The sequence below is a fragment of the Nyctibius grandis genome, chromosome 5, assembly GCF_013368605.1.
Source record: "Nyctibius grandis isolate bNycGra1 chromosome 5, bNycGra1.pri, whole genome shotgun sequence".
Taxonomy (NCBI): Eukaryota; Metazoa; Chordata; class Aves; order Nyctibiiformes; family Nyctibiidae; genus Nyctibius; species Nyctibius grandis.
The window spans coordinates 22,746,500-22,818,588 of record NC_090662.1 but is presented as its reverse complement, the minus strand read 5'-3'; positions in this window follow the sequence as shown (position 1 = coordinate 22,818,588).

Here is a 72,089-nt window from a genome sequence, read left to right as displayed (position 1 = left end):
CAGAGAGGTTGCGGAGTCTCCTTCTCTGGAGACATTCAAAACCCACCTGGACGCGTTCCTGTGTTATATGGTCTAGGTAATCCTGCCCCGGCAGGGGGATTGGACTAGATGATCTTTCGAGGTCCCTTCCAATCCCTAACATTCTGTGATTCTGTGATTCTGTGTGATTCTGTGATTTGAGATGCCTTACAGCATCACACTGCGCTTCCAGTTTCTACTCCTGTTCAGTCTCCTAAGAAACAGATCATGTAGCTAATTCTTGAAGTTCTTTTACAAGAGGACATAGATTTTAAAATGCACCAGTTTGGCAGATTACTTGCATAGGAAAAGTTAGCTACTTCGCTATATATATATGTGATTGGTAAGTGTATAAGTAAGTTTTAGCCTCCTGGTTTTGCACAACATGAGAATGAGACAGGGATGTAACACATCTTCCCTTCTGAATCCAACATTTGGTCCTGTAAGAATGCTCACAGTGCAGGTCTTGTAGCTTCATACTCTAGTCCACAGAGTGGTCAGCTGCTCTGCAGGGACACACAGCCCTGGTCCAATGAGACACAGTGGTGTTCACGGTTTGCCTCCTGGACAAATTCCTTGCTCCTAAAACCAAAGCTTTGAACTGTCTCCAAAATAGGGTTGGGTCTCAGTAGTGTAATTTAGGCATAACTTTTTTTCCCCAAATTATTCATACATTCATACATAACTATTTGTTATGTATCGGCCTCAAAACATAATAAGTTTCTAAATAAATATTCAGATGATTCAAAACAAAGCTTATTTTGTTAATATCTATTAGGCAATAGATATTATTTTACTTCAGCCATGAAGTGGGAGGGAGAAGGTAAAGTGATATGATATAAAGGGGATATAGCCATTTGAAAAGGAATTTTGAAACAATACTGAGAGAAAGAAAGTGCAAAAAGGCCTTGTAATGAAGTGCATGTTTAATTGGATATGTTAAGGTGGCTAAAGCCTGGATTTTTAGAAAAGGCTGGTAATTTTGCATGCCTTCCTTTTGATGCCAAGCTACCAAATCTTAAATTAAGCTCTGGAAAGTCTTTAGTATTTTCAAAACTGTATGCAAAAGAGTATTCTCTACATTTTTTTAGCCCATGTAGTGCTCAAAATTGTCCCTATACATGCTGTACAGCAGCACTTCACAGGTGGCCAGAATGTGGCTGCACTACTCATGTATTTTGGTTGCAGGGTGAATGTATGTCATTATAGGATTTCCAGATTTTTACAGCTGTTTCTGCAAATGGCTTAATTCAAATCTTGTCAGGTAGTTCAAAACACAAGTGAAAAAAAAGTTTTTTTTTTTGTTTTCTAAGCAATCTCAGAAAAACATCACAAAAAATGAGAAGCTGAGAGCTTTGAATTCAGAATCTCAGAGAAAGGAAAGTTGTTTTAGGTGCATGGTCATGTCAAATCTGGGGTACACTGTCATTGCTGAGTGGCTCTTCCTACCCGTGTTAGACTGACTCAGACCTGTGAGTGGTGTTACTGTTCATGCTTCTCATATGTATATCCCCGCCCCTCTCCCCAAAAAAATGGGGAGGAGGAGGGAAATAAAGAAAGAAACAGGTTAAAGAATAGTATGATGCATAAAGAAAGCAGTCAGCTTTGTAGAAAAGAAGATAACTATTGACCTGAGTAGTCAACGTTGGTAATTTTTTCCAGGTAAGCCTCTACCTTTTGCCAACCCTTTGATTATAAAGTTCACGGATTCCAACAACCACTCTTGGAGCCAGTGCTGCACTCTGAAATGTGTCACATCATTTGAAGATGTTCAGCATAGATAATTAGCAGATGACCTTTAAAGTTATCTCTAAAACTGTTCTAATTTATTTTAAAAGAAAAAAGTAATGCCGCATGTGTAAGTCATCCATGCATCAAAACCAATCACCTAAAGTAAATTCCAGTTCACCTTTAAGTATCAAAAGCTTTAAGCCTATTTACAGCTTGGATTTACTAATATTTAGAGAAAAAATATAGTTTTCCAAATCCTGTCTGAAGCTACAAATCACATAATGCAATGTTTGCCTTCTAAATGTCATATTGAAGAAAGCTTCTCTGGCAGAGCAGAAGAGTATAGTACGGTGGTTGAATCCAATTTCTTAAGGATCCTTGGGAACCAGGATAGAGAAAGAGGTGCAGTGTGTTCATTCTCTTGTTTAAAGCACACCTTTCTGTAAATGCTTGTTTGCCTTCCGTTTAACCACAACTTTTGACATGATTAAATGCCGTGAAGAATTATTTATTTGGATTGCACTGCACGTGTCCTCTTCATTATTTAAGATCCACAACATGCTGAGGAAAAGAACTTTCTTTTGATTACCTGTTTTTCAATCAGTCCTTTAATTTTAAATATTTTCCACTTTAGCATATTATACTAAGAGTACAAAAGTGAATGTAATAACCATGTAGTTTCTGTTAAAAAAAAAAAATAAAAGAAAATCATTGCACCAGGCTGTTTCTCCTCTTTTTCTCATACATATTGAAACAGTCACCATACAAATATGAACACTCAAAGACATGGGCTTGTTTTTATAAACCCTAAACAGCTCAGCAAACAGTTCTATCTATTGTGCCTACATCTTAATTATTAAAGACCTAAAGTGAGTTTGAATGTCTTAGGCTGGAAGACATACTTTTTCATATAAGACAGTTTACATACTTTAAAACTAGAGAATATATGAGATGTTGTAAAAATACACAATATATGAGAATTTGCTGATAAAAGTGTTTTTATGAAGGTGGATCCTGTGCCAGAGAAGAACAAAGAAAATTATATTATCCATACCTCTAATTCCCACCTGGATCTAATATCTTCTGCTTCCTTTGCACTACCCAGATCTCAGATAAGAAGCTGAAGCACTTCTGTATAGTTGTGGCACAAAAAGTAGATGACAGAAAAAGACATAGCTTAGCTAAAGACTGTGTAATTTTATTTTTTTTTATTTTTTTCTAGTTCATATAATATTCAGCTATGACATATATTTGAATACATAAGAGAGAGTCAAGTTAATAATTTGTGTTATATAGGTGTTAATGTGCTTCAAGTATTTTTAATTTTACATGATTAAAAATGCATAGAAAACAATTAAATATAAGACTAAACTATAGCAAGCATGACATACATACACCCAATTGAACATGGCATGGGGATGGATTGGTTAACACATAAAATACACACATCTGTTGTTAATACAATTCTACGCAGTCCTGATCAAAAGCCCTGGGGAACGAACTGAAGTTCCCACTTGACTTTGGGAGGCTGGATCAGTCCTTACAGTGACTGTGCCAGGTCCAGAGCACTCTCAGGCACTGCTCTGCAAGGGGCATCCCCTCAGGGCTGGAAATTAGTGCTTTGCATAGCCTGCACTGTACAGCCTGTGCTGCACATTTCACACAGGCTTAACTTTGATCTGAACATCAACAGGATTACTCATCTTCTCTGAAGGTAAGCAGACTCAAAGCCCTTTGCTTGGATCTCCCCTGTGGGTGCTGACCGGGAGGTCAGTTTCAGTTTAGTCAGGATCTCCTTGTTTATCCACCTTCACTTGATTTCATCATGGATATGGGTCGTTCTTGAGCTTGGAGGAACTGATCCTTGAAAATAAGCAGCTCTCCTGTAACCCACTTCTCTCCAGCACCATCTCTCACAGGATTCTTCCAGGCAGATCCACGAACAGGAAAAAGTCTGCTCTCCTGAAGTTACGTATCAAAGTAAATAATTGCCTTGGATAACCACCTTTGTTTTTAAAAAAGTATACACTGTCATTTCTATGAGGATGGACCCATAACTGAAGCATGTATAGACTCACAACTACTGTAAGTGGCCCTGGCTGCTAATGGAGACATGATGGCTTGTGTTATTTGGGCAAAAGCAGCAAGTCCCTAGGGTACTAGGAAGGTCACTTTTCCAGTAGCCATCTGTTTTGGTTTTTGATTTCTTCACCCCTCTTCATTCTGAAAGGCAGCTGATGGCATGGGTGAAATATTATCTGTGTATGATGTGAAGCACTTGCTTCACAGACACTGGTAGTCCTGACGGTTTGTGGAAAATATGAGCATATACTGACCTGTAAGAATTTCTGTACTGACACAGTATGTGTGTAGAGGTGTTTTTCTACAGTTATCTCACAAAAAGTAGATTATAAAGATAATTCTTTCTAGATTATTATTATTATTCTCTGTGATATCTTGATCTCTGCGATATACCATAGATAGAATTGCCTATCATTATTATTTTTTGTCATAGGTAACATCAGGCCTTTTTGTCCTGTTTCATAAGAGACAATCCAGACAACAGAAATTTCCTGGCCCAACTAGCAGCCAATAACGTAACAGGTGAACACACAATATTTCTAAACACTAATAAGGTATCTACTGGGATGTCTTGAACTGCTGTGGTTACTTTACACACTGGGGTTTAGTAATTACTTAGGAAAAAGTATGTGTTGTACTTAGAGCTGATGTTTGGATGTTTACTATTCACCAAATTACAGAGCTGATGTTTGGATATTTAGTATTCACCAAATTATACTTATCACTTCACTACCTTAGCTGGTGGATTTGTTGCAATATAAACTTGTGCTTCAATTTGCACCCTTGCAAAATGAGAAGAAATATTTCAACACAGTGCTCTAAGATTTAAGTAAACTATATTTAAATGTTTCATACTTCGACCTTTCCTCCCACTACCCCAGTGACGTCAGCTTTAATTTCCTTTCAGAGAACCAACATTTCTGGTTCATGAAGTGCCAAACACATTCTCAGTCCTAAATAAGTTCTAAAATACATGACACCAATGCAAGCAGCAAGAACAATACCAGTAAAAACAAATGAGAAGGATTTTAATGAAAACCTCTGTATACATTTCAGCATCTAAGAGTCTTCCTAGGAATTAAATTTGCAAAACAAATTCTCTAGTCTCAGTTTTCAGAAGAGTTAATTATCAACAGCAGACCAATGTCTCACCACATGCAAAATGCTAGGAAAGTTAGAAAACAACATTTATGATTTAGATTTAAATATTGTAGCTCATGATAATATGGATATATTCTGTGGAAGTAACAATTTGCAATGCTCTTTTATCTTTTCAGCTATATAAATATCAGCCGCATTTTGGGGTTTTGGTCTTTTTCTGTTTAACAAAAAGAATGAAATTTATCACAGCAACTCAGAAAGATATTTGTATTTTACTCCATGCTGTATATTTTCAACATAAGACCTCAAGAGCAGTTGCACTGGCTCAAACCAGAGGGCTGTTTAGTATAGGATCCTGTATCTCTAAGGTAAGCCAATAATGGATACTCAAGAAAAACATACTCAAAACAGCACAAGTACACAGAAGGAGTCTATTCCTTTTGTACTCCAATCAACAATGGTTTAAGAGCTTCCCAAGCTGGTGATTGCCTGCAGACCACCATCTTCAATTGACACCAGTGGACCTGTTACCATGAATTTGTCTAATTGTTTTCTGAATCCCTCAACAAGTGGTGGCAAGAAAAATCATAATTTCATTATGAATTGGATGAAAAAATTCTTTTCATTGTATTGAAATTTTCAGCCTGATGATATTATTGGATACACTTAATACTGAGGGGTAAAGGGTGAATACTTGTTTCCTATTCATTCTCTCATTTTGTAGTCTCAGTCATCTTTTTACTAAGTGGAAATGGTCTAGTTTATTTGTCCTCCATTCATAAGGAAGATTCTCATGTATTTGAAAAAGAGGTTGGTTAGTTATAGTCCAGCAAGTTGCTTGTCAAAATAATTCCAGACTGACCTCCTAAGATTTTACATCTAATTTGCCAGCGTTTCTTCTTCTTTCATTACTTTTTTTGATATTGACACAATTTATAATTTCTGAACAGTGTCCTTTTTAGTAGCATCTTTTAGTTTGCCATTAAACTCCACTGATTTTTGTGTTTATTTCTTTACGTTTTGGTATTTTTTTTTTCAGTCAGGGATACACATGAACACTGAACCACTGATGTGTTTTAGCTGCTACTTTTAACATCTTTGTAATTAGCATTCTCATTTTAATATAATTTTCTTTTTCCAAAGATAAACAATACTATGTGCATTTTTATATGGCTTGTTTCATCCAACTAAGATAATGAATTTTATAGTTTATACTCACTATGACAGAATGGTTCTTTAATAGCTACCTCTAGAACTGTGTCTCTACGCTATCTAGAATAAAATCAAGGATTATCTCTGTTCTTGTAAGTTTTCTGAGTATCCTCTCCAGGTAACAACTGGCTTTTGTTATTCAAAAACATAATCTCTGCACTATGCCTCTAAATAACATTTATCTTGTTTACTTGGGTAAATGACCAATGTAAAGGACTAAATTTACCATTGCTGTTCCTTTACAGCTTCACTAATCCCCGTTGGCATTTTGTAGTCATAACTGCTATCTGAGTCAGGTTGCCGGTTGTTTAATTCTCTGAACACTTCAGATTTGGGCCTGGAAGTTCAGTTAACTTAAACTGGATCGTACACTTTGACAGTACTAACCTATTTACTTTAATTAAATTATCCTTTTTTAGTATATACTATCCTCTACAATTATATAAAAAAGAAGTCGATATACGTTTATGTCAACTGATCTACGATGCATATGGAACTTCCCCTTTAAAGGGGAATCCCAGCCTGGATCGCAGCATGTATAGTTACCTTGAAGGTCATCCTTCTGATGCCTCTTCAAACAGAACTGCTTTCTGACACTTAAGGAACCAGGAAAGGGTAAGCCTAATTCTGTTCTTTCCCACCCAATGAACTTCCCGTAGGAGGGTCTTCAAAGGCCAGTACAAGCAGAAGCAGTTCTTCAACTGTGATGCCTGGGAAACAACATATGAATTGTTGGGATTTGATCTACAGTACTGTAATGGAAGAAAAGGAAAAGAATAGTGTTCCACCATCACAAATCTGGTGGCCAATAATATATTGCAGCAAAAATATTTTAAGACAATGAAGCTAAAGCAATCTTCTTTCTGAGTGTCCTTCCCTCTCCATAACCCAGCACTTAGAATCATGTTGAAAAATCTGGACCTTCATGACTCACATATGTCAGTTTTCAGGCACACCCATAGCTTTCTAAATTCTCATTTTATGCTAGAAAAATTATCTGATTTGAGCTAATCATATACAACTTTCAATGTTGTTCAGGGTGCCAGACTGAATCTGGAGTCACCCAAAACTAAATCATTGTAAATGACTCAAGAAGAGGATCAAGCGATTCTCACTTAAATGAAGCTAGAACACATAATCTCTAATCCATCTGTAATGTGTGCAATTATAAGCATTTTGGAAGATCAGGGGGTTTTCTATTTTCATTTTAACATACAGAAAAAAATGGAACGCTGTTCTATATATTGTTTTCATTTACACACAATATTTTTAATAGTATCTATATATATTTCAACAGGATTTTTTATTATTATAATTTGGTTTACTTCTTTAACTCTCTCCTTTTGAGAGGTTCTGCATCACTCCTGGCCAGGCTAAAGCATACAAGTCACACTTGGTTTTCAGACCCATTTTTAAAATTTTTTTGTATAGTTTCTGTTCCTCATTAACTAAGTTTTGTTCATACTTCGAAAAGCAGCAGCTGCCCAGTGTTACAAAGGCCTAATTTCGAAGCAGAGGCATGCGGGCTGAGTGCTGGAATGCTGGCATGGCCAGTTGGTGCTCCAGCCAGAATTCTGACTATTTACTGACAGCTGAGGTGATTACGAGTCCGCCCTGCATGAAAGGGGTCTTCTCATAGTCCTCATATAAGAGAATTTAGCACGTATGTCCACGTCTTTAGTGATTCTCTTCTGAAAAAAAGAGAACTTATGTTGGGTCAGATGACAGTGTGCAGACTACACATAGGTATTATTTATGAGTAGAGCTCAGGATGGCCTTTGGGAAACACACAGGCAAACACGTTCCAGGCCCTTAGGAGCTTACATGTCTAATAGCAGACCTGACAAAACCAGTGGGAGCTGCAAACAATAGGTGGAGAAATGAAAAAACAGACAGATGCCATTTTCAAGATCAAAGGTAAATCAGGTACTTTGTCATATGTCTCCTTCCAAAATATTTCCTCACTCTGCTAAGTAATCCACTCCAAGCCAGCAGAATTTCCTCACATGGCAAAAAACCTCTGAACTACTTTCACAAACATTTTGTCTTTTTTAGTCTCCAACTTGCACCATGTTTAAGTCCTCCCATACATGCCTTTCCCCACTCCCCACCCGACCTTGGATTTCACATCGCATGAAGACAAACTATCTGTGGCTCCCCAGTTCTCCCCAGGGCTAACATCCCATGAATAAAAGAAAACATACACTCTGAAGAGAGTCCATATCTGATCTCAGTGAATTTGGATGTCTGAGTTCCTCCTTCTGTATTAAGATATGTCAAAAGGCTCAATGACTTCAGCTGAAGAGTAATGAGGTTATGGCACTTCGTTGCCATGTTGAAGGTTCAGGGTGGCTGAAGGTTCAAGGTTCTTATTTTCTATTAGATTTAATGATACTTATAAACATAACCTAACCTAAACCTGACCATTCCAATGGCAAAATTGTATAGATGGTTTGTAAACCTTTAAAATGTGTAGACATGGGCTAGATACAGTAGAATACAGAATTCTTAATGTAGTTTTCATAGTAAATAGGGAATATTTTATGGAAAATTAAGTCTAATATTAACCCTAGTGGTGAGTCTTCAAATGTCAGTGACCAGTCAGAAGGCTTGTAATATCATTAAAGCCCGGTTAATAAATTTGAGGTAAAAATGCAATGTCTCTTAAGACTCCACAGCACATCTGAAAGACAAGGACACTTACCTTAGTAGTTTATCCACAGCTGCAAGAATACACATTAGATACTCCAGAATTCAGCTGCTGATTTGTATTAAAGGTAACTAAATAACAACATCCAAAAACTGTTCTTCATCTTACCTTCACTTTTGGTGCAACACAAATAGTTCATATTTTTAAAATTTAGGCCTCAACAAGGCTTCCATAGACATTCCACAGAAAACATTGCACAAAGCACAGCTGTCACTGCTGTATCTTCTGAGAAATACTGTGATGGAGAAAATGGCTATTGGTTTTGTGCTGACAGATTATTGATCATACCTGCCTTCTGAATCACTTGACACTATGGATTTTTGCTGAGACCACTAAGGGACCAGCCTCAAGCCCTCTGTGCCCTGTATATACTGATAATATTCTCACATTCAAATTTATGTTCATGCCAATAACGGCCACAAGGAGAAAACAAAATCTTAAAAAGACTTTTTTGAAGCAGGTAGTTCAAGCACAGGAAATTAGAAAAGGATAAAAATGCTTATAAATATGCAAATTTGTAGCTAGTCATTCAAACAGAGCATGAGATTATTGCCCAGTATGTACACTTTATTTTTAAACAGATAACTTAAGATTTACTCCAAGTGAAAAAGAAAGCAATGGTACTAATGTATCATTTTTTATTTCATTGGAAAGGCTTTAATTTTGAAATTCTTTTTCTTTATGGACAGAAATAGTCTGCAGCTCTGTCAGCACTAGAGCATTGGACAGGTGGGCTGTTAAACACCCTCTCCTAAGGCTCAGGTCAGAAAAAACAGAAAACCAATTCTAATTTGTGTTCTTATCCCACTGCAATCCCTGGACTGTCAAACAGCATAGAAAGCAAGTCATTGGCTGCACCACAAGTTCTGCTACACCTGAGAATCTTAAGACAAAACCACTGATATTCTGACTGTAGTCTGAACAGTTGTATAAGAGGGGGACTTCCTTCACACTCTCCTTCTTTTTCCCATTCAAACAATAGCTGCTAAAATTTAGTTTATGGTTCATGCAATAGAACAATACCATGTGCTGAACTGTCATCTTGTATAAATGATGAGCTTGAGTCTTCCTATTATGAAGCCCCATTTTCAGTTGTTTACAACCTTTCCAAATTTTGACTGTTTATGCCAAACATTTCAGTGATGGGAAATTTTACCAAAAATATTCCAGTTATTTCTCAGAGTAACATTCAAGAAAGAAAGTGCTGCCAGTTTCTCCTAGACAGTAAAGCAATATCTGAATCTTCGCTGAGGAGAGGCAGCTCTGGGATTCAGGTAGAAGGAAGAAAATATAAGATAATTTTTTTGTTGCTACCCTATTTATTACCTACTAAAGAGCTATCAATACATGTTTATTTCTAGAGAGAGAAGCAATCACAGATTGCCCAGAGAAGTTGTGGCTGCCCCCTCCCTGGCAGTGTTTAAGGCCAGGTTGAATGAGGTTTTGAGCAACCTGGTCTAGAGGAAAGGTGTCCCTGCCAGTGGCAGGGAGGTTGGAACTAGATGATCTTTAACGTCCCTTCCAATCCAAACTATTCTATGATTCTATGATTCTATTCTATAGCAACTGTAGGAGTTTGATATCCTCCTCCAGCAGATCACCTAGCTAGCACAGGAGAGAGGGGATGCAGAGTAAAGACCTTATGCTGGATGACAGTTTATGGAATTGGAGAACAACGGAATTAAGTTTGCTAGAAATTTTATTTGGTTATATGAGCACATTTGTTATGACTCAAACTTCAAAAATCATATAGAATCGTAGAATTGTTTTGGTTGGAAAAGACCTTTATGATCATCAAGTTCAATGGTTAACCCCACACTGCCAAGTCCACCACTAAACCACATCCCTAAGCACCACATCTACACGTCTTTTAAATACCTCCAGGGATATTGACTCAACCACCATATCTAATATTTTCTGCAAGACGTTTGCTTTATTTAGTCTTCTGTTTAGTTTTTTTTTTTTTCATTTCTTTCCTGTAGTATGTTGATTTTTATTTTTTGGGAAAGAAAATAGTATAACTTCTTCTTTGTTTCTTTCTGTTATATCCCCTCCCTCTTTTGAACAGTTCTTTTTATTAACTACTCATAATGAGATCTCAAATGGTTAAAATTGAATAAAACTTTTTAACATGGATATGCTTAAAGCTTTTTGTAAACTTACCCTGTTTACAAAGTCTCTTGGAGACTTGCACACTGCTGTTGAAATTTGATGAGTATTGAGAGATATTTTGGGTAAAATTTTACTCTCTCATCATGTTATTAAATTAGTAATAGGCTTCAAAAGAAATTAAATGATATCACATGCACAAGATGGCAAGCCTTGAGTAGCAATAGTTGTGTAGGAGGTTCTTTTTTAAATGTGAATGTGCTAGTCTCACCCACCAAAACTACAGAGGACTGGATAATTCTTTGTTAAATTATGCAACACTCTTTCAAAATATGGACATTTGGGAATAAGTTCTCATGCACAAGATCTTAAGCAAATACTTGTGACATCATCTTGCAAAAGGAAACTCTATAAAATTTACTTAAAATCCATACACTGTATAAGGACACTTTACCTGGGGGCATTCTTCTATCTTTTAGTAAAAAAATAGGCTAGATAAAGATGATGTTAAGGTGCATGTGTCCTTCACATACTGGAGGTTTTAAGAGGGTCTGGAGATATTTACAATCCCCAACTTTGGGCCCCTATTTTAATGCCACTTCCTCTAGCTTTTGTTCTGATTCTCAGGATTTACAGGCTTTCAGAAAGAGAACAGACTACCTATGTGTAAGAGATTTTAGATAAGACTGCAACTGTCTTCATTCTTTGCATTTGTTGGTCTGTATTTCCTGCTAATGTGATTTGAATAAGCCAATTACTCTGAAATCTGGTCCATCATCATGCAAATATGCTCACGAGTGTTGACGTCTCTGTCTTCTGTGGAATTGCACAGGCAGTAAAACTGGTTTGCTGTTTGGTTGTACCAGGGGCCTGCACAGGATGCTGGGGTCATGCTTTCTGCTCATTTCTGAGGTTCCATTTGCACTACATTGGAAAAAGATTTCAGGCACACAGGATATTTAAAGAAAATAAAGAACGCCTGTAAAAAGTACTGGAATGTTAAAAATATAGGCTGAATTTTGTTTGCTAGGTGCAGGCTGCCAACATGCAGATTAAACATGCAGTTTAAATATCAGATTTTCTAAAAAATAATGACTGGGAAAATATAATTTGGAGCTTGATGAAAATATCCCCAAATGCCCATTGCATACAATTTAAAACTGATCAAAAGTGCTATTATAAGAAGTGTTTTATTTAACTGTTAAATCTCTTTATCAATGGGATCATATGCACAATTAAGCTTGATGCACAGTAACCAGGAATTTCAGAAAAAAAATGACTTCTTTTTCAAAGTCATGAGACTCCTTGATGCTCTTTAAGTGCTAGTGACCTTAAGAAAGAATATTTTTTTCAGTACCACTTCACACGCTGGCACTGACAGCAGTTTAACTGCCTGGACTCTGTGTGTTAAACTTGCTTCGCTGCTCTGTAGGGATACCATATGAAGTCAAACGATTGGCATTTCATCAGTAGACTACATGCCAGGCAAAGAACAACAATCCCTATTCTGCTTGAAGGAGACATTCCTCAGACAACACCACTGTAGGGGTCTATGTGCTCACAACTGCTGAATTCCACAATTAGTCTGTAAACAATGGAGATGTGGGCTAAATGGAGAGACTTGCCAAATTTGCTGAGGTAAGAGCTGCTGTAAACAAAGAGGAGTAAATATGGTATGTGAACACCTACAACAACAATTATCCACTGCCTCCCAAGTTTAGCAAGTTGAGTTCCCACATTATAATGCTCTTAGTTTTGGGAGAAAGCCAGGTATCAAATTCTGTTCTAGAGAGGCAAGAAAAAGACCAAACCACTTAGTGTCTGAGATATTGCATCAAAAATGGTCCAATGTAATTTTATCTAAAGATACACAGCCAAATGCTACACAGCACAAATTTGATCTCAGCTTCCTTTTCTTTTACAGGCAAAGCATACAACTGCAACTGCCTACATAGACATGCAAGCTGTTGGAATGAACAGCTTTGGGAGTGAAATCATGGTCACATTGAAGCAAATACAAATTTTATTTTTAAAAAATCACTGGAAGATAGTACAGGTCATCATTATACTAGAAAACTTTAGAAATAACATATATAACAGGAAAATACTTTTTTAAAAGTACAGTTGCTTGACATTCAGTTGTTTTACCAGATCTAAATGGCCATAATAATACACCCGAAATAAGAATGACTATAAAATTACCTTTATGGCATTGTGACAAAATTAGTTCTCCTCCCATACACTGTAATATTAAGAAATCAGAGGAAAAAAAGCATCAACAAACTCTTGCAGCACTCAGTTGTAATCCTTTACAAATATGAATATCTATTTTATTTCTAAATGAAAACAGATTCTTTCTAAGCCTCCAACCGTGATGCAAATTCTTTTCAAATTTCCTTTTGATAGTTATGAAGCACCCTAGAAAATCTGTGATTACCAAACCAGCCTACTGTACATAGGAGGCATTCTGACACCATAGTGACAGCGATAACACAAAACCTCAAGATAAGTAGATCATTGTTTATTTTCTTCCTCAGTTTCCTATTTGTGTTCCTTGTGGAAATTTTGTGTCATTAAAAGCAGAGCAAGGTATAAAAGGCATAAGAACTCAAATTGGAATTTTTGTTGCATATCCTTTTTAATAAACATGAAAATTATTTTTGCCTAAAGAATGTTTTGCTTAAATAGCTACTTCATATTTTTCTTCTGTCCAGTGCCTCCTTTTTCTGAATGCTTAATTTTAAGCCTCTTACACACATGTTTTGTGATAGCAATAAGTCAAGTTTTCCAAGAGATACAAACCCAGTGTCTGAACTGTTACACACTGAGCCTGAGACTCCTAGTGTGAGTTCACAGTGCTCATATATGAAGTCATGTCAGGAGTCCATCCAGCAAAATTTCTGTGCATCCAAAAGATAACTGTGACAAGCAACACTATCCTTTGAATCAGGACTCCACTTTCAGTTAAGTATATTTTTCTGTGGTAGGAACAGTGGCTTTGTATGATATCAAGACCTTAGAAAAAAAACACTACCGTACATGGATCTCACAAGGAGACCAACACCAAAGAAGAGGATATTTGATCTTACATGCACTTTTTCCAAACTTCCCATTGACTTCTGCTGCAGAAAGTACTCATATTCAGGTCAACAGGGCTTCACATATGCTTAAAGACAGGCATGTACACAAAGGCTTTCTGAGCTTGAGGCCATCCTTTAAAATTTTATTAAATAAGAGAAGCTTGTAATCTGATGTTAAAGAGTGGACCAGACCTCAAGAACTACTCAGCTTTTACTTAGTCAATGCAACTCTGTTTGACTGACGACCTCAGGGTTTGGCAAGCATGATTTTTGTGAAAAAAAACTTCCTGTACAGTATGTCAAAGCTGGTAGGTCCACTAGTTCTGCTAAGAACGCAGATGATGGCCCTGAAGGCAAAAGCAGTAAATCAGTTGCAGATTAGAGCCATGTTCACTTATGTGGCACACAAAAGCTCTTCCTAATATAAATGGCTGGGAAAAATGCATACAGTATGACAGAACTAAATAACAAAAGTCCTTCGTCAGTGACAATGACTGCAACACAATTTATCAGTAATGCAAGCTACGCAATACCCTCACTGGATTATAATTCAACTTTAAATAGTCTTACATTATAACTCGTAAAGTGACTACACAGCATATTAATTTCTTTTCTTTCTTTTTCTGCTTAATGCAATGTTTATGTTTTGGTATTTTAAATGGTGATAAAAAATTCTTTTCCAATGAGCAACTTGTTACTCACCATGTTTATGAACTGAAGACATGCTTAATTAAAGTCACTGTCAAGAATAACTAATGTTCATTAGTACTTTAGAGATCACAAAATATAAGTCTATCAAGATATGAAATATATGATTATTTGTGTTAATATTTTATAAACCACTTTGTGCTCCCACCCACCTTTTTTCCTCTCTGCTGCTGATAGTTTCAAAATCAATTTAAAGTGCTTTTTGCATCTGAATAAATTGCCTCGGAACTGTCATTTGAATAATGCATAACCTCCTACTGAAACAAAAAATATTTATTTAAATCATGTAATGAAAAAAAGCATTTAAAGTGGGTAGAGGCTGTCCTGCAAATTGATGGAACAAATTTCTTACCCTGATGTATGTTTCCAGTACTTTGGTCAACACCTTTAGCTGGCAGCACCATACAAATATCTTATCCCTCCCTGGTCCCTGCTTCCTGCATTCTCTCTGGAGTGGGGACCCTTGCTCTGCTCAGGCAGGCTCTCTGTTGAATTCATTCTCCAGCTCACTTCCATACGAACGAGACTGTATTTCACAACACTACTTACAGCCCATGTGAGCTTCATGGGCTTGTCTCATTCACTGAAACAAACAGGTAACAACGGTACATAACAACACACTTCACTTGGATGTAGTCATTCCAAAACCTTAGGCTGGCCAGACTGTGAGAAGGGGAAGTAGCAGAAAAAGGAGACGAGCATTGTATTTGTTCATGTTAAATCTCTGGGCTCTGACAGGAGTGTGAGGGCAAATGGAAACCAAATAAACAAGCTTCTATGGAGGAGTGTTTCCTTTTGCTCATGTACAGAAAACTGCAGCTCTCTCTTAGGACAGCAGAGATATACCACAGCATGTAGGTTCAAATCAATAGTTTAGAAAAGAAATCTCAATTTCTTTTGCTAAAAACCCCAAGCAAACAAACAAAAAAAATCATACCCCACCTTTATCCAAACCTTATTACATATCATACAAGACTAGATCCAACCTCTTGGATATCCACTTTTCCTCCCCTTTCTCCCCACTCCCTATGGGGATCCGGCACCTGAGGACCTCTCCCTTCTGCAGCTGATCTGGCAGGCTTACATGGGAAATGTAATAGGATATGGGAGCACCACAAACAGGTGCTTTCTCTGAAAATTTGAATAGGCTCTGTGAAGCTTCTTTCCCTGTGAACGAATTGAGATCAGATCTCAGTTTCATAATCCAAATAACAGTTTACATAACATCCACGCAGTCCGGGGTGGTGGACTGAGGTCTTAAAGTAAGGGGACGTGTAACATTACCTCATCAAGAGATTAGTGGAGAGATCTCTTCCCTGCCCCCACCCTTTATTTGCAGTAAAGCCCCAAACTATCAAAATCTTTCCCTTGTTATGACTTCAAGCAACACAATCACCTCACATTTCTTAACCAGCGAACTGTACTCACCTCTTCCCTTTTCCCTCCCCCTTCTCAGCAGTGCAATGACATCAGGAGATTATGTTTATTTTAATCATGTCAGGGAGATAGATACATTCCTGAAAATTCATGTATTCCTTCCTGCTCAACAGATTAATAGCATTTGATTTGACGTGACTATAGATTTACACACTTCAAAGAATTTTTAAAGTGATACCTTCTAAAAAAGGAAGGAATAAAAAAAAAGTTCTTGTATATTCTGCATGACTAAGTGACGCATTGTTTTTTTCAGTATTCACAACCTGGTTTCACTCCTTGGTACTACCAGTTGTGAACAAAAGTCAACTCCAATATTGTAGCATTAATGGGGAACGGTCTGGTCGCCACCTAACCCTGAAGATAATTATGCTAAAACAATAGTGATGAGCATTCAGCTAACTAGCTCTAACAAGGAAAGACTGCTGCTGCTGTTCGTCAAGAAGGCCATTTGGATAGTGAGGAGGGATGGCTACTGATGTATTTCAGCGGAGAAGGCCATCCTGCTGAGAGCTTCTTTCAAAGTGCCAAATTCTATCAATTTAAAAAGCAAACACCACGCTCTCTTTGGCTTGGCCAGTTCTCTAGGGAGCAGACACATAAGTCATACAGTGCCGCACAAGTTGGAATAAAGAGCTGGAATAGATACTTAAGGAGAAAAAAATGCCAAAGTGTACCTATCATTGTAATCTTCAGTCTCCTAAAAGGACTAATCCTAATTACGAACTACATGACTGCTGTCAGTTAGGGAGAGCAAATCTCTTGCTTTCTGTAAGAAGCTCCTAATCTGCTTATTGATTTACAGTTCTGGTGATTAGCTAAAGAATGTGCATCTCAAGGAATCTGAACTGGGCAGATCATAAAACAGCCATTTAGAAGAAAATCTTTGCTTGAAATAAATGTAGTTTCAAAATGTTTTTAGACTAGCAAATATTGTGTGCCAGAATAAAATGGAAGAAATGTCACCCATTTCTTCTGCTTTTGCAGGTAGTGTTTAATACAACAGCCACTTTATCAGAACAGAGATCACAGTTGATTTTCTAAAATAATACCAGTCCATAGAGGGTATGAAGTTCCTACACGAAGTTATTCAGAGCAGGAGCTTGAGAACTGTTACTGGAAGGATCTATCTTTCTCCACAGACTGTATAAGAGATCTACAGAAATTAGCTTCAGTAGGCTAAAATTCACCTCTTTGTATGACATGTAAACTTAAGGAGCAGTTAATAATTTCAAAATCTAAAAACTTATCATGTGTGTACCTATGTTTCAGTTACATTAATTGGACTCTGTCACAGAACTGTGTATTTCTACTGAACTTTTTTTCTCATGCTGAAGTCGTTGGAAGAGGCTGGTAATAATGTACTTGGTTTCTTAGGCATGATTGAAGGCAGAACAGATCTCCACAGCTTGGTGGGTGCCATTAGGCAGCAGATAACTAATGTTATAGCTCATGTAAAAACTGTTAGTTGAAACCAGTTACAAACTCATCAACTTCTTTTGGCACAACATGGTTTTTGCTATGTACATTTCTAAGTTGATGATCTCTGTGAAAGACAAGCTGTTGACAGGCTTTATATTGTGTATTCCTAGTACTGATCTATGTTTTCTTACTGCTATGTGAAAAATAAAGAAATAGAAACGGAAAGATTATTTGCCTTTCCTTGTGTCAGACATGATCATGACTAATTTGATACTAGAACTGGAATCAAAGGAGAATAGTAAAAGGTCCCATATCTAATCCTTTCCCACGTTCAGCCTTACCTTGATGTCTGAAATGCTTTCATTCTCTCCTTAGGGCATGAATACTTGGTATTGTAAAATTTACATGTCTATGTTTTTGTAGGAGAGGCAAATTAAGGCAAAAATTCACAACAACAAACTTCCATAGTGAAGACAGACAATTTCATATTTCAAGCCATACTGAACTATGGGAAAATTAAACTCACTGCAGCTATGTGTAAATGGTGACAGAAATGCATCTTCGATCAAAATCCAGGCATACAGCGTAGTTTTGCTTTAATAAAGCTAAATATGTCTAATACTTGGAGCCAGTAACAATAACTCTTTTACTGTAAGCATGGCCTTTTGGACTGCATAACATTCAAATACAAAAAAAAAATCAAAACAACCAAACCCTCACATTTCTCTCTGAGCTAATGATAAAACAAAAGAACAGGGTGGTGACATGTTGGCAGCACTGCCAGATTGCACCGATCTCTGTCATTTTTGGCAAATAATGAATCGACTTGGCCCCTCTAAAGACCTCCTGTGAGGTTAGAGATATGCTGTTAGTGTAGAGCTAAAAACTACTGCTGTGGTGTTTACAGAAAGCACTCGCTCAGATTATTCTATTTGAAGTCAATTAGAAGAATCCTCTGATCTTACTGGCATGCGTTCTCACAGCAAACGCTATGCAGTTGTTATTGCGAACCCCGAAGAATGCAGCTGTCCTGGGAGAACGCAAAGGCCAGTTTAAAGACCTATTCACTATCTGTGTGGATGCTCATGGCTTATATGTCTGTATTGCAAAGTCAGATCAAAATGATTGCCTCTAACCATTATGCAGACAAGCAAAGATTGTCAAGTACCTGCCAGTTTTCACAGTACAGTTCATGTATCTGCTGGGCATTGTGGTTCCACTCACTGTTATTTGTTTCCAGTATACTTTCTGAAACATTACCAGTGTACAACAGACCGCTGCTCTGAAGAAAGCAGCAACTCAAATACAGAAAGAGAATGTTGGTCAGTATGATATTTTCTCATTCATTTTTAACTTGCTTTTTTTTGTTGTTGTTTGTTTACATTGCTTCCACAAACTCAGTTATGAACCATTTCCTGTCCATTTTGGTGATATTGAAAAGCACTTATCTGTAAAGATTTCACTTAGACTAGTCGTTCACACCAAAACCAGATGACATGCACATATCTGCATCTCCCTGTCTCGTCCATATGAACATGCTAAAATATGGTACACAAAGTCACCACATCTGCCTGATAGACAGGAAAAGATAACCTTAAGATCTCCCATACCACGTTGCAAGCACTAAAACATATGTGCAAGGGAAATATGAAAATATTCTGAAATAGAGGTAATGTCCTGTGTTTTACTTGACTTTTCTTAGTCATACTGCTCCTTTTCAAAGTGTTTCTTTTCAAATGCTAAAGCCCACCTTGCCCACTCAAGGGAATTTCTCTATCTACAAGCTTCAACAGGAGATGGCATATCTGCTGTCACCTCTGTTACTTCTGAAACATCATGTAAGGTTAGATCAGGTTTATATTCATTTTCTCATGTGCACAGATGTTGATCAAAGAACACCATTATCCGCCTCGGATACTCTTATTACCTTAAAATGCAAAAGGAAGAATATTGGCAAGAAACTTTTAATATCATAAGATTAATACTGCTCTAAGTGCTGTGATGCAACAATAAGAAGCAAAAGGTTTTTTAATCAAGAAAATGAAATAAAGAGGTAAAAGAAGTTAACCTTAAAGCTCTATTAAGGGCATTTAAGAAGCCCCTGACAGACTTTAGCAATCTTACAGGTTACAGCATCTTCCTTCTATGTTCACTATGTTGTTTTTCTCTTCATATCAGCAGCTGTATTGAATATGGCCCTTTTTGTCTGCAGCCCTTCCTAATGTTTCTGGACTCAGTAGAGACTTCTCAGAGCGCAGCTTCATCCTTATGTGCTGGAGTCCCTGATTTCAAGGCATTTTACAAAATATAAAAGGCAAGATCAGAGGGAGAGGAGAGAAGGATTTTCAAGTTTTTGTAAGCTAGATGTTGGACTCTTCAAGTTTCATCAAATGCATTCTGATTTTGCACCCACATGGAAAACACGGGTTGATTTCAGTCTTAATTTGATATTTCCCTTTCTAAGCCTAAGATTTCTATTCATGCTGTTTTCTTTCTCTGACTCTTTAAGAACACGTTATTATTCTTCTGATACAGAAAACCTCTTTCCTAAGTTACTATGTTCTGAGAGCTCTAATAGGACACCATCACATACAGTCCTTTCTGCATACCACCAGACATCTCTGAGGAATAACACTGAGACATCAGCCTGGAGTTTGAATATAAACACAGAAGCAATAAAGTTACTAACAAATCCTGCTAGGTAGAATACAATACAGTTTTGCAGAGTCAACACTTTTTCACTGATTTTCACAAGCCAACAAACGTGTACTATTCAATCTGTCTCAGCTACACATGCACACACATGTGCAAACATCTAGTGTGCCATTTATTATTTCAGATAAAGCATTTATAAAATAGAATTTTATCTACTATGTGGTCAAAGTCTCAATATCCATGGTGATTACTGATAGACAAATTTCTTGCTTTATTGGTTCCCCCTTGAATATATCAAGCTGACTTTTTTTAATTCCAGAAAATGTTGTGCATCTGCTTTCTAAAACAATGTCTCAGCCCTGGTTTCCAATATCACTCACGATTTCTAGGAATTTAGGCCAGTACTATCATTTGTATTATGAAGCCGGGACGGACATTTTGAAACTGATCTAACATTTTCTTGTTTAGCAAATATGAATCATAGTTTTAAAAGTCTTGCTGGTAACAAGGAACATCTTTTCACTTGTAGACTGCGTGGTCTACTTGTTAAAGTATCATATTCAGACAGATATCTGTTCACCTGGCTCTGAAGAGCTGAATGAGCAATGAGATACTTATGAAGACTTATTTAATTCCCCAGGAAAGCAATCTTTTCATCTTGCAGTGGATTATTTTAACTGTTGACTAAAAATTTAAAATACTGATAATTTTTAAGACTAATGATGGGTTTGCTGTCCCATGTATTTATGCTTCTGATTGCTGTTAAACTTATAACAACTGAATATAGTCATGAATAAAAAGCAAATATTTACTTTATACTTCTATTCATCATCATAAATGAAGTAGAGGTATGAGTACAACATACCAAGCATATCTTCAGAAGTTTATAGCAACACAATTGGATAAAACTTATCCTCCTATCCAGAGCATATCACTTTTTTGATAAATAAGAATATGATAAACTTTACAAGACAGTCTTGTTAATTTGTAAGGCAATCTGTTCAATGTTACCGGCCAGACTATGTATAACAAATAAATACTATATTCCCCCAATTAGAATTGAAAATACTCCCCTTATCCATTTTTACCCGCAGCTACCATCACTACTTCTGTTCTTGCTGACAAACAATATGTCCTTTGATTTCAAGTCTACAAAAAATGTTTCATCTGCTTCTCCTTTTGCAGGCATTTCATATATTTGGGAATATAAGTGAGGATTTTTTAAAATCCTGATGAATGAAAATATGAGTTAAATGCTTTTTTATTAAAACTAAAATCCTAACTGAATAAACCAGATTTAGTCAGAACACTGATGTCTTCCTGAGTCTGCGAGCAGACTAAAATGAAAGTTCTGGGGAACTTTGGCCACAGAATTAAATCTAGAGCTTAGTTATGGTGATTTAAATGCCTGTAATGCTATTTCACTAATTGGTCTAGCAGAAAGAAAAAGAAGGATAAAAAGGCAATTAATGTGCTTATTCTACAATTCCTAACTATTTGTAATGCTTTGCTTGCTGACTGAAGCCAAACAACATCTTTTCTGATGGCTAATTTCAAAGCTTTTATCAAGTCATAATGGCATAGCTAACACAGATTTCTGCAGCTGTACTGATGTTCCCAGGTCTGCACAGAGCTCTTGCTCACCTATGAAGTTAGCAAAGGTGAGACAGACCATTGTGCTGGTTTTGAAAGGCTTTCCCTTTCACTAATTACACTTGGATTTACATCATCCAGGATGTGCATGTCTATTTGGGGACAGCCTACAGTCTGGTGTGCTGTAGGCTGAACATACAATCAGACAGTACTTTCTCCTTTTCACTGGACATCACATTAAATAACTCGCAAGATCCTGCTCTGATTTGAGCTTTTTTTGCTGGTGCTTTCCTTTTCTCTTTTTATTCAATTCAGTAAAAACAGAGAACTTTTTGTCACAAAAGCCAAGGCAGCATTTTGACTGTGGAACGAACACATAAGGTCTCTCACACCCCACTGAGATGCCTGCCCACTCTGTATTTGCATTGATTTATATCCAGCAAGACATACAACCAACTTAACCAGTCAGTTCCTCTGCTGAGACTGCCTGAACTGCATGGAAAAAACACATCAGGGGAGACAGAAGTAAATCACAGGAGACAGTAAGAAAAATATTACAAATAGATAAAGGATTTAGATATGTGTTATAGAGAATATAAAAGAGAGTGGTTAAAGTCAAATTCAAAAGTAACTCATAGAATGGCATCCTTTCTAATTGCTTGAATATTTTGAGTGTCATTTAAATTGGTGTGGATTCTATTGAGGAGCCAAAAAATCTTAATTTAACTCCTCCATTGCTGTATAAATAAGTGAAACCAATCACAGAAGTAACTGGAGTTTGTTCTTTATTTGATGTGAACCTTCAAATTCCCATCATGTTACTTAGAACAGTATGTAGTATTTATATACAGATAAAGAATGTCATGGGGTTCCTATTAATAATGGGGAAAATGGGTACAAAACAAGTGACTCATTAATCTTCAAACTATTCTTCTAAAACAGAGAATATTTATTTTATATATCGATTATATTATTATTATTACAATTATTAGAATATAAATGTACTATTAAACTATTTCAAAACTGGCATTAATTGCTTATTCTGTGTCTGTTATCTGTCAGGATTTGAGCTGTTTCGGGATAAAAAAGACAGCATTTCTTTGTCAGTCCTACCAGCAAAACTCCATGTTGGGGGTATTCGTGGGGCAAACTTTCCAGATTAAGCTGTGGCAAAGATGCTAGGGATGCTGCTGGTGGTAAACTCCTTTTGGTTTAGCAGAACAGAGTATAGTATGTAGGAAATCAGGTCTCATTCATCCCCTTGACAAAGGGGATTCAAATGTCCATCCTATATGAATGATATGAGACTGATGAAAACATCAGTTTTTGGTTTAGTGAAGCCACTTCGCTTCAGTGACATTTACAAACTGAGGTATTGCAAACACACAAGGATAATAACGACTTACTATTACCTTATATATGTCCTTATACCCTGTAGTTCAAAAGGTACTTTTCAAAGATGTTACTTTCATATTGCTGGACTAAGGACCACAGCTATGTCCAGGACACTTTTCTAGCTATTACCAGGATCAGAATTAACATCCCACTTTCTTGTCCTCACCTGCTACCAAACAGATAGACATACAGCCCTGTGAGAAACTGACCCCTCTGGACTGTGTGATGTGCACCCTAGCATTGCCTTTATTGCCTACGAATGAGGATCGCTCTGTCAGCAGTCTGTAGGAAGGCATCCCTCAATGCTCTAATGCACTTTCCCTTTCAGCTTTCACAAGGCCTCTGTGGTGCTCCAGTGGTGATTTTGCTGTGTCCTACACTTCTTGGACTTGTAGTTTCTGAAAGAAGAGGCTATGGAAAGGAGAATTTGTAATAGCACACAGAGGGGACCGGACAAGTTGCTTTTGTCCTGATGTTTCCCATGTCATTTAACCTGCTGATTGCCTATCTTTGTCTATAAACAGCTGACTACCATCTGAGAGTCTGCATCTCTAAATGGGTGAAAAGTAGATCCTATTCTATATAAAAGGTCTGTTAATAAAGTGTTAAGAAATGACAAATAACATTTCAGAGGCTACATTGTAGAGAGTTGAAGACATTGGGTAACTAGTAGTCATAAGTTTTTAATGAGAGTAGTGAAGACTGGAAATTCTGTTTTGTGTTAAACTTCTGAGTTTCCACATTTGTTTTCAAAATCTCTATTTTGAGTCTTTGAAAATGTTTCATTTTACTAATGCCTAACTTTATCTTTTGATTGTGAAAATTTTAAAGTATACCGTTGCTGTTATGCAGGCTGTTTTCTCAATAGAAACCTATAGTTTACTCAAAAGGAAAAATTAAATCTTTTGTTTCAAGAAGGCTGAAATGGAAATAATTTTATAGCCTCTTGCCCATGTTTCATTCTTAACTGAGCCACATGAAGAAGATAATCCCTTATTAAACTTCAGTATACAGTGCTAAAATTTTGACATTGCAAACACATGCAGGAATCTTATTGTAGACAATAACTGAGATTTACAAAGCCAGCTGAGGGATGTAGTTCTACAAAGTTCATTAAATTTGATGGAAGTCATGTAGGAAAATAGTTCTAGACAGCTTTAAGCATTTCAAGCATGAGTGTATTTTTAAAAACCAGAATTTGCCCCACTGAATTTAACTAAGAAATGGGCAGGTGACCCTGAATACCAAATAAGACTGATAAGGCAAAGAGACAGAGCTGTCAAGGTTGACAGACAGTAGGAAGGCTACTTCAGAGCCTATTTTAAAATAGGTCTACAATGATCTGATTCTTCACATCTTCTTCAATGATCTGAAGAACTTGAAGAAACCTTTCTAATCTCTCTTGACAGTCAGAAAATGAAGAAAACAAAAATTCTCCTCCTCAACCTCCAATAAATACATTAGCAATGACCTTTTAAGATCAAATGGTAAAAGTGAAAAAATATGAGATGCTCTTGAGAAAAATGATTATATAATCAAAAGATCATAGAGTGCCACTTCTTTCTCTTTCTGGAAAAATTGAGTTAACAATCTTCTCTGACCTTGTTTGTTTTTCTCTAGAGTTATGCCAAATTATCTGAAGGTCTTTTATACAGTCAGAGACCCTGAATAGCTGTTAGTTCAGAGATGCTACAGATGTGGCTGGATATTCAGTGCTGTAAACACAGCTCTCGTCAAGCTGCATCACACCACCCTGAATTCTCAGTCTCCAGCAGTGCATGAAAAGCAGACAAAATTAGCAAATCTGCTTTCCACGGTATAATAGACATTTTTTAGCATGTCTGCACTCATGCCTTTAATTTTGACTTATGTAAGTTTTAGAAAGTCATCATCTGCAATAGGGCCAAGTGTTTTCTACTGTCTAAATAATGGTCAAAAGAGGTGAAAATTTGTTAATTTTTAGAAAGGCAGAGTCGCAGCATTACTGGTTGTTCATAAATTCCGTTAAGGTTCTAAGTAGAATCCTGCTCTGACAAATACACCTCCCAGGTGTGACGGTCTGCATGTTACTCTCTCTGAAGTATCTCTGCAGGTACATTACTGAGTCAATGCATTGAAAAACAGGAAAATATTTTTAAATGGTTCCTATCTATGCAAAAGTCTGATACATCTTAAGAGCCATGTGAAACAGCAATGGGTAAACACAAGCTCTCTTCAAAGGCTGGTGTTTGCATAGCAGGTCATTGCATTTTAATAGAATTCTCAGAGCTCTGACGTGCATGCAGTCAGTGAAAGAAGTTCCCATAAGAGATTATCGCAGGAAAAAACTCATTCATGTATGCAATTGTTTGTTATCAATAGACAGCATGTACTCTAATTTATTTTGACTTGTTGGATTTGATTCACTGCTTTTACATATGTTTGCTTTAAACTGGATAATCAAATCTGGCTGAGTATGAGTTGAACTTTCTGCTTCTATAAAAATATGCATTGACCATTCAGTGACACTTCTCCAAAGGGAAGTACATAGCCTTTCTCACGAACTTTCTGCCTTACTTTCCCTTTCTCAGAATAACAGATAGAAATTTTCTTTGGAAAGCTCAGCAAGTAATGCACCCTTCTCTAGTCAGATTAGAGAAAAGTTTAGAGATTAGGTATTTATTAGTACTTTTGCCTCTGCCTAAAGAAACAAAGTGTATGTAATCGTGTTCAGTGTGTGTCCCTCCCTACCCAGGAGGAATATAAAGTCATTGATACAGTTTGATAGGTAAAGGTCTGAAGGACAATGTATTTCTTCCAACTACGAAGAAAAATGGGTAGGGGAGACTAAACGTATCAGAACTTCCCATAAATAACCATGCTTGAGGGAAAGGTTGCGGTGCAAGACATTAGAACTATACACAGTAAAACTTTCATAAATGTCCTAACCGAGGCTGTCCCAACTGTCAAAGCTGGTAGTCAACAAGTCAGAGTTTTGTAGGAAGCCAAGTTTTATTACTGCCGGTCCTCACAGAATCACTGGGAGCTACTGGTTTGGTAATAGTTGTAGAAGTACAGTCGCCGAGGGGAGCTGATCCAGAGCCAGCCTGACCCACAGCGGAGTGGCAGATCTTGGCGCACAGGGGGTTTTCATAAGCAGGGAAATGCCAGAGCAGTGGAGAGACCCCATCAGGATGAGCCAGCAGCTCTCATGGGAGATGCTGACAAGGCCTGGGCATTGCCAGAGCAACCGCAGACACACCCACACCTACAAAAAGCAGCCTAGGGAGTGCGAGCAACCAGGAGCACTGCCAACGGAGCGGGCAAACAGCGTGTGGCGTGGCTGTTTGCACAGAAGTGTGTGCAGGAAGAGTGTTATCACCCTACCAGCTCAAGAGGTAAGTTCCATTAGTGGTCATCACTCTCTCAGAAGGAGCTTAGCTATGGTATCCACCCAGCAGAAAGCCATGACCTTTGCACCCGCCAGAATGGATGTGGAAACCAAGGCAGAGCTTCCATGAAAACATGCAGACATCCAGGTCTTAGGCTGCAGGGAGTGTCAGAGCCTTTCACTGATAACGGATGACAGTAGTGAGAACAGCTGTGTGAGGCGTGACCAGGTGGATGATCTGCTCAACCTGGTGGCAGAGCTACAAGAGGAAGTAGAAAGGTTAGGGAGCATGAGGGAGTCTGAGAAAAAGACAGACTGGTGGAACCACGCTCTGCCCTCCCTGAGACAGAAACAGGAAAAGCTACTAGAAAAAATCCAAGATCAAGGGGATCCTGTATCCTCTCCCCACCAGGCTGAAGGCAGTGGCTTAAAGGAAAGGAGTGAATGGAGGCAAGTCCATTCTTGGGGCAGCAGGCAAACCTCCTCCTTGCCCACCTCACCTTTCCATGTGCCTCTATACAACAGGTATGAGGCTCTCAATGTGGAAGGCCATTCAATGGATGATGAGGGTGACTGCACATCTACACCAGAGTTGTTGCCAAGGTCAGAAAGGCCTACCCCCCTGCAACACGACCACCTCCATGAAGAAGAAAAGGTGGGTTATAGTTGTAGGTGACCCCATTCTGAGGGGAACAGAGGGTCCAATATGCCAGACAGACCCTCCTCTTAGGGAGCTCTACTTCCTCCCTGGGGCGTGGGTTAAGGATATCACTAGGAAACTTTCTAGCCTTGTACAGCCCTCGGACTATTACCCGTTATTGGTCTTCCATGTGGGTGGTAATGAAACCACAATGAAGGATAATCAAGGATAATCAAAAGAAACTTCAGGGCCTTGGAATGGTTGGTAAGGGAATCTGGAGCACAGGTTATTTTTTCCTCTCTCTTTCCAGTTGCGGGCAGAGACATTGGAAGAAACAGATGGACCCCATCTATTAATACATGGCTTGATGGTTGATGTCACCGCCACAATTTTGGGTTTTTTTGATAATGGAATGGCCTACACAGCACCAGGCCTGTTGGCTTCAGATGGGATTCACCTTTCTCAAAGGAGGAAGAGCTCATGAACTAGCAGCGCTCATTGACAGAACTTTAAACTAGACTTGAAGGTGGAGGGGGATAATATCAGGCTTGCCTGTGACAAGCTGTCGGATGACACACCAAGGTTAGAAGGACAGGGTACTAGTGAGGGCCGCAGCCTGTTGCTCTGAGACGTGCTGGGCACACTGCAGCACACTTGATGTCTTATGGAAATGAGCCAGGGGCTCCTGAGGTGATAGGGAAACACCAGTGAAATACGTCAAAGGAATTAAGGGGTGTTCCTCTAAGAAGGTGACATGGCCAACAGCCCAGCTGAAGTGCCTCTACACCAATACACAAAGCATGGGCAACAAACAGGAACAGCTGGAAGACACCGTGCTGCTAGGAAGCTATGACCCAGTTGCCATTACTGAAACTTGGTGGGATGAATCCCATGACTGGAGTGTGGCTACTGATGGCTACAGGCTGTTTAGAAGGGACAGGCGAGGAAGGAGGGGCAGAGAGGTTGCCCTCTACATCAAGAAATGGATAGAGTATGAAAAGCTGTCTCTGAAGAACAGCCATGAGTAGGTTGAAAGCTTATGGGCAAGAATTAGAGACCAGGGCAACAAAGGGAACCTTGTGGTTGGTGTCTACTACAGGCCACCCAATCAAGGGGAGCCTATTGATGAAGCCTTCTTACTCCAGCTACAGGAGGCATCACGCTCACAGGCTCTCATCCTGCTGAGGGATTTCAACCACCCTGACACCTGCTCAAAAAGCAGCACAGTGAGCTGTAGGCAATCCAGGAGACTCCTGGAGTGCACTGATGATAACTTTTAAACCAGGTAAGAGACAGCCCTACCAGAGGGGGTGCAATACTGGACCTGATGGTCACCAATGGAAGTGAGTTCATCGGTGACGTCAAGACTGGAGGCAGCCTGGGCTGCAGTGATCATGCACTGGAGGATTTCGCAGTCCTGAGGGATACGGGTCAGGCAAAGAGTAAAGTCAGGATCCTGAATTTTAGGAAAACAAAATTCCAGCTGTTCAAGGAATTAGTCAATAAGACCCCCCTGGGAAACTGCCCTCAGGGACAAGGCAGCAGAACAGAGCTGGCAGATCATTAAGGACGTTTTCCATAAAGATCAAGATCTCTTTATCCCCAGGTGTAAGAAATTGGACAAGGAAGGCAAAAGACCAGCATGGCTGAGTCAAGACACGCTGGTCAAACTAAAGGAGAAGAAGGAAATGCACAGGCAGTGGAAGCAGGGACAGGTATCCTGGGAAGAGTATAGGGACACTGCCTGGTTGTGTAGGGATGTGGCCAGGAAGGCCAAGGCACAGCTGGAGCTGGAGTTGGCAAGGGATGCAAAGAATAATAAGAAGGGCTTCTACACATATGCCAGCCACAAAAGGAAGGTCAAAGAAAGTCCCATGAACAAGATCGGCAAACTGGTAACAGTCGATGAGGAGAAGGCTGAGGTACTCAACAACTTCTTTGCCTCAGTCTTCACTGGTAACCTCGCTTCCCATATCTCTCAAGTGGATGGACCACAAGGCAGGGACTGGAGGAACAAAATCCCTCCCTCTGTAAGAGATCAAGTTCGTGACCACCTGAGGAACCTAAATATACGTAAGTCTATGGGACTTGATAAGATGCATCCCAGAGTCCTGAGGGAATTGGCTGATGTAGTTGCCAAGCCACCCTCCATGATATTTGAAAAGTCATGGCAGTGAGATGACTGCAAAAAGGGAAACATTGCATCCATTGTTAAAAAGAGTAGAAAGGAGGACCCTGGGAACTACTGACCTGTCAGTCTCATCTCTGCACTTGGGAAGTTCATGGAACAGATTCTTCTAGAAGCTGTGCTAAGGCACGTGGAGGACAGGGAGGTGATTCAAGACAGCCAGATGGCTGCACCAAAGGCAAGTCCTGCCTGACTAACCTAGTGGACTTCTATGAAGGAGTGAATACATCAGTGGACAAGGGAAGAGCTATGGATGTCAGCTGTCTGGACTTCTGTAAGGCCTTTGACATGGTCCTCCACAACATCCTTTTCTCTAAATTGGAGAGATACGAATTTGATGGGTGAACTGTTCTGTGGATGAGGAATTGGTTGGATGTTCACATCCAGAGGGTAGTGGTTAACAGCTCAATGTCTAGATGGAGATCAGTGATGAGTGGTGTCCCTCAAAGGTCCATATTGGGACTGGTATTTTTTAATATCTTCATCAATGACATAGACAGTGGGATCAAGTGCACCCTCAGCAAGTTTGCAGATGACACCAAGCTGAGTGGTGTGGTTGACACAACTGAGGGACGGAATGCCATCCAGAGAGATCTGGACAAGCTCGAGAAGTAGGTTTGTGTGAACCTCATAAGGTTCAACAAGGCCAAGTGCAAGGTCCCGCACATGGGTCAGGACAAACCCTGGTATCAATACAGGCTGGGGGATGAAGGGATTGAGAGCAGCCCTGTGGTGAAGGACTTGGGGATACTGGTGGATGAAAAGCTGCACATGAGCCGGCAGTGTGCGCTTCCAGCCCAGAAAGCCAACTGTATCCTGGGCTGCATCAAAAGAAGCATAGCCAGCAAGTCGAGGGAGGTGATTATCCCCCTCTACTCTGTTCTCATGAGACCCCACCTGGAGTACTGTGTCCAGCTCTGGGGTCCTCAGAACAGGAAAGACATGGACCTGTTGGAGAGGTTCCAGAGGAGGGCCACAAAAAAGATCAGAGGGCTGGAACACCTCTCTTATGAAGAAAGGTTGAGAGACTTGGGGTTATTCAACCTGGAGAAGGCTCCAGGGAGACATTATTGAGGCCTTTCAGTACTTAAAGGGGACCTATAAGAAAGATGGGGACAGACTTTTTAGCAGGGCCTGTTGTGATAGGACAAGGGGTAATGGTTTTAAACTAAAAGAGGGAAGATTTAGACTAGACATAAGGAAGATATTTTTTATGATGAATGTGGTGAAACACTGGAACAGGTTGCCCAGCAAGGTGGCAGATGCCCCATCCCTGGAAACATTCAAGGTCAAGCTGGATGGGGCTCTGAGTAACCTAATCTAGTTGAAGATGTCTATACTCACTGTGTGGGGGTTGGACTAGATGACCTTTAAAGGTCTCTTCCAACCCAAACTGTTCTATAATTCTATGACATGCATTGCAGAACTGTTCCCTGGGAGGATGCTCAGCATCCTACTTGCAACAGTGAAGCAAACTTCTCCTTTTTCCATCCCAATGCAGGAAAAGTGGTTGCAGAGGACAAGGTCTCATCTCTACAAATATTGTGACTGATGAAAAATATGCCCTTTTGAAGAAATTTAAGCTTTTTATGTTTTGAAGCTTTTTCAGGAGGCATTGAGGAAGAATCCTGCCTGCACTCTTTTTGGGGTCCTCACTGAAGTATAAGAAGCCCTGAAGTCTCTATAAAGGCAGGCTTAGTTATTAGGATGGAGTCAGCAACAAAACCCTCTAAGCTGGTTCTGTAATTGTGTTATAGGGTCTGTATAGCAGTGAATAAACCTGCTGCATGGGGGGCAGAGACTTCCTACCTATCTCTGTGGGTCAGCTTTATCTTTGATTTACCCTGTCAGGGTGTGAGGAACACAGATGAGGCAAATCACCAGCTGCGGGCCAGGTGTCACTCAGGGAGCCTTTGATGTGAAAGTGTCACAAGGCACAGCATGTGCAACCTAGGAATTAAGCTTCCCAGAGGGACAACACTGGCTAGTTAACTGTAAACATGTAGAGACACTATCATGCTGGCTGTGCTAACGATTCACGCTCACTTTAGCAAGCCTCTTTGCCTCAGTTTCCCTTTTCTGTAAAAAAGGAGTATTGGTAAAAGACTTCTCATATACCTTGCAGGATATCATTAGAACTAATGAATTTCTGATATCACAGAATCACAGAATCACAGAATGTTAGGGATTGGAAGAGACCTCGAAAGATCATCTAGTCCAATCCCCCTGCCGGGGCAGGATTGCCTAGACCATATAACACAGGAATGAGTCCAGGCGGGTTTTGAATGTCTCCAGAGAAGGAGACTCCACAACCTCTCTGGGCAGCCCGTTCCAGTGTTCAGTCACCCTCACCGTAAAGAAGTTTTTCCTCATATTTAAGTGGAACCTCCTGTGTTCCAGCTTGCACCCATTGCCCCTTGTCCTGTCAAGGGATGTCACTGAGAAGAGCCTGGCTCCATCCTCATGACACTTGCCCTTTCCATATTTATAAACATTAATGAGGTCACCCCTCAGTCTCCTCTTCTCCAAGCTAAAGAGACCCAGCTCCCTCAGCCTCTCCTCATAAGGGAGATGTTCCACTCCCTTAATCATCTTCATGGCTCTGCTCTGGACTCTCTCTAGCAGTTCCCTGTCCTTCTTGAACTGAGGGACCCAGAACTGGACACAATACTCCAGATGCGGCCTCACCAGGGCAGAGTAGAGGGGGAGGAGAACCTCTCTTGACCTGCTGACCACACCCCTTCTAATACACCCCAGGATGCCATTGGCCTTCTTGGCCACAAGGGCACACTGCTGGCTCATGGTCATCCTGTTGTCCACTAGGACCCCCAGGTCCCTTTCCCCTACGCTGGTCTCCAACAGGTCTGCCCCCAACTTGTACTGGTACATGGGGTTGTTCTTGCCCAGATGTAGGACTCTACACTTGCCCTTGTTATATTTCATTAAATTTCTCCCCGCCCAACTCTCCAGCCTGTCCAGGTCCCTCTGAATGGCTGCGCAGCCTTCCAGTGCGTCAGCCACTCCTCCCAGTTTTGTGTCATCAGCAAACTTGCTGACAGCGCACTCTAATCCCTCATCCAAGTCATTAATGAATATATTGAATAGAACTGGTCCCAGTACCGACCCTTGCAGGACTCCGCTAGACACAGGCCTCCAACTGGACTCTGCCAATTGACCACCACTCTCTGGTTTCTTTCCTTCAGCCAGTTCACAATCCACCTCACTACCCGATCATCCAGACCACACTTCCCCAGTTTAGCTGCGAGGATGCTGTGGAAGACAGTGTCAAACGCTTTACTGAAATCGAGATAGACCACATCCACAGCTTTACCATCATCTGTCCACTGGGTTATGTCCTCATAAAAGGCTATCAAGTTGGTTGAGCATGACTTCCCCTTGGTGAAGCCATGTTGAGTGCCCCTAATGATCCCCTATCCTTGATGTGCCTAGAGACAGCACCAAGGACAAGTTGTTCCATCACCTTTCCGGGGATGGAAGTGAGGCTGACCGGTCTATAGTTACCCGGGTCCTCCTTCTTGCCCTTTTTGAAGACTGGAGTGACATTCGCTTTCCTCCAGTCCTCAGGCACCTCTCCCGTTGCCCACGACTTAGCAAAGATGATGGAGAGTGGCCTAGCAATGACTTCCGCCAGCTCCTTCAGCACCCGCGGGTGCATCCCATCAGGGCCCATGGATTTATGGATGTCCAGGTTGCTTAATTGGTCCCTGACCCAGCCCTCATCAACCAAGACAGATTCCTCCTCTATCCTGACTTCTTCTGAGGCCTCAGGGGTCCGGGGCTCCTCAGGACAGCCTCCAACAGTATAGACAGAGGCAAAGAAGGCATTCAGTAACTCCGCCTTCTTTTTATCCTCTGTCTCCAGGACCCCCACCTCATTCATCAGTGGGCCTACATTGCCTCTAGTGTTGGCTTTACCTGCAATGTATTTGAAGAAGCCCTTTCTGTTGTCCTTGACCTCTCTTGCAAGGTTTAATTCCAAGGAGGCCTTAGCTTTCCTAGTTGCCTCCCTACATCCTCTGACAACAGACTTATATTCCTCCCAAGTGGCCAGCCCCTCCTTTCACGATCTGTACACCCTCTTCTTCCACTTGAGTTTGCCCAGCAGTTCCCTGTTCAACCATGCAGGTCTCCTGGTACCCTTCCTTGACTTCCTACCTGTTGGGATGCTCTGATCTTGAGCTCGGAAGAAGCAGTCCTTGAATGCTAACCAACTATCTTGGGCCCCCTTACCTTCTAGTACCCTGTCCCATGGGATTTCCCCTAGCAATTGCTTGAAAAGGCCAAAGTTGGTCCTCCTGAAGTTCAGGGTTGCGATTCTGCTAGCTATTCTGTTCCTGCCACATGAGATCCTGAACTCTACCATCTCATGGTCACTACAACCAAGGCTGCCCTCACCCTTCACCTCTTCAACCAGACCCTCCTTGTTAGTGAGGATAAGATCCAGCAGCGCTCCTCTCCTAGTTGGCTCATCCACCATTTGCATCAGAAAGTTATCATCAATGCACTGGAGGAACCTCCTGGACTCTGGACTGAGGATGGCTGTCTGAGTAGGCCTCCCAGCAAATATCAGGGTAGTTGAAATCCCCCATGACAACCAGGCCCTGTAATTGCGAGACTGCTCTCAGCTGCCTGTAGAAGGCCTCATCACCCTCCTCATCCTGATCCGGTGGCCTGTAATAGACACCCACAACAGTATCACCCCTGCCAGCCTGCCCCTTAATTCACACCCACAAACTCTCAACTCGCTCCTGATCCACCCCTGGACAGAACTCAATACATTCTAGCTGCTCACTCACATAAAGAGCAACTCCACCACCTCTCCTTAGCGGCCTGTCTTTCCTGAACAGGACATAGCCATCCATGACCACATTCCAGTCATGCGAGGCGTCCCACCAAGTCTCTGTAATTGCCACTAGATCATAGCCCCCCGACCGAACACGGATTCCCAACTCCTCCTGTTTATTCCCCATGCTGCATGCATTGGTGTACAGGCATTTCAGGGAGCGAGCTGGGCACACCGATTTCACCCTAGGGGGATGGGAGGCCTCCTGGTCTACCTCAACACTAGAGCGTTGCCCCAGTGGTGCAAGCCCAGCTACTACCCCGTCCCCCTTCGAATCTAGTTTAAAGCTCTCCGAATGAGCCCTGCTAATTCCTGTCCCAGAACCCTTTTGCCCCTACGACATAAACCTTTCCCATGTATTACGGTCACGCCTGTTGTCTTATAAAACCAGCCATTATCAAAGAACCCAAAGCCCTGCCTGTAGCACCAGTCTCGTAGCCAGGCATTAATAGAGAGAATCCTCCTATTCCATCCCACGTCATCACCTGAAAATGGAAGGAGGGAGGAGAAAACAACTTGTGCCCCAGACCCTTTCACCAACCGTCCTAGGGCCTTGTAGTCTTTCTTCATCCCCCTCAGCCTACGGGATGCAGCTTCTTCCCCACCTGTCCGGAAGATCAGCAGGGGGTAGTAGTCTGTGGCCTTCACCCGGTTGGGGAGTTTCCTGGTGATATCCCTGATTCGGGCTCCAGGCAGGCTGCAGACCTCCCTGTGATGGGGGTCAGCTCTGCATATTGGGCCCTCAGATCCCTTTAGGAAGGAGTCTCCAACCACTAAAACTCTTCTCTTCTTCCTTGTGGAGGAGGTAGCTATACGCCTGTCAGGTTTTTCTGACTGTGGTGGGACCTCTGATATAGGTTGCCTCTCCACCACATCCCCATTGGACTGGCTGTATTCCACTATGGCTTCATATCTATTGCTCAGAGGCACCTGTGGAGGCAAGGTAGGCAAGGAGGGCACTCGCCTTTTGCCACGGCCATAGACTTGCCTCCACTCACTCCTCTCCTCTAGGTTATCATTTTCCACCTGAGAGGGGCAGAGTACAGGGGTCCCTCGATCCTGGGAGCTCTCCGGCAGGTGCTCCCATTTTTGTTGCAGGGAGGGCAGAGCCTGGCTCCACCAGTCTATCTCCATTTCAGCCTCCCGAATGCTCCTAAGCCTTTCTACTTCGGCTTGAAGCCTTTCAACCTGGCTTTGCAGCTGTGCCGCTCGGCCGAGCAGATCATCTACTTGCTCACAGCGCACACAGCCCCCTGACACCACAGAGACGGTGTAGCATTCCCTGCAGCCAGCAACCTGCACCATCGCCTCCTTCCGTGGGAGCTCTGTCTGGGTTCCCACATCCATTTTGGTCTTCTTCCACCGGGTAGATACCATTGTTCCTTCACTGAACTGGGAAATACCTGTTGGTGGCACCCCTGCTTCACAGCTCCTTGGCACCTTCCTCACCTTGTGCACTGGGAGGGAGTCGGCGCCCTCCCCAACGAGCTGCAAACGGCTGCGCCCTCTCCCGCCCTGGGACACACCCAGTCACAGCTAAGTCTCCCTCTCCCTTCTGGCCAGGGACTAGTCCCTGCCCTCCAGGAGACTTTTTATCACCCGATCACAGGGGGTGGTGCGTTTAAATCGCTTAAATTGCCCGCGGTGCCTCCGCGGTGCCTCCGGCTACGCCCCCTCCTCTCCTGATTCGTTGCCAGGAACCTCCGGGTCCGGAGTCGGGGTCGGGGGGAAGCAGCTCGGGGCTGATGCTTTCGGGGCTGATGCTCGCAGCTCGGGGCTGATGCTCGCGGGGGGCTCAGGGGGGGCCCAGAGTACGAAAAACCGCCCAGTTAAGCCCGATGTCACCCTCGCCCCCGCACTAACCTCAAGTCGCTGCCGCCGCTTTCGCTGCTGCCGCTGCTGTCGAAGTGTACTGGAGGTTTAACATTATAAAAGTATTGGGTATAACTTTAAATGCATTTTTGTGTTATTAGCTACGTATACATGGCACTATTACTGAGTATGTACATGCACTTACTAACAAAACAGTTCTAGTAAATACGTACTATTATATCCTGGACAATACAATAGTGTCCAAAAGCCCCATGGAGATAGCAGCTGCATAAATTCCTGCAGAAGATGCTTCTGTGTTCCAAAATTTTATCAACTTTATCTTCTGAAGCTGGAAACAATATATGAAATGAAGAATTCCATTATTTTCTGTAACTGCACATTCACTGAAATAAGAATAGTTAAAATTCCATTCCTGGAATAAATGTATATCTTAGAAATAAATGCTTTTTTATTGTCCTTTATCCTTTCTTTATTATTCTTGCTTATCTGTTCCAACAAGACTTAAGCCTTTTGTTGCTGCTGTTGGGTTTTTTTTTTACTTTTCAACTTGTTTGATTAATTATAGAAGATATTTGTTTGGTTTTTTTTCCTTGACACATGGTCCTCACTATGAAAGTAAGCAGGTGGACTAGGGATAATTAATGTCTTGTATTTATAAAACACTTTTAATCAATAGTTATTCTGATTCTTTCCAGACAAATTCTCTGTGGTCTCCATTTTACAGGTGGAGTAACTAAAATATTTCTGAAGAATAAATGTAGAAGGATAAGTGAATGTTGTATAGCTGAAGTGTCCTGCAGAAGTGTAAGTAGATGAGGCAAAAAAAAAAGCCAAGAAGCCACACTACGGGTATCGTTCATTATTTCATTGACTAGTAGCTGAAATCTGAGACTTTCAAAAGTGATTTCCTTTACCACAAGAAAGAAAATGATGGGGTTTTTTTCTTGATAATTTTTGAGAGAACATATATGTCTCATGTATATGACTAGTAGTGGGACTAATTTGCATTTGGACAACTGTTCTGTGAAGCCTTTGACTTCTCTGTTCTGGCTGAAGCAACAGCTGTCCCATGTGTGGTCCTCCGCAAGGGCTCGCTGCCTGCTGCCTACACCATCACTTACACAATGGGAACACCCATATTTCAGTTTCATGCATTTCTTTAGACAACGAGGTCTTGTCAGGAGGCAGTGAATTTTGGCTCCTGCATATACAGCTGTTTTTACTACTCAAGGTTGTTGAATGCTTACTCCACCCATTAGTTTAATGAGACCTGTAATCAGCTTCAATTCCAATAGGTCATTAACACCTCTCTCACAGCAACACAAAGCCAAAATTGGGCGGGTTTGTTATGCCTGTTACAGCATGCAGTAGCGATACTTTCTGCAGGTTTTAAAATGTCTTTCTTATAATTCATGTTCATAATAACTACAGTGAGCCATCCTCCTTGCTACAGCAGCAACAAAAATGAGTAACTCCTCTTGTCTTTTTTCTGTATAATTATGCCTTGAAGTGTGTATCATTCTCCTAACCTCTGAATTCCATTTCATAAACATATCAACCAAATAAAAGCACTACTGTGAAAGGTTCCCAATTTTTGGTCCCTTACAAGAGAAAGATGCCAAGGATTAATAAATTCATAGCAACTACTTCTGGCTTAGAAAGTCCCTGCGTAGTAACTGATGGAATAAAAGATGTCATAAGCATCTGTTCTTGTAATCGTCTGCCAGTATCTACTTTTGTCCTTCTTTGGGACAAAATGCTGGGCTGGATGGATCCTGTATGGCCTTTCTCCCGTTCTCAAAGGACAGGAAAGAGTTGTTACTTCAACATGTGGAGTTCAGCTGCTCAGTGTGCCTTGCTACAGCATGTAACACCAGGGAACTGGTGTTTCCAGAGAAGAGAGTTGATATGTGAATGACATACACTTTCATTCATTTTTGTTAGTTTGTTTTTTTTTTTTCCCTTTCTGGGAATGAAGATGAGGCTATTAGCATGTTATCTGCTTATACCTGAGACAAAAGAGGAGGAACATGATAGATACAAGAGAGCAGGACACGGAGGAGGGGAAGAGATGTGTTCCATAAAGTGATCTGTTCAGTGAACAGGGCAATGACTGCTTCTTTACACTGAAAAGGCCTTGATGCAGAAAAGTAACATTTAGCTTTAGTATATTTTCATTAACTTCACCATGTCTAAGCATTTGTCTGTGAACTGTTGCTGTAACATGGAGGGCTGTACAGACAGAGTCTATAAACAAGGGTGAGTATTAGCCAGTGCTTTGAATTTAGCAATGGGCAGAAAACAGTACTGTATGCTCAAAGCCCAGCCCCCCTGCCCAGGACTCCTCTCTTCTCTGTATGTTGCACCTCTGTATTTTACCAATATGATTATACAATATCTGTATACATCTATTCTCTGAAACTGAATAAGATCTATAAGTAATGGATAAGAATGGGCCCTTTTTCAGTGGATTTTCATCCTGATTTTATATCTATATATTTGCATGATCTGGAATTGGAGCTAAATGAGAGAGTTGGACCCCACCAGAAAAATGAGCTGATTTTCAGCAACTGAACATCTGACTCTTTTCCCTTAAGAAAAAAAAATAGATAAGGAAATAGTAATCTAACATAGATGGTTTAAAAAGATGGATAACAGAAAAGATTAACATGTAAAATTTTTATCATTTTTTTGGTATGCGGGGTGCAGAACGGGAATGCAGGTGTTCAGTCCAATTAAGGTTTGGCAATTGCCAATATGATAAAATCTAGCATTAATTTTGTTCCTTATTTCAGATACCTTAGTGAAAAGGCCAAGGACAGAAAGTACATGAAGATGGACCTCCACCTGTCACTCCCAAAAATCTCTCTCTGTTGCACCTGAACTGGTCTGCTGGGAACGTACAGAACCCTTCAAGTTCTCTAGCTAAGTCTGTAACTCATCTAGGAGCTCAGTTTCCATTGCTCTCAATTAGATTATGTGACTCAAAAAAAAAAATGTACTTCTAAAATAATGCAGATGCTGGTTGCACTGTTTAAAATATCTCATTGGCAAGATTATACCACTTTAACCATACAGAGTGGCAATGGCCCAAAAATACTAATCAGCAAAGGCAGACAGTTTACTTAAATTGGGTGTAGAAGGCTTGGGTTTACATGATGCTGCCAAGCTATTTTTATCGTTGTAGTCTAGGCCTTGGCCAAAAGTTAGGAACAAAATACAAGCACATGTAAACTTCAAAGACCTTTTACGTTTGAGCTAAACCCTAACTATGCTGACATTTCCATGTCTGAGTTCAGAAGCTATCAATTTTACGGCATTTTAAAACCTTTGGATAAGTTTGTGTCTGTAAATAGCACAAGAAACAGAAGAATAAACAAAATTGAAGTCCAGAGTGAAGCACCAGGCTTTTGGGGAGCTCTAAGGGAAATCTTAAGAGTTTTTTTCTATTCTGTTTCCAATAGCAGAGGAAGTATAACCACATAGCTGGTTAACCATTCGGTTAACCATTGTTAACAAATAACAAGGGTCTGGTTCCCAATTTTAGTGGAAGAATGCTGATCTATATGCAGTGAAGATCTATCTCTTATTTTAAAACTTCACTTAGAAGTACATTGGTGGTTAGCAGGGAAGTGTTGTTTTGGTTTATAACAATGTGATGTTGAGGGCAATCTAACTATTCACAACTGATTAATTCTGTTTGATTCTGGTGACTCTTATCTCTGTATGAACTAGTATCAGCCTATAAATTGCATTTGAATATTGGGTTTGTCTGTTTGCTGTGATATCACTTTAACTTCATCTTGGACTGAAAACATACAGGATTAGTCACAGGGCTAGTAAGAAAACTTAAATTTTTGTGGTCCTCTATGTCACGGAAGCCCCTGAACAAAGAATGGGCAACTGGTCAGGACCAGTCCTTTTGTTTCAAGACTGAACTGTGGGAGGGAGGTAGCTAGGCAGCAGGACATCTACTCTGATACCTCAGTATTACCAGCTCTGTGCCCTGGCTGAATTGTATGCTGTTTTTAACAGAGAAGGCCATTTTGTGTGAGAGAGAAGAAATGCAGTGCAAGAAGTAGTGCTTCTTCAGAAGCACTTTGTAAATGCCTTGCTAAAATCCTGGTAAACGTGAAGGTAACTAAAATCTGACTGTGGCCCATAACGTACACTAATCTTCCTCTAACTATTAACACATGAACATATGCTTCTTCCATATACACACAATTTAGTGAATGAGTAAAGTGCAACTGTGAAGAGATTTCTAGACATATAATAGCAAAGGTGGTTTACAAAAGCCTGAAAGAAGCTTGCAAAATTTTAAGTCATATTCATGAGTTAGAGGGTCTCGTATAATGCTTATGAATATACAGTATGCATAAATTATAGGTTAAGGTCTAGATTCTACTAAAGAATTCAGCAACTTATTCAGACTAGCTTTTATCTGCTAACAGCACCTTATTATATGAATAGGTGCTGGAATCACTGGGGCTATTCTAGTCTTTAATGGTTTCATGTTATATATAATGAAACCACCAGCATGCTTAACAGAAGTACTTTTGTCATGTGTTCACTGACTATGTATTTTGCTGCCCAGTACAAAGGTATCAAAGTTTTACCCTTTTGGAGCACTGGTTTTAAACTGATGAGACATTTACAGAGGAAAAAAGCAACTCACTTTGAATTAAGATAATATAATATGCTCATTATAGGAATAACTTCTTTAATCCTTCTTGTGATCTCTCCAAGGGTACAGTATTGATGATAGAGGAGAGAACACATAGAGATCGCACTCATGTGGGAGAAACACAGCACACAATGTCAAAAGACCATCTCTAAATAGTGCTCCAATATAGATAAAGCACCGCTCATTCAAAATGCAAATCTAACAGGCATAAACCTCAGTACCGCCACTTGTCTGAGAATGGAGCAGAAGTGTTTGCTTTTTTTTTCTCTACTCCGAGGAGTAATTTATAACAACAATATTCATTCTGTCTAAGCAGTCTCTGGCACCAGAGTATGCATATCAGCAATTGTAATACAGTCATTCACTATTGGCACTTCAGGCCAATAAAGTTTATTTCACTTGGAGTGCTGACATGGCTGCCTGCAAACAAGGCTCTGAGAAGTAAGACAGCTGGAATGTCATTAAAGAATATTGACTTTCTCTCTTCTTTTTTATCTTTTTCCATTTGGTGGAACTTTAGTGCATTTAAGAATGCTAGTCACCTCCCAAAACATGAAAGCAGAACTGGCAAAATCTATTTTTATGTTTTCCTCTATGTATATCCCAAGTAACATAAAACAGTGAAGAAAATTAAACCATGCAACAGATTTAGGGAAGAAAAAAAGTTTTTTATACATTGCCCAGATGGTTGTGTCAGAGATTTCATACAGGATTTTTGTGAGTTTAAAGCTGGCTGTGTAGGGACAGTCTGATTATTAATAATTTAGTACCTTTGGCAGGATCAATATGACTAATTTGTTATGTCTGCAAAGCTAATTCCTGTTCCTTTGTGAACTGAAGACTTGAAAAATTGAAGTAACAATTTAAAAGGAAAAGCATTTATAGGGATTAAGGGGAATTGATTGATTCTGTCTTAACTTTAAGAAGAATTGATAATCTAAGAATAAATTTAAGGACTTCTTTTACAGTTGTAACATGCAACCTGAAGAACTATCTACTCCACTATTTTTTACTACTAGAAGTGGTTTCTGAAAGTTGGACCTCACAACTCATGCGTATTTGAGTTATTTAAAAAAACCCACCACTCTTGCAGTAGCATCCCTCTGGTTTAATTCTGTGATAAAGACTGTAGAAGGAGTCCTAAGCAGTCCCTGCTGTGAAGTTACATAACTTAACACAGACTAGAGGAATACAGGAAGTTGAGTTCCAGCAAAGGTGAGGGAGTTTGCAAGAAACTGATCTTCTTCTCCATTTCTTTCTTTAACTATTCAAGCCAATGAGCAAAGTTCGTCCCAGAGTAATACTGTATATGTCCTTCACAGAGGTTTCTGTGCTGGCTCAGACTAATAGGAAGACCCCTGAAGAGCAAATGCCACAGATAAAAGTTTGCAATGACAGAAAGTAGACACACCTTCTCGTGTAGTGAAAGGTGAAGGACCAAGTACAAATCCATGGCATAGAAACACCAGGCACTGCTACCAGTGGTATTATTATCCATCTGCTCCATTTATCATCTAAAGCACTCTCGTATGCTCAGCTCACAATCTTTGGTGTGAACCTTCCCCGAATAACAGACCCTTCAATCAGCAGTCCTCTCTCTTTTTCTGGTAACAGTCATCACAGTTACAGGGCAGGACTGGTTTCGTGCTCTTTCTCCTTGATCTGCATTTTCATAATCTTCGTATTAGCATTTCATGCCTTCACGTCATTCCTTGTGGGACAGAATGCCTGTCTCTCTGGCATTGTTGTGGATGCATTGTCTGCCATGTAATGATGGGAAAGCATGGATTAGAAGGAAAGACAGAAATAGGATGTTTTATGCAGAAGGGGAACAAAAAAAAAAGGCACATGGAAAAATTGGATCACACTCAAGAGGAAATTTCCAAGATAAATTAATGGTGAAATTGATTTCTTGTGATGTTTACAGCTATTAAAGAACAGAATAATATATTTGGCTATAGCAAATACAAAAAACATCATCACCCAAATGTCATTTTTTAGACTGTGCTAGAGTGGGTTCCATTTCATACAAAGGGGAATCAAAGTTGACGTATTCTGCAAGATGTTTAAATAATACAGTTTAAATAGCTATACTATACAATGCAGTGGAATTGCAACTTGCAGAATACAGCTTGAGGAAATGTCAGTATGGACTTGCAGTACTTGGTGCAAAGAAATGTATTACACTGCTGTAATTAAAATACACATGTAAGATTTTAGTCCTCAATCACTGGCAAAAGGCTGTGAAGCACAAATTATTTCAATGTTCTGTTAACATCTGAACCCTGGAAGGAAAGTTACACTAAGAGCAGTCCCTACTAACAAGTTCAACCAGTTTCTCAATTTTTTTTTAAGGAAGTTAGTTGTTGGTTTTTTTTGTTGTTTATTTTATTTGTTTTAATAATTGCCAGATTTGTAGGGAGGAGTGGGTATTTGGACTCTTTTCTAAATCTTTGTACACTTTATTTGCTTGCAAGTACATCACTAGCACAAACATGTAAAAATATACATTTCCTTAAAAGCGTTAAAGCCAGTTGTAGCTCAACATCTGGTTGGTTTGGCTTGTAAAGTGTGCAGAATAGCACTCTGGAGATTAGGACAGTTATGTTCTTTTTCATGTAAAAGTAATAAGTAAATAAGTTATTAGAAGAACTGGAATAGCCACTGCAAAATAAAGTTATTTACATTTTATATGAAGCAATTTCCTTTTTAACTGCAGTGATATTGGGTTAATAGATTTCCTGAATAAAAGAAAGTCAATGAAAAGAATTCTTTATATGGTGCAAAAAAATCTGGTATTGCACAGGGATAATATGATCCTTGGATTATTAACAAGAATAAGTAATCTTATAAGTGTAAGATGTACAAGCATTCTGCTATTCACACACACTTTAAAGTGATATAAAATTATATAAAAAATAACACCATGAAAGACAACAGAGAATATAAAAGTGGAGAGCAATGATTTTGTATTTAGGATAAGGGTAAATGTGAAGATTTTCTTTGACAGAAGTAATGAAAAGGATGTTGATGGAGAATCCTGCCCAATGTAATCTGCTAATGAAAAAAAAGCAAGTATCAGAAGTAGTAATTACAATGGAATTATCTTTTTTTCAGCATTACTTTATGGTTTTTATTTTATAGTTTCAGGATGTTCCTGTGTCACTCGCTGGTGACTTCAACTGGTTTTGGGCTCATATTACATCATTATTTTTATTTAAAAATATTAAATGATTAAATAAAGAGATTGCCAGGAAAACTGGCAGCCTTTTAGTCAGGGTTAAAATTCTGACCTAATTTTACACAAACCACTTATGCGCCAAGTTTCCTCTTACATTTCAGAGAGTTAATGTGTTTCTGAAGTTGCAAGACACTTCCCCAGTGTTTCTACTTTTTCTTTTGTATTCCATGGCAAAACACTAATATATAATAACGGCAACCTTCAGAAAATTTACTTAGCATTTTTCTTAGGTCTTCAAGCACTGAGCAACAAATGAGTACTATGACTGGCAGGCCAACTAAAAACACAATCTCAATGCTGGGTTATTCTCCTCAACAGTACTATATTAACAATTTTCTTCCTAATTAAAGGGCCTCAGCTGACCTAGTACTTCAGGAACTACAAAATGGAGATTTTTAAATTTCTGAAAAACTTAATTACAACAAATAAATTTACCAGCAGGAACAAATTGATTATTAACAGAAGCTACCACCACCCTATAGTCCTTGCGTTCCAAATAGAGAAAACTAAAAAGTAAAATAAACCTTATGGTGAAAATATTTCTGGCTATGTCTCAAAAAAAAATACAACTTTCAGAGTGGTGACAAGGTTGTAACAAAATCCTGGTCAAGATTTTCCAATGGCTGGTGTTTGTCAATAGCAAAAATAAACCAACTGCAAGTTGTCTCAAATCCCTAGTCAGTCCAGAAAATACTGACTTTTTTATTACTCTGGATTTGTTTGGCCTTTGCACTGAATATAATGGCAAAACCTCTCGATTGCACTACTTCTAGAAACACTGTTTTAACTGATCCAGACTACAGATATAATTAGGACAATCAAGGTGAGTCAGTGTTATTTTTTTACAGTATATTGAAAATGGCCATAAACAAATTACAAAAACTGCTGAAAAAGTTGTATGTGCCTCAACACTCACAAAGCTATTGTAAATAATTCTTTTCTTCCTGGAAAATACATTACTATATTAGCTGTTTCAGGAGTTTTTACAAGGTTCCTTACAAGGGAGATTACTGGATAAAGAGGAGCTACGATGGCTTGAAAATGAGCCATGAAATACACATTTTGTACATCCAAGTTCAGTATGACTTCATCATATTGTAGTTCTCTTCTGGCACCTGATTCATATCCTTTAAATACCAAGCAGTAGCTCCCAAGTCTGTACATAACTCAAAGCCAGTCACCATGCTTCCCTCATGGTTACACCCCACGATTCGATAGAGACAGGTGCAGGTGGCTGGGGAAGGTCTGAAAGAAACAGAAAAGACAGCACTGTACCACCTGGAAATGGAGCAACAAGAGCCTTGCAGGGCTTGTGTAGTCTCTTACCTATGAACTATTTCTGGAGATCCCCCTCCACTTGGTTGTGTGTGGATATGCCTCTTGTGTCTCAGCCACATGAAGATTTTCCTGTGCAGCCCATAGGCCAAGTAAAGCTTCATACTCCTCCTTGAAAGAATCTCCTTGTAACTCCAAATTCATTTTAAGTTATGCTTCATTTCACCTCTTAGGAAAGGCCAACAGTAGACTGTTAGCCAATTTTGCTTTGTACTATGCTGTGTGAGTAATTATGTTGAGGCACAATGTATTTATCTTGGTAGAGAAAAGAAATTATTAATTACCAAAAAGATTTAATTGCACTTCTTTGAAATCAATATAAAAAAATTAAATTATTTCTATTATCTCTACCTTACAGAATTCTTTAACTTTCAGTCTATTTTGTTAGCTTTTTCAATTAGTTTAGCAGAGCTAATCAATAGATCAGTTTCCATATATAGAATCATCTAAGCAGGGCCTTCTAAATTACACTACTAATTGAAGAACAGCCCTTTTCAGCTCATTAGACTCATTATAGAAAATTGTACTTGATTCACAGGCTTTATAAAGTTTTTCTCAGATGACAGAGTTTTCCTCTTTATCAAATTTAGCTTAATAGTAGGTTATTTAGAGATAAGTAAGGAAACAATCTCCAGCTTTCCACCACAGACTGATAAGCTAATTTGTTTCACTTAGCTCTGAGTGTGCTGAGAATGTCTTCACACTTTCCAAGGACCTGGACTGTGCCATTTAAGCATAGTCTTATGCTGAGTGAAACTCCAGCACCAAGCCCCGAGGGAGCACAGAAAACACACTGTATGCAACTTAAAGGGGCAACATGGAGCAGTTCCTCTAATCATTGACCCTTCTTCCTGTTTTTAGATTCATTGTTTCCTGATAAGGAAGGAAGCTAACTACTTTGTCCAGGAACACAAGGCAGTCTTTGTCCATTCTTTCCTCATCCTGCACATCTAGGTAGAAAGCAGGAAGATGCTAGTCCTACGCACTGCAGTTATTTTTTCTTTTTCCCCATTGTAGTTTTATTGCCTTAGTAACTTGCAAATCATTTCATGTCCTACAGCTATCCCACACAGTATGGTATGTACACATCCATGAGGCAAGAACATTTTTCACCATAAAATGATCGTTCCTGATAGAAATCTCCATTTGTAAAACTACCAAGCTCAGGGAGGATACATAATTTCCCAAAGAAGGAAGCCTTTTTCTGTAATAGAAGCTCGGAAAATGGCTCTAATTCTCCTGAAGGCAGGTCATTTCATATAACTAACTGTTACTGCGGAGCTGTAGAAAAGCAAGTATTTCTGGGTAACTTGACCAGAGGGAAAACAATTAGGCTACATTACTGAACTGTAGTAATATGTTTTCTTGGCAGCAGACGTGCCTCTGTGGTTGCTGCCACATATAATGTACCCTCTTTAAAGACTAGAGGCTGGAAAAACAAACAATTCAGAAGTGTACAGTGCCTAGTCCCACACATTGAATACATGTTAGAAAACTATATTTCAGTTGTGGATTCATAAGTGTGTTTTACCTCATTTCACACATACTCAGACCTGCTGGTTCAGATACTCTATTTTAGATTAATACAGAATCTGGTTCATTTTTCAAAGCTCAGCTAAACCATTACTGAATTCCCCTAATTCACTGGCAAAATGATGGAAAGAGAAGCAGTGAGGAAGCGTGACGAAAAGACCAATGACAAAACCAGGCATTATGGATATACAAGACACACACTTATGTAGCTTATAAATACCTCTTCTATGCCTAAATGCACATGCAATACTGTTAGAACTTAATATTAAGACTGAAACATCCATTGCTCAGTTTAGAAAAAGCACCTTTAAGATTACCCATGCAACTTTAATTCAGCCTTCTTGTATATTTACATTAGGACATTAACTTTAATTACATGACTATGTACTCTTGTTTTTAAGGGCCCTTTATTGCTTAATGCAAATAACAGAAGATGGTACTCATTTGAGAAACTGTTTAAAATTGTATTTTAGGTTAATCAAGTGTAATTATCAATGAAAAAGCCCAATGTCCCAGGCTTTATCTACTTCCAAGTATCCCTACCCTATTTGTAGGCAGAATATTAATTTTAAGGTTAGTACTACTTATGGTGATCGATACTAGAGATTAATGCTTGATCACTTCACACACATTTCTGAATTTGTTTCTGCAACATCACTATTAATAACGAGCATTGTAAACCCCAATTTGCAAATGGGAGAGCAGGGTAGAGGAGAAGGGTTAGATCTTTAAAGGTCAGAGTATGTGTTGTGCTTTAAAGTTCCCGCTTGGGACATTTATTTAATTTTCCTGAGAAGCTGATGTTATACAGCTCTTCATGTTTTTCAAGTTCAGGTTCCAGTAAGTTCAGTTGCAGTTCCGAGAGTAGAGAATTTCTCATAGGTCCTTATGTCTCATGCTGGACATGTAGGACATGAGGATGTGCAATTAGTGATGACCTCAGAAAAGTCTGGTTTGCATGACTTGCTTAGCATCACACAGATACCTTGGGAAGAGGGAGGGAAGGAATGAAATTCCTCAGAACCATATTCAAAGATCTCCACAAGGAAATCCTCCCTTTTCTTTTTGATGTCCCATTTTAGTCACAAACAACCTCTTTTAATAAGACCTGATTCACCCTTTGAATATGCTGCTTATGCACCGAATGCACCAGGATTCTCATGGAAATTATCACATCACTAAAGACTATATCATAGTCTATATGTGCAAGGAGGCTGAATTAATGCTACCTGAATAATTTTATCCTGGAATTTTGTAACTTCCGAGTCCTTTAAGTTTCGTGTTTGTTTTCTTTCTTATATTTAGGTATGTATCTGTGCACATGTTTTGTGGGTGTATGTGTGATTTCCTTTCAGCTGCAACCTGAAAGTAGAGACACCCCATCTCAGGGCATCACAGTGCATCCCCATGTGTCCTGAGCAGGGATCAGTATCATGAGATAAAGGAGTAACTAAGAGATAGCAATTTCAGATTTTTATGCTCTTTGCACAAGAAATAAATGTGAATGTTTCCCACATAAAGTGTTTCATCAGATAAAAGAAGAAATTTGCTGACAGAAGGCATTAGGAATTAAAAAATACTACGGGCACATCCTGGATTCTAGCAAGAACTTCTGTTCACTCCAACCTTCAGTCATTTTGCATTGTTCTCTCTAATCATCCTGTCACCGTCTCACCATCCTGGGCTCTCGTTTCCTCCTATTTTCCTCTTCACTCAGTCTTAGTCCCAACATGGCTGGTTTGCTATCTCTCTGAGCCTTTTGAAATTACTAAAATAGAAAAAGCCCTCTTCTGTTCTACTATTCCTACCACCTCCTTTTCACAGACTGGTTTTACAGTCAGTTCCCACAATACTTGGTCTGTTCCATTCTACCTATGTTTTCCGAACAGTCGTACTTCCCGTCTGCTGTATTATGTTCCGATTTTACTCTTTGCCTCAGAAAGCTATCAGTCTCAGTGGTCATTCTTTCCAGCAAACCAGATGTCATTTCCTCCACTGCTTCTTTGATTCATGTTATTTTTCTTGTCAGAGCAATCTATACTGTGTTTCTTCACTAGCTCATGGATCCCATCGCCCACACATCAGACTCCAGTCTCATTCTTCACAGCAAACCTCGTGCAGCTTGCTTTCCCTCAGGCACCCAGTCTCATGCTTGATTAGCCCAATTTTCCATTTTCCGACTGTCGATCCTATGTCTCTTCCTCCCCAATCCTACCTGTATTTCTTCTTTAATACAATCTTATTTATCCCTTACCCTCCTGCCTTGTGTTTCTTCTTATACTGTTTGGGGAAGAGCCTGAGAGAGGGCCAGTGGCAAATTATTCAGACTACAGGATGGGCAGGTTTGCTGCCTGTGGTTGTGATGGTACGTTCAGTATTCCTGCTAGGTACATTCACATAAGTCTGATCATATACAGGTTTTCTAGAGAATTAGTCAAAGCAGGCCCTACAGAAGACAGATGCAGTAGGCAGGTGTGCAGTCCACACAAGAATGTTCTTACAAGGTAAACAGTCTGGTACAAGCTGAACAATCTTGCTAAATAGCAGAGGTAAAAGAAAGGGAGCAAAAGAAGACATAGTTATGGAGCATGGGCTCTTCCTGTGCCATATGACAGGTAAGGTATGTAAAAGTCCAGATCAGGATGCAAGTACAATGTAATATATAAGTATCTTGACCTCTATAAAAAAAATTAGGGTAAATAACTTGCAAGGTTTTATTGGTGTCAGAAATCCTTTGTGGTGTTGTGTTGTGCCAGTACATGGCAAGAGCATACATGAGTTAGCATGTTTCTGTTAGAGTGCAAGTGTGTTTGAGCTCTACCCTAAATTCTGGACTTAGTCCATGGTCATTCTCTGAAAGAAAATAGTGCTGGAATCTCTGGACAGGAGATTTGCCAGCCCCAAGGTCACTAAGATTACAACAATAGCAAAAAGATTGAACTAGCAAATGCTAAACAAAGAGGTCCAAGCTGAGACAAAAGCAACTATTGTTTTTAATGTATTTTTTGAGTTTTCACATTTGACCTGTTAACTCCAGACAGACTTAAAACCCGGACAAATCTCTACCCTTTCCTGAGGGTGGCAAAAGGCACATCCCTGGTATAAAGGCTTTTTCCTTTTCCTTCAGATAACTTTTACTTTCTTTCAAAGGAAAGGTTTCTCTTGTTTAATATGAACAAAGCAATATATTTTTCTCAAGCTTCATTCTCAGAAATATCCAAATCATTCCAACTTAAATTAAAATACGTATAAAAATAATGTAATTCTGCCTAAGAAAGGCAACCAGCTTTTGAAATGCCAGCTCAATTATTTAAAATACAAAAAAATTATAGGTGGCAGAATGCAGCATCTTATAATGGGAACTTTAATCAAAGACACTGTTACCACTTCCATCTCTAACACTGAAACTAATTTAGAGTGCTCGTCTCCTAGAGGGTGTTTTACCTGTTTTGGAATTGTTTCTATCTTTCTTTGGTTTTCTAGATTTTGTCACCACTGAATCAGAAAAAAACAAAAACAATACCCAAACAAACAGAAAACAACTCACTGTTTAAATTCAGATTACAAGGAAGGAAAAGGGTTGCAAACTGGATCACAATTGCTGAAAGCTGATCTGAAAGAATATTCAACAGCAACAGCTACCTGCCTGAATGGCTGCAGAAGGGATCCCTCTTAACAGAACAGATTAGTCTTGGAACTCCCTTCTAGTGAACCTACCCACCCACCCAAAAAATTCAACAATAGCAAGAATCTCCAGCATCAGCAAATTCACACTTTTTTTTTTTTTGATAGATTTTCAATAAAAACCTTTGCATTTTGAGCTTAAAATATCTAAGCATTTCCAGCTCCCAGCCCATATAGAAAATATTCAGGGATGAAGGTAGTAGGCAATGTTTCCATTTCTTTGTTTTCTAAGATATTTAAAGATAATTTTAAATGCTTCTGGAATCTCTTTCAGTAAGCTGCTTTCTAAGATCTTGTCTACAATGGGATTTACTGAAAGGCATAGGTCTACCCCTTTCATTGACTCACATGCATGTTTCCCTATTGTGCCACACCCCAGCAGAGCTTGTATTCAAGCAAAACCACAGCTGTAAATCTCCTGCAAAACTTTTCAAAACACTGTATTGTCAGCACACTGTTTCCATTATCATGCTTCTGTTCAAACCTTGACATGGCCTGGGTTATGAGACCTGGTCAAACTCTTAACAGCTGGATGTAAAACAGCTCAGCACAGAGTGGAAAATCAAACAGTAGGAAAGATCTGAGGAATGCTGGGAAGCTACAGGTGGCACAGCTCTCACAAGTCGATAACCTTGGAAGGATCCTTACACTCTGTCTGTCTAAAACCTCTTTTATCAGTTTTGCTAAGGGATTAAATACTTTGTTTTGGAAAAATGAAATCAAAATGAGATGGAAAATAAAGCGATGCAATTTGGAAGATTAGGACACATTTAAATGTTAGACTTTTTGTCTGCTTAATTCAAATACCTGTTTTCCCTCTCAAAATATATATGTGTGTATACACAAGAACATATATACATATATGTGTATGCATGTACTATTTTGTTTATGTAAACCCTCATTTGCACACTGATAGCATAGTCAATTATTTCCAGTGAAAAGTGTTTTAATTCTTTCTCTCAATTGTAATTATTTGCATGTGATCTCAAACCTCACAATATTTAATCTAGTTATCCTCAAAACACTTCTTAAAGGGTGGGACTGCTCCTGTGGCTGGAGAACTAAAGCATGGAGAACCATAGCCTAAGTGATTTACAAGAGTAATGTCTCAGATGGAATAGGAACTGAAATAGGATGAGCAAGGGCTTCAAATGCTTCCTGTCTTTTGATATTAAAATAAAGGCACAATAAAATGTATCTTTTAACTTAAATATGAGGAGATTTATTATCAAAATGGATATTCTATAAATTAAAAATCTCATGATTCAAAGTGATTCTTAAGCCTTCATTTTTTTTAAGACTTAAATCATAGTAAATAAGTAGACACGTTTACAAAAGCCTCTGAAAAATATATGAATCTTTTAAAGAATCTTTTTATTCTTTCAAAGAGACAATTTGAATAGATTTTTTTCCCAGTTGTATCCTCAGATTCTCAAACTCCTTCCAAATTCTTCTCCTCATCACTTACGTGTAAGTTCATTATTTTAGAACCTGGTCTCATTGTGTGCAAATCCATACCAATTATATTGTTTAAATGATATTTCGCTGACACTGAGAACATCAGATAAAAAAATTAAACCTGGATATTGCTGAAAAAGGCAACAGCCATAGCAAAAGCAGGAATAAAAAGGAAATGGGGATGATAGGGAGTTTAAAAATAAGTTTCCAGACGTAAGCCTAATTTATGTATTCTTTCCTGTAATGACTGTAGGTTTTAATCACTTTACATTAGAGGTTATAGGTGATGTTCACTGTTACATTTTTAAAAGCTCCAGAAGCTCACATGTCAGCTTAGTTCTAGAGAGATGTATGTGTTTTGTACTACTAGCAGACACCTACGGGCATGCTTCTATTCAGTTGTAAGAGACTATTGGCTAAACTGCTGTGTCTGAGAACATTTCCAATACTGTTTTGGTGGCTGCCTGAAAGCTCTTTACCCAGATTTCAAGCTTTTTACCTTGCTTTTTCACCAGAGGGGAACTCAAGTATAGAGGGTCAAAGCATTCTTAGAGACTGGGACCTAAATGCCCCCAGAGAGGGACCAGCCTGAAAATTACATAGTCTTTTGCTAACAGATGGTCTTTCATGTGATAGATGAAACATATGGATGAAGGAAGATGGAGAAGTTTAAAAAGCTGCTGCCACTGACGAATTATTTCTGAGGTACGTAGAACATTTCACTTTACACTGCTCTCAGAAGTATTAAAACTCTTATGGAAATAAAAAAAAAAATAGAATGAAAAAATGCCACTGCACATTTGTTTTGCTTTTCTTTGACTTGTGTCACGGTTTAAAGCTGGGCCAGCTATTAAACCTGTGGCAGATGCCCTCTGTTATCACCCCACCTCCCCCCAAAGGGAAAGAGAAAGGGAAAAGGGAGAGAGACTTCTGGGTTGGAAAGTTAAAACAGTTTTAATAAACTATAATAATGAAAAAGAATATAATAATAATAATAGAGATAATCAAATATATACAAATATATATACAAAACCAAGACTGAGCTCCCCTGAAGTCAGCCACGTCACCACCGGCACTGCAGGGCAGGCTCCGGGAAGGCCCAGGCTGGGCCTAGCGACGGTCGAGAGATGGATTCAGGGATGCACGGATCGGGATCGGGGGCAGCAGGAAAACAGACGGAGTCCTCCTTGGACACCAGCCATAGCAGAAAGAGAGCGAGACCCTCGTGATCCCCCCCCTTTATACCGAGAATGACGTGTGTGGGATGGAATACCCTCGTTGGTCAATTTTGGGTCACCTGCCCTGTCTGCTCCCCGCTGCAGCTGCAACCCCCCTTCGGCTCTTCACTCGTAAGCAGTGAGGAATTTAGCAGTGACCTTGGTTTCTCTAAGAATAAGTAAAGCAAGAGCCTTACTGCACAACATCCCTACCGGTGCCTCAGCAATAACTACAAACTTTGGGCGTTATCAGTCCTGGAGGCAGACACTGTCTGCAAACATGCAGTTAGTTTCAGAAAGTGCAGTTACTTAGAGGAGACTTAGCTGAAAGTAAAAATCACTGAAAGGAAAATCGGCCTGGTTTAGGCCAAACCAGGACAACTTGCTTTTCTGTCACAACTGTATTTACCTGCACTTTTAATCTTCTACAAAAATACATTGTTATGTTTTCTGCATATTTTTAGCACTTCTCTCCTAGTATAAGATCTTTACACAGAGTTTTTTGGATATTTTCTATTTATTGTATTCTGAATGAGTCAGCTCAAGAAGTCCTATTCTTTCATGCTACATAGATCAGACTGGTTAGTCTCAGCCAATTGCCCAACAACCCAAAGGTCCAAAGTGAGGTTATCCATCTTATGTGAAGTTATGCAGATATCTCTGCTGTCACCTGTCTTGTTCAGTGTGTATATGAGGTTGCCTGGGTAATTAGAATGCAAATCTGTGCTGCACTGACACAGCACACAGGTCGAAGTTTCTTTCTCAGCAAACCAGCAAACCCAGATGGCACAATGTCTTTGCCTTCACAATGTCTGTGTGCAATTGAAACTTGGCACTCAGATCAGACAAAAGAGAGATTATTGAGGGAGATGGGAAGGGGAGGAGGTGGGCAGCAAGAAGGAATGGCAGGAATTGTTTTTGCTCCTATAACCATAACTATAGCTTATCCTCATCGAAGAACTTCATAGTACAAAGCTGTGTCATGTAACCAATTGTTCTTAGCTCTTCCAGCATCATCTTGGGTCAAAACCACTCCTTTATAAGGCATAGCTTTTTAAAGATAGAGAAAAAAAAAAAAAACACAACAAAGCAAAACCAGGTTAGTTTCATAAGTGCTTCACTATGCAGCTCAACATGCTGATTCATATCTGTACATACTTGGGTTGTAGCTACATGAGAGACAACCCTTTCCTGCATGTGTTAGGGCAGCAGTTCATTTTAGATGTATCATTCACGAGTGTGATGTTCAGATATCAGACAAGAAAATGCTTGATTTGGAAGCCATGGTAGGTGCTACCCACATGTTCTGTCACATCTCGAGGGTTGAGGTGACAGCTGGACAGCATGCTAATCAGCAGACAATGTGTGTTGCTCCTTTAATATAGTTCAGTATGAATTTCATACTGTGGTTAAGGCTTTATACAATGTAAGCCAATCCTCTTGATTCTGAACTGAAAATAGCCTATGCAGACATATCCTTATCTCGTATGAAGTGATTTTGGAGAAACACACTATCTAAGAAAAAGTGAGCTCATTCCTGTGGCCATTCTGAAGTGACTAAAACCAGAGAAACTTCAGTTATCACATCAAGGCATTTGAACTACTAATCTTTCTTCCCAGCAGCACTTACTCATTCAGACTTGACGCTGTTGTAATGCCATCACATGGCTTGTATCCTGCTATCTTGGGACTGTCATAAGCAGACAGGCTCCTGTCTGCTCATATTGTAGTGTTTAGAAGTATCCTGAGTGGACCATTAGCCTGTGACATAGCCCATATTATCCTCATGCCTATGGATCAGTGAACAGTTTTCGTATGCATCTCAAAGAAAAAAGTCCTCAGGGAAAGGAGTCTGAAACTAGACATTTCTGAAAAATTCAGCTGACTTTGCTTAAATACATTCTCCTGCACAAATTATGAACCAGTTTTGAATCTCATCAATTCATATTCAACATCATTAGTCATCAGACAAAATCTATGCAGTTGATATTTACAAGGAAAAATAACAGTAAAAATATAAGAAATGTGTTGATCCTGTCATTCTCTACTTGAAATAGTTAAAAGAACTGTGTGGAATAACCCAAGATGGAGGGGCATAATTAAAATATATAGGTATAAAATACTTCTTTTTATAACTCCATACTCCTAGGTTTTTTCTACACTACTTTTCAGGTTAATTATCTCTCTCCTAGAACTTTAATAAACAAAAAGGGATAAACATCTACATCAGCATTTTTTTTTCTGCTTTCTATGACTTTTAGCTAAATGTATGTTTATTATGTAGAAGCACTAGAGCATGTTAATTTCTCTTGGAAAAACTGACATTCAGCAAACAAGAAAAAGACATGGATAACGATGTGTACATATCTGCTTATTAATGCTCTGCACATAAGCATGCACAAGCAGTATTTCTGGTAGTCCCGTGTGAAAGTCACTGTTGATGCACAGAAATTTGAGGTACAGAGCACTTCCAATTTAAATAATTGACTACAAGGTCTACTTCTCCAATCCCTCATGGGAGTTCATGAGGACACACATCTGGCACAATGTTAATCATATTTGTTCTGACATACAGCAGTACACCATCTATTTCCCTTGGCAGATTACTTGCTATTACCCTATATAAAAATGGCTGACATCTTCAAAATGCTAATGAGAGATATATCAATTTTTATAAGAGCTTGGATGGCTTCCAAATATTTTTAAATGTACTCAACAGATTGGGAAATATACTCAGTATATGGCTGTAAATGCAATATGTTAACTTTCTTTGTTATGGCATGCCTTGTAATCTACACTGGCAGAGATTACATATAAACGGATAAACAAATGTCCCTAAAATATTGGTTTATTTGTATTTCTTTTTCTTAATTGCTTGTTTTATTTCAGCCATTTCTTACACTTTAATTGAACAAAATATAATATCTTTACAGTAGCTGCATCAATTTGCACCACTGAAAAGTCTGGCTCATTGCATTTTGAACCAGAAGATGAAATTATGATTGGATTACTGAAATAAAACTCTAAACCAATTGGAGTGTGGAAATACTTTTTCTTTCTTATTATACTGTGATGGAAATGCTCTAAAATTATGTCTCTGCCTATTCTTTTTTAAATATTTTCCTAACAGAATAGCTCCAATTTAAGGGTAATCTGGTTTTATCGCAAGCTTTATCACAACTGAGACACCAATATTCTCAGTTGAGTATAATGAGACACATGATCACTCATGATCTATATAGAACAGATATACCTTCCCAGATGTGGACTCTGGATTAAAGCTGTGATATTCTATTCCTTGAACCAAATTATCTACAGACACAAAAAAAGTCACAACTGGAGGTTTCTTCTTTACTCATGCTAATCTGACTGAATTTAAAAGAAGAAAATGAAGCAAAAGGAAATGAGGAGGGAGGGGGGATGGAAGGAGGGAAGGCAGGAAGGTGGAAAGGCAGGAGAGAAGCAAGGGAGAAGGGAAGGAAGGAAAGCAGGAAGGGGTGAAGGTAGGCAGGAAACAGGGAAGGAAGACGAAGCAGAGAGCAGGTAGGGGTATGAATCAGGTGAGTTTCTGAAGGTTCTGATAGTTATTTTTGAATCATCACCAATGAATAAGAAACTGATCTGTTTAATGCTATAGTTAGCTAATAGAATTTTTATCCCTAAGTAATTCTGTTATTTATAGACCAAAGCCCTTAATGACTAGAAGTGGGAACAAATTAATTGAATAAATCCAATGCTACTGTTAAAAAATACAGAACCGCGTATCTTCTTTCTCCAAAACACTGGACATATAGCTGCTTCAAGGTGAGATCCAAATCTCATGAAAGTAAACGGAAAAATTCTTTCTGGTTTCAGATAGCCAAGCTTATATTTTAAACAGTTTCATCTCTCTTCTTTTTTCCTTAGCTATATGAAGGAAATAGAGATCCTGGGAGCATCTATCTAACCAGTGGAGAACACTGTAAACAGATCAAAATGTTATGGTTTACATTGTTTTGCAGAGGATCTGCAAGTCATACGGATTTTGCTCATGGCCAAAAATGTGATGGGATACTGCTTGTTGTAACATTAATTCTAGTGAGAAGTGGAATACTCTGCAGCAAACTCAATCCTAAGAGCTGCAACATTGTATTTTCAAAGTCTGCTATTATGAAAAAAGTATAATAATTCAATAAAAATAGCTTTCTGTTAGAAGGAGGTACTTGCATGATTTGCAAGATAGTGAATATGCTCGGAAAGCCTGTACCTTCCTGAATAAGCTTGAGCTATTATATACAACTCTGGGAAGTATTTTATATTCTTTATTCTTTGTAATGAGTGACAATAGTAATATTGAAAGTATCACAAACTGTAGAGTACAATGCGTACATAGAAGAAGATACATTACTTTTAGCATACCAAATGAAAAATAAATGCCAAAAACACAAAATGCTTAGCCAAGGTAATAATTTTGAACATCATCAATAAAATAATAATAGTGCCCACAAAAATTATGCAGTAAACTAAAGAATGTAGCTCCTGAAAGTATCCTGTCCTTAAAAGGATATAATTATTAGTTAAATTAGTTTCTTTCTGTATCCACAGTGGAATGACAATATTTTGGATGGCTGTAAATGAAAACTATTTCATTTAATTTCTTAGATTTTATGCATGCATTCTGAAAAAGACTAGGCATAGGCAAAAATATTCTGCTTTATTTCTAAAGGCTCAGATTAAAATCTAAGGACCCTGACAGGCAAACATTGCTGGATTTAGGTACAGAGTTATGATACTTCTGCTCTCAGCCTTTTGTACTGGTCTCCCAGAGGTTTCCACATCAGTAACATCCTCAGAAAAAAAGAAATGGATGTCGGCAACTTAGCCACCATAGTTCATAACCCAGCACATTAGTTCAAAAGCACCTTCAGTAATGGCTTCAGCTATAGCTTCAGGCTGTGCTTGGGCATTGCTGTGATGTGAACATGTTTTATTGACTCTGCTAGGGGAACAGGAATTCAGGAGTGGTTAAAACATCGCTCATGATAGTAGGAGTCATCAAAACTCCCCAGTCAGCACGAGCCTTGCAAATCTGTTGATCAGTGCAGACAAAAACAACAGTTCTATGAAGCAACCAATTCCTAGCATGATCACAGACACTTTAGCAGTTTTATGTTTTTTGTTTTTAGTAAACAAAACATTAAGAAGATGTTCTGCCAGTGCTGAGGAGATGAGGGAGGGCATCTGATTTGGAAGGTCTCATAGGCACAAGAGCAGTGACTTGTCACGAGGGAAACTGTGTGGCTGCCATCCTGAGAACATTCCCCTTGCACTTATGCTATTGGGACACAGAAGTCACTGAGCAGACTGTGGGCTGTGGCACGAAGAGAAATACTATAAACTACCTATAAAGAGGTATTAATAAATAATAAAGAGTGGCTTTAGAACAGAAAGCATACAAGATGACTAGAATCTGTAAAGGTAAGAACAGGATGATGGGGACAGCTACCAAAATCATAGACTTGTCTTGGAAATGCATAAAGTTTCTGGTATGCTGATTGGTAAGGTAGTATGAATTGGTCAGGGATGTTCCCAGTATGTTGTTGGAAACCTCAGTCTTGATTTGTAGTTTTGATAACTCGAATCTGAATCCAGACACTAATGGGCTATTTCATCCCTAGAAACAAAAACAGAGCATTTCCCTATTTGAGAAAGATTGATAAAAATACATTGATTTATAGTAGATAAAGACAAAGCCTGCTATAAAGAATTTTTTTATGTTCTCACTTGAAGAGTAAATAACCACAGAAATAACCTGAGATTCCAGTTCACTGAAAAGTCCTATGAAACATATTTTGCCTTTCCATCCAATAATCTCCAGATTTCAGGCAAATACTCATAGCCAGCCACTGAAGCAATTTTAAAATATCATTCAGAACACCAGGTTCCATGAAAAGCTGAAGAAGTCAGGTTAAATTAAACAGCAAGCCCTTGAAGAAGTGTCAATATTATGCTTTATAAAGTATTATTCTGATTCTGATAAGCTTCTTAGTGCTATTATAAGTAGTCAATAACAATAACAATAATGAGATATTACCTTATATAATAATACAAAATTAATTGGCTTTAGTAATGAGATTATAACTGATCTTATGCATTAATTTTTGCTAATACAGAGCTGGTGCTTACTGTACGATTAATTTTTTTAATGAGTTTTATATTTTTTTTCTGGACAAGTGATACCAGACACACAAACTGTTATAAAACCTTTATGACAAATATCACTTTGACATTGCATTGCACAATTGTGGACATTAAAGCCATAGCACAGTTAGTAGAACTATGCCAGGAGATGAGCAAATATAAACTGTTGGAAAAGTAACAGTAAGCTGTTGACCCTCAAACTTAGTTCAACTAATTTACTGATAACTTGTTCTTAAACTCTGTACCTGATGAATATAAACCATTGCCTTATTACAGCTGTGAGATAAACAAATTGCTGCAAAGTCAAACGAAGGCTGTTAAGGGAACTCAGCTGAATTAGTGGCCAGGTAATTACCTGTGATGGGACCTCTTCCAGTTCGTAGCAGTATTGACCCATGTATACAGTACTGAAGCATGAGAAATGGTTATCACAAGGGCTGGATGGACATTTTTTGCACTAGATATATTATTTAGTGAAGTCATCTTATCTGCATTGAATAAATTATTTAAAATAACCTCCTGCATATTAAAATGCACCTAATTAAATATTGTTCATTAAGTAATGTATTTGAAGAGTAGTAACAAGCATTAATTGGACAATTTTCTAAGAATCATTTTTGCAAATATTTGAGCAGTTCTGGCTCTGGTCCTGCAAAAACTGCTCTCTACTGACAGCACTTATATTTATGTGGATTCCTGCTGAAAAAATGAGACTCTGAGATTATATCTATTCTACTGTGGTAAAATAAGACAACTGTTCTCTCACACCAAGGCAATTAGGCATGAAACGGTCAATTTTCATACTACCAAACACACTTGGGCTGCATGCAGCCACATGCAGCCAGGGAAGTCACATGCAAACTACCATAGTCCTGGACTATGGCACTTCATGCCCTGTGGCCACGAAAGATTTGGATAAGGAAGAACAGCAATAGTGTATACATGGTCTATATAGTGTATATATCAATGACAGTGAATATCATGTGTGTGTCTACTGAAGACAGAAGGTACTTCGAGAAGTATTTTTATTATATTTCTGAGACACCATTAGTATATAGGATTTAAGTTGCCATTTGATATATGTGTTTATGGAGACAAGTAGAGATATCAAAGCAGTGTCTTTAGTCCTTTGGGTGTAAAAGTGCAGGCATCCTAATCTTGTGGATTTTAGAGCATTCCCTACTGTATCAGTTGCCAAGGCCTCCAAGGAGAAGAAAACCATGGCAGAATGCCTATAACCATCTGGATGAGTATGTGACATGATGGCAAATGAGCCAATGGAACAAAACATGAGGAATCTGTGCTTCTTGAATGGGCTTTACTCATGCTTTTGTGCCTGGAGGTCCCTCCTGGACAATACTAAATAAATAAATAGATTGCAAAGTTAAGGAAAAGCTTAAACTTGAAAGCTGGGCAGAAGGAGGAGTTTATTTATGTCAGTTTTTTCTTTTGGTTTCCTCATTTCCAAAGATCTGGTATTTTGTGGGGCAAATATACGATCATTAGACAGAGGTGAGGCAGGCTAACACAGTTTACGTGAAAACAGTTTAAGTGTAGGACACCTACAAATAATATATGAGGGTTATAAAACTGGCAGAAATATAGTGTGTTTTTTTAAAAAAAAAAAAAAGGCAACAAACCAGCATATTCATCTGGTAATCTCAACACACTCTACAAAGGAGGCTGATGTTATTAATTTAGTTTTAGAAACAGAAATTGACACTCAAATGTGTGAGTCCACTTGACCATCTTATGCTGCTAGCTACCGTTCTAGCATCAGATCTAAGATTGAAAATTAGGATTCCTAACCCATGATTTTATCTGAATTCTTATCAATATTTTTCAATGGACATGTAGAAATCTTATTTTGGAGAGCAAAGTTCAAATCCCATCTTTGCTTTACCCTTTGCTTGAGAGAAATGAAACTCTTACTTTACAAGGAGAGTGACCAAGAGAAAAAATTACAGGATATTCTGGTTTGTGAAATTTCCCCTATTCAAGTTGTTCCAATCTCCATAAATAATTGAATTCTTCAGGAAAATCTTCTAATCACTTTTTGTTCACTGAAATTTCTGTGTCCATAGGAAGAGTTTGGAATACGTTCGTGTCAAAAATTTTTTGATGCAGTTAGTTACAATCCTTTTCAGACAGGAACTTCTGGTTCAGTACCTGCTTCAGATCAAACAGACCCTATATTTGAATCAGAATATCTTATCTGCTACATGTATACAAACTTTAATCACTCTGCTTTTTAGAAAGGATAGTGTCCTTACACTGTATAGAAACTGTTAACAAGATCAGAGAAGAATGACTTCAACATTTTGTTTTAAACCAGAAAGGCAGTTGGGTTTTCCTGCTAAAATCAGAAAATGTCAAATGCTAAAAAGTTCAAAAATTATTTCAGAATGAAGAGAAAGTATCTACATTCTGCAAACCATATAAGAAAAATATTAGAAGTCATTAAAGGTCTGTTCCTATTGAAATCACCATGAAAACCTCTGCTGACATAATGAGAGATTTTTCAACAATACTGACTACCTACCCAATGCCTATAGATTTTCTAGATTTATCAACATTTGCAAGTAAAAAATAGGGACATCTATTATCCTGAGCTGTGGTAAAAGCCACAGAAGAAAACAGATGAAAAAAAAATTCTGAGTATTCTTCATGGAGTTTCACTGCTTCACTGTTTTAAAACGATTTACTTTGTTCTCAACTATTTAGATTAAGGCATTAAAATCACCATCAAGCTTACATAACCCTTGAGAAGGAAGAAAATAAGGCTATCTCAAACTTTTTAGCTGACCTGCAGAAGCCTTTGCTGCTACCCCACGTCTTTGTTAGTGTGACTCAGTGAGAGTCATGACTGATCACACAATTAACATTTCTTGTTCTTGCTGCTGCACTAGACATACAGTCCCAGATGTTCCAGGAATAAAATAATTGTAGTATCCCTCAGAGTGTCAATTTTTATTTGTCACTTCTCTTCCTGAATCTGCTAGGGCTCATCCCAATTGCTTCAATGCTGGTCTGTTGACTTTTTTCTCTAAGTGGTTTCTGTCTTGTAGGAGACCCAAGAACAGGGGATATAGCCCTTCAAAGAGTAGTTCATTTCAGGGCCATGCAGATGAAGGGAGATCATCCCTGAACAGATTTGTAGTCAAGAGGCTATTTGCTATTTACATTTTAATAGTGGCCAAAGCCTAAGAATTGTTAAGCACTTGATTCCATTAGTTAGTGCCACATTGGTTTTAGGATTTAGACCCCTGAACCTGAAGAATGCAGGACAGGCCAAATGATAAATGTGCAAACTATCCTAGAAGGTCCTGAGACCGAGGTGTAGTTTTTGTTTCTGTTCTCTGTTTTACTTGATGCTTTTCCTTTTGTAACAGGCAAATTTAAAATAAATGCAATGCAAGTCCAGCTACAACATCCTGAAGAAGACTGGCACTAAGTCACAAATTAAAGATTGCTCCAAGTAAAACATTCTCGTCAGAACAGATTCATGTTGTGCTATTAACTAACATAGTTTTGTTCATGAGAAATTTTTCTCAGATTTCTGTGTCTGGCTTTCTGTGAATTCTATAGAGGACTGTAACATCATATTACATAGATGTTCACCAAATTATGCCGTAGATTTTAGTTGGCATGTTATTTTCTCTCTTCCAAAGAATTTGAGAGAACCATAAACAAGGTGAGACAGCACTAGCTAGGAAATCACATTACTGAATAATAAAAAGGTCTAAGTAGGACAGAACTCAAAAATTCAAAATATATGAGATGTTAATAGTCAGGAAATTTGATTCTTAATGATGAACATTAGAATGAAAGAAAATAAATAGAAGAACTTCTGACAGCACAATGCAAATAGAAAGCTATTGAATGGAATTTACTTATAACAGAGTTTTAGAAGAAATATTTTTTGGCCATTTACATAAGGAGAACTTGTTACTAGTGCTGTAAAGATCTCCTAAGTGGAAAAAAATAAAGTGCCTATATGATAAGTCTATATGATAAGCTTCACTGTTGTATTTGAGGAGGGGTGGGAAGTGTTAGAAAAAGCTTTCCACTTACAGAAATGTTTATTCTCAACTTAGGTTCACTAATTTAAATGTCACAGTTGAAGGTTTATCTCTAGCTATATGAAAAGTGCAGGCACATACCTCAGGTAGGCATTTCACTTAATCTGCAACTTGTTTCTATGTAATGATTAACCTGGGTAAAACTTTAAATAGTTATTGATCATTCCATTACCTAAGCAGCTGATAGAGCAGAGGTTAAGTTTATGGAAAAGTAACAAAGTTTTGCTTGGTTTTATCCTTTAGATTCTGTGCTCTGAATACTTGGGCTCAAATCTACAAAGCATGTGTGAACTTGCTTAAGAGTGTAAATAGTGTCCCTGAAGTCAAGGATAATATTTTCTTACTTAAAATCAAATATATTTAAGACTTGTGTCAGATGAAGGTCATATCTGATGCAGCACAATCAAGCTTCAATGAAGTTAGTGTTAATCTTTATATTAATGTATAGTTCTTATGCTAAGAGGAATTTTACTTTCACAAGATAATACTTAGAGAAATAAATTTTATTTAAAAAAAAAAATATTCTTGTTAGGTTGCCTCCTTTTAGCTTTTCAGTTTTGATCAGATGTGTTTTAGTGAGGCAGACAAAGGCTGAAAAGCAAAAAGTATATAGGCAACATAAACCAAAAAATTGTATTAAAAAAACATAAAGACCTCTTCATTCTGAAGATATTCCCACTGCTGCAACTGCATTTATTATTGCTAAGTATGCTACTGAAAACTCCTAATGTCCTTCATATTTAGTGAATAAGACTAGATTTTATTTACTTGCAAAATTTTCCATTGTCTTTTGCCCCTGAGCAGGGTGAAAAAGAGCCATAGTATGTGAGATGTATCTCAGCCTACATTCAGACATCACCAAAAAAAATTCATCATAAAGCAGACATCTAAGAGTGTCTGCAAAATACCAGTTGCTTTCCACTTGTTAGAATAGAAGACTTAATGACTTGCTCACAGTTAATCATCTATATCACAGGCATGTAAAGCTATACAGGATGAGTTCCATTCAGAACATCCCCTAACCTTTCTACAGTGATTATTTGTTTAATTACAGGTAAGAATGAATGGGATAAAGCAATCCTCAGTGCATTAGCTGGTATATTTCTGCCAATACAGTTCAGTTCTACTAGCTCAAATATCCAATGGGTCACTCCATTGTTGAAGAAGAGAACTAGAACATATTAAGATTTAATGTGTGATATGCTTTTCTCTGAAAGCAGGGTTTCAAACATGCTGTCCTTGTTCAGGGCAAGTTGTGAAATGACAATCTAGTTAAAATGAAAATAGCTCCTTTTTATAATCAATGTATTCAAACACTTTCTAAGCTAATATTCTTAATGTTGGTATGCTGTAATCATCTTTTACATAGGAATAGATACAGCTGTACCTATTAAGGTCCTCTATCTCTCTGAAATTCCTATCCAGTAAAACCTGCTTCACTGAGTAAAGATAAAACAGTGGGATACTGGGTTCACTTTCTAATTTTAGTAATGACCTTCTACACTACAGAAATAACATCTACAGCATGTGAAACAGCAGTATGGATAGGCAGATTTCAATTTAATGCCTCTTCTTACAAAGTGAACTTGGGAACCTCTCAAAAAAAAAGTTGTATGTACCAATATTAAAGTATAACTTCAGCATTTTGACCCATTGCCATCAACCCTCTGAATTTTACTTAGGTGTAAGAATAAGATAATTGGCTTAACGAGATCCAGTCATTGTTCTATCCAAGAACTTTATTAAACTTTAACAATACAAAAAAAAATATGCACATATCATTGCTTCTACCTTCCACCATTTAATCTTTCTGCATGCTTTACATCAAACCAGAACAGCACTGTAAATATAGAATTGGTAAGAGTTATCTGTGATCTAGTCCAAAAAGGATTAGCAATCCTAGGTTTAATATGAAATGAAAAAGTTTTCTAACAAGATTTTTGTTTAAATCAGTACTGATAATTCAGGTATGTTCAAATCAGCATTTGGATTATCTGCTGTATTGGGAAGTTTTGTGTGGAGGGAGAAAAGACTCCTGACACCATAGCAGTATTCTAGAATATAAAATTTGTAGTATTCCAGCCTGCAGAATATCTGACATTATGTTTGCTCTGCATGGACCTGGAATTATCTTTCACCCATTACTTAAGTCACTGTAATCAATGGACATTCTATTGGTATTATAATTTAGATTAGCCCTTTTCTCATTGCTTAATTGACTTGTAGGTTTTGAAAAATACTGCAAAAGAAATTCTAACTGCACTTTGTTAAGTGCAATGTGAGTTATGCCAGCATGAGATACAGCAATGTTACTATTAAAATTGCCATTTCTACCTTTAGAGATGGAAACTTATGTGATAACACACTGCAAATACATTTCCCTTTTGATTTCTAACTTGATAACTAATTGTCTAAATATACTTCTTTTAGTAAGGATAAATTACAAAAAAAAAAAAAGAAACAAAAGATGTAATCTGTTGTTGCTGATTTTTTGGTTGTTTTTTTTTCCTCAGTTTAAGCCACTTATAAATCTTACCATGATTACACCAAACATCAGAAAAAAATATAGAAAATTCAAGTGTCTCATTTATAATGAAAATCTGTGTTTACTTTCTCCTTCCTACTTCCTGCTGGTTGGATGTCCTAGTTACATCTTGTCTTTTAGGCAGTAAACTCTTTGGAGCAGAAACTGTGTTGTACTCTGCTTTATGGAGCCTGGCATGATGCAGCACATACATACCTGATTTAACCTTCACCTGTTCCTGTAGTATAAGCTGTTTATAGTAATGTTCAGATGTAAGAAACAGTTGAATAAGTTAATTTTTATTTTACACATGGCTTTGGGAAAGACATGCAATTATCCAGTTTGCGACAACTCAGCACGGTATTTGGGTGGCACTTATTTCTCATTTTGAGAAAGGCATGGATACATAAATTGTTAGGGATTTTTGAAAGGACAGGCAAAATATGTGTGCCAGATAGTCTAACTACTGATCAAGTATATTTCATGAAGCTCTTCCAGGTATAGGATGACAAGAACATGTTGTAATGTTGTCACCACCTCAGCAGCCCCAGCTCAAATATTTGCTCTTGTAAGCACCAGCTGAGCACTGCATCTATAAAGACATCTCAGCTTGGTCTTCCTTGTACTACACACTTCTCAGCTTCTAAAAATCTTCGCCTTTCCTCATACAGGAAACAGATTTAGATTTGCCTACTCTTTGTGGCCTTGCATGCTAACAAGAAAGTTTTGCTTCAGTCTTTACTTCTAAGGCCAGTCCTCAGGAATCTGAGGTGTGGGGGATAAGAGAGAGTCTGGAGAAATTAAGACTTTCCCTTGGTTGAGGAGGATCAAGTTAGAGATCATTTAGGCAAACTGGATACCCACAAATCTATGGGCCCCAATGGGGTACACCCACGAGTGCTGAGGCAACTGGCAGATATTATTGCCAAGCCACTCTCCATCATCTTTGAAAGGTCATGGAGAACAGGAGAGGTGCCTGAGGACTGAAGGAAAGTCAATGTCACTCCAATCTTCAGAAAGGGCAAGAAGGAGGACCCAGGAAACTACAGGCCAGTCAGCCTCACTTTCGTCCCTGGAAAGGTGATGGAACAGCTCATTCTGGATGCCATCTCTAAGCAAGTGGAGGAAAAGAAGGTTATCAGGAGTAGTCAACATGGATTTGACAAGCGGAAATCATGCTTGATCAATCTGATGGCCTTCTATGATGACATAACTGGCTGGGTAGATGAGGGGAGAGCAGTGGATGTTGTCTACCTTGACTTCAGCAAGGCTTTTGACACTGTCTCCCATAACATCCTCATAAGAAAAGCTCAGGAAGTGTAGGTTAGATGAGTGGACAGTGAGGTGGATTCAGAACTGGCTGAATGGCAGAGCTCAGAGGGTTATGATCAGCGGCACAGAATCTAGTTGGAAGCCTGTAGTTAGCGGTGTTCCCCAGGGTCAATGGTGGGTCCGGTCTTGTTCAACTTATTCATCAATGACCTGGATAAAGGGACTGAGTGTACACTCAGCAAGTTTGCTGACAATACGAAACTGGGAGGAGTGGCCGATACACCAGAAGGCTGTGCAGCCATTCAGCGAGACCCGGACAGGCTGGAGAGTTGGGTGGAGAGGAACCTCATGAAGTTCAACAAAGGCAAGTGTAGGGTCCTGCACCTAGGGAGGAATAACCCCATGCACAAGTACAGGCTGGGGGCTGACCTGGGAGTCCTGGTGGACAACAAGTTCACCATGAGCCAGCAATATGCCCCTGTGGCCAAGAAGGCCAATGCTATCCTGGGGTGCATTAGGAAGAGTGTGACCAGCATGTTGAGGGAGGTGATCCTCCTCCTCTACACTGCCCTAGTGAGGCCACACCTGGAGTACTGTGTCCAGTTCTGGGCCCCCCAGTTCAAGAAAGACAAGGAACTACCAGAGAGAATCTAGCAGAGGGCTACAAAGATGATTAGCGGACTGGAGCATCTCCCTTATGAGGAGAGGCTGAGGGAGCTGGGTCTGTTTAGCCTGGAGAAGAGAAGACTGAGAGGGGATCTTATCAATGCTTACAAATACCTTAGGGGCTAGTGTCAAGAGGAGGGGGCCAGACTCTTCTCAGTGGTGCCCAGTGACAGGACAAGGGGCAATGGGCACAAACTGAAACATGGGAAGTTCCATCTCAATATGAGGAAAATCTTCTTTACTTTGAGGGTACCAGAGCACTGGAACAAGGTACCCAGGGAGGTTGTGGAGTCTCCTTCTCTGCAGATATTCAAAGCCCACCTGGACATGACCCTGTGCAGCATGCTCTAGGTGAACCTGTTTTGGCAGGGGATTGAACTAGATGATCTCCAGAGGTCCCTTCCTTAACCCTAACAATTCTGTGACTCTGTTTCTTCCAGTGGGTTGTTTTGAAATTGTTTTTTTTCTCATCACTATATTAAACGTTTGAAGCATGTCCACGTTTCAGTAGGACAACTCATATGCTTGAAGTAGTGAAATGTTTTGCAGAATGAAGAGACTAATTGTGAACTTACATTTTTTTCCTTCTTCTTCTTTTTGGACTTGAGAAGTTGACCTAGTATGGGACACATATTCTTTCAGCTATCAGATCTCAAAGGTCCTAAGTTTTCTTGTATGAACTATTTCCAGATGCCTGTTTCACCTGAGGTATCACTAGACTCAAAATCACTAAAACTTTTGGCAGGTGACACACATTTCAATAAATTTACAAAAGATGTGCCATATTCTGTGCATAATTTTAAAGATGGTAGTAGCATTTTCAACCCTGTGGATTCAGTCTAGGATTAACTTCATGTGCACGAGTGATGTTACTAACTATACGCTGATCAACTTGTAGGTGTTTATGATCAGATTTCTCTAGAATTTTGATTTGCCACAGCCTGTCCTAATAGAAATTATAATAATTACCATGAGCACTCATGAATTTTGGATGCATACATAAATTACTTTGAAATTAAGACAAACAGTGAGATTTGCGTGTCTCTAGCTGGTCACACCCAGAGAAGCAGCAATTTATTCTTTAAAGTCATTAACAGAATACCCAAATCAAGGCAAAACAATGGTATCACCCTTGACATTAGCAGCATATTTTTAGAAAATAAGCACAGGACTGCTCAATTAACTCAGAACAAAGTCTAGGACAGGCATAATGCTTGGCTTAAGGAAAACAGCAAAAGTATATGGCTCAATCAGTTGAATATATATGGAAAGGTAATGATGTGTGAAGCAATAAATAATCTTTATTATTTGGCTACTAGAAGCAAAGAAGCCATGCTGAACACCTTGATCATTCTTTTCTTTTCACAAGTAATGTTAAACTGCTTCCTGTCCATGGTAAGCCTCTGAAAGGTACACAAAATGGGAAAAGAGTAGCCTCCACTTACATATGCCAGCATTGTTTTCAGCTGTGAATACAACTATTTTCTATCGTTGGTCTGTATGGATGCTTGTGACAACTGAACAGAAGGAATGGGAAAGCTGGACATGTTCTTTCTCTGTCTCATTCTTTCACAAAACACCTACCAAATCACCTGCTCAGAGTGATGAACTGGATGGAGCGTACTCCTGTCAGGTTTTCAGATGGCATCAAATAGAGGGGAACTGCCAATATATTCAAGGCCATGTCTGTCATCCAGAAGGACCTAGGCCTGCTGGAGGAATGGGCTCAGAGTAGCCTTAAGAAATTCAAGGATGAATGTAAATCCCTCCACCTTTTTATCAAGAAAGAGCCCCTTGTAACAATACAGACTGGGGTGGGAGACAGCTCTGCAGAAGAGCCTCTGGAGGCCCTGGCAGACATCATGTTGAACATGAGAGAGCAGAGTGCCCTGGCAGCAAAGGCGGTCAACAGCATCACAGACTTTTGTGGCACGGCCTGTCAATTAGGGAAGTGATTATCTTCCAGTACTCAGCACTCACTAGGCTGTTTCTTGAGTACTGAGTATCTGACCAGTTTGGGCCTTCCAGTAGGGAAGACACCAATAAACTGGAGTGAGTTCAGCACACGGCCACCATGTTCATTGGTGGCTGCAGCATTTGCCTTAGGAGAGGCTGAGGGAGCTGGGCTTGTTCATCCTGGAGCAGGGATGACTTCAGCAGGTGAAAACAGCAGCCCTCCAGCACCTACAGGGAGGGCATCAAGAAGATGGAGCCTGACCCTGCACAGTGGAGCATAGAGTGACAAGAGACAACAAGCATTAGCTGAAACAACAGAGGTATGACCAGATATAAGAAGAAACTGTTTCATGATGCGGACATGATCGAGGAGGGTATAAAATCTCCCTGCTCATTGATTTTCAAGACCAAATTGACTAAAGCCCTGATTAATTTTTCTGGCCTTGCATCTCACTCTGCTGTGAACAGGAGGTTGAACTAGAGACCTTCTGAGGTCCCTTCCAACCTGTACTGTCCTATGAACAGCTTGAACCAATGGGGCTTACATGGCTGATAACAGTTCTCACCAAGAACACACTTCATGGACTTCAGGAGAAAACCAGAGTGTATAATTTTGTTGTTGTTGGTGGTGGTGGGGTTTTTTTCCCCCCAAATCATACATCTGGGTTTCATTTCTATGGAAAACAGAAGTTTGCTTAGATAAAGTGAAATACTGTGTCCCAGAGTTTTGGCCCCAGCATGGAGATGAGACATATCCATGGCAAGCCCCCAACCCAGGAGCTGGAAAGCGCTCCCAAGTCCAGAATTTTACACACTGATATAGGAAGTAGAAAGGTGTGGCAAACAAGTTTGTAGAGTTGGCTGATAACCTTAATGCAGTGCAGCACACCAGCTGCAATTCAAACAATTTTAATGATTAGTAGAGAGATGTACAAGATGCACATACAGGATTTAGGGAGATAAGTCCTGTTGCCATTGCAAATTGCACACCTATTCACAGCATAATCATTTTTTAAATTTTGAGCCATAACTGAACTGCCAGACTTCCAGTGTATTCCCTGAATATATATTACTTGATAGTTAGGTATACTGTCACTGACTTTTGAGTAATTCCTTATCAGTATGGTTTTGGTTTTGGTTTTGAAGAAGAAATTTTATTCCCTATTTTTCTCCTTGTGGGGCAGAGAGTGGCAACTAGTATGAATCAGGCAAGAGATTGCTTTGTCAATGAAATGCATTACAGTGTAAGCATTTTTCTTATTATAACACTTAGTTTAGCTGTTTTTTTCAGGTAAAGCTAACCCAGTAACATACACTATGCTACTTGTGTGCAACATAAGCACACAAGCTTAAAGCAAGTGCATTTATTATGTAAGTTTGATTACATAGGCAACTTAGTATCTTACTTCTGCACAGTGAATCGATTGGCTTACAGAATTGGCAGGACAGATTTACAATAAGCGAAGATCTTAAGTTGTTTATTAATGATGACTGTATATCTTGCTGAAACATACAAAGCAAATTTCTGGAAAGATGAAAGGGAAGACTTGCTTTTTGCCAATGCAGCAGCACTGAATTACAAAGAGAAACTGACTTGAAAGTATAGAGGAAATAATCAGAGGGGTGTATCCTAGAATGCCATCAGCATGGGGTTGTGCATCATACATGGGATAATTGAGTGATGCCTGTAAGTAAATGAAGCAATATGTAACAGGTTAGCAGAGACGATGTAATGACTCACTTAATATTGGTGTAGTCATGAAGGTAAGTCAGAATGCATTTAGAGGTGGCATGCCATATGATGGTATTGTTAGCAGTCATTTACAGGTTTTATTAGACTTCTTTCCAGAAGCTACTCTTGAGCTTAAATAAAAAATTTGAGTCTGATGCAGAAAATTCTGGGCAAGTGTATCATCTGTATTACACAATTGGTCAATTATTTTATTAGAATGGTCCCTTCTGGCCTGAAAACCTGCAATGTTACAAATGCATTGTAATTAACATAATGACCTGCTTGATGTGTGTATTGTAGTACAAAGCCAGTCTACGTGTGAGGATGCAGATAGTTGATGACCATAATGGTGTGTTACCTTCACAAATTGCTGGGTC